Genomic DNA, 72089 nt, shown 5'->3' with positions numbered 1-72089 from the left:
TATTTTGATAGTTTTATGTTATTTTGTTCATATAATTTTCATGCATTTGCATTATAACATAATCCCTTAGATGATTTTTCGATTGACTTGTGATATTGATGTTAGTGTAGTGATGTCGTGTTTAGAGATATTAAGTCGTATTGAGTTGATTTGCATGCTAGAGACACTTGTATTTCACTAAGTCTTATAGGCTGCTAGAGTGCTAGATCTTAGTCATGGTTTGTTGGCTTTTCGAGGTTCAATCACTTGTTTATATTTAGAATTTAGGATATTCTCTTAATAATAAAAGACATGGATATTTAAAAGAATTGGAGAAAATTGGATTTCATTGCTAGTTGTGTGGCAAGGTGTCAAATGACTAGTAGCCGGCTCATATTTATATAAGTAGTCTAGGGTCGAATGAGATGGAGCGAAACGCACTCATTCATAAATTCATTGAAAAAGAAAAAAAAGAGAGAAAATAGAAAAAAAATAAGTGTTATGTATAATTGATCACGAGTGGGCTCTTTAGGACTCGAGTTATTAAGTTCTTAGGGGACTTTGTGCCTAGTGACCTAAGGCTTTTATAGTCTGGGATCTGCTAACCTAACGCTCGCTACATGGGTACTATTGTATAAGTCTTTTATGGACCTCACTCATTGCACGATCAAATAAGCATATGTGTTTGTTTTGTTTTGAATAAAAGCATAAATCCATATAAATCTCCGATATAAAAATTGAAATGTTATAAATTATTTTGAGTCTAACTTTTATTCTGTTTATAAACTTGTGACTGTCTTGATAAGTATTGAGTCATGATTGTTGATCTAGTTGCGATAGTATATCTGTAAGCATCTACACACACACGTCTCTAGTTTGTAAGTTGATTGGATTTAATTGGTCTTTATGCGAGTAGTTGCATTTGCTGAGGTATTGTTTGTCGATTGGTTTAGTTATTCTATTGGGATCGTTCCATTCATATTAGTTGCATTCATGCATTTTTATTTTCTTGTTCTTTAAGTCTATTTATGCTTGAGGACAAACATCGATTCAAGTTTGGGGGTATGTTGAGTGGCATTTATGACACTTTATAATGCTCTAATAAGCTTTGAATTGATGCATTTGTACTCGAGTTATTAAGTGTTTTAATGTGTTTTCTAGTGTTTTTGCATTTCAGGCATTAATCTTTGAATCAGGTGAATTAGCATTGTTTTGGTGCTAATTTGGTGTCAAGGTGGTGTTGGAATAAAAGCTCGTGGAAAGCCGGCTCGAAGCAGTAAGGAAAAAGATGAAATCTGAGTTTTTCCCAGAAGGATGGCGCGCCCATGCTGTGATAGCAGGCGGTCGCGCCAGGATTCCAAAAAGGCAGTGCGCTCGCGCTATAATAGCGCACGGCCGCGCCGGTGTGAAAAATAAGAATGTTTTCATGAGGGAGACGTACCAGAGCGCAAGGAGAGCCGTAAGAAGACCGTTCTTAGCACGATTTAACAAAGACGAAGAAGATCTTGTTTTTACTTGTGAATCTTTGTTTTAAGTTGTATTTGGATGCTAGTTTTCTTACTTGTGAACCTTACTCTTGTTTTGTACTTGGTTTTATTTATTCTTTATAAAGACTATGTTTGTTATATTATGCTTTCATCGGAACCCACGTTGATGATGAGTCCGATTATGGGCTAATCGTTATCATGGGGTTCTAGCGGATTTATTTATGGATTTTTTTAGTTAAATTGTTTCGATGCCTTAGTATATGGTGATTGATTGATATCCTAGTATTGGTTGTACGTATTCGTCTTATGAGCGTCGTGAACTTATAAGATAGCGTGTTAATTTTTAATGAAGCAACAGTGAATTTAAGGATTTAGAACTTGCCATGCTAGCATAGGTTAATGTATTGTTATGCATGATTCGTAGGTAATTTTAACCATCTTACTTGCGCTGTGTAATCAAGATAGATAACTTGTGCTTAAACCGTTATGTTGTCAAATTTTATATACATATAGGGTCTCAATATAATTGGTGTCTATTCAACTTCTATCTCTTTTGTGGATGTCTGGTAGTATGGTACTTGTGCAACGAAAGTTGGCGTTTATCAGTTTCGTGTTATCTGATTAGTGTCATCACCATTGCATGCTAAGGTTGAGAACAATAATGCTATTGAATGAAGTATTTAATGAAGTTAGAATCCAATGTTTGTCATATATATTAATTTAATCAATCTTATTCTCGTAGTTATAATTGTTAGCTTAATTCTTAGTTATAAACAACCTCAATTTGTTATCGTCTTAGCATTGAATAAGAACCATACATTGTTGCTTAAGTGCGTGAATTAATTAGTTAACCAATACAGTCTATGTGGCAACGAATCAGAAAAGATTCTATACTACTTGCGAACGCATATACTTGCGTGTATTATTAGCGCATGTTTAGCGACTAACACCTAATACTGGAAGAGCTAAGCACAAGGCTCACAATGCCTTTGGTAAGTAGGGGTAAGTAAATTTTCTTTCATAGATTTATTATATCAACTTTTAATCATAAAGTAGTTGACATACATTTTCTAGATGGTATAGATAGAAATCAAATAGGCATTGGTAAACAAGTGTCCAAAATTCTATTTGGATCATTTAACAAAAAGAATCAGGTTAAGGTTAGGCTAAGTATCACTGACTTTAAGTTGGAGAAATTTTGAACATATCCTTATCCTATGCCTGACATGAGAAGTGTTGCAATTCCTAGTTCAACTATGGCACCTGGTCCTACAGTAGCACAAATGCAGGAACACCACAGGACCCTACCACAGATGCAACCATTTCTTCACAACCATTAGCTGGTAGTCAACCAACTGATCCATCCTCTTAAAAGGATGGAGTTAGTTAAAAGAAGTGGAAGCAACTAACCCTAGTAGTTGTTAGTGTGAGTGGTGAGGATCAAACATAAACCATGTCACCCTTGGTCAAGAAGTCAAAGAAGCAAAAGAAAACCGAGATGACCACTCAAGTGACCACCCCTGCATCTTCTAAAAAAGATGTAGTTGTAATACAGGGGCCTAAACAGACTCTAGTGGCACCTTCTCAACAAGGTGTCACTATTGAATCAAGCATTCTCCCCAATGCACCATGTCATGAGTCTGCACCCCCTCCTGAGCACTCTCAAGAGAGTGAAAGAAGTCATTTGGCTGGCACACACACATAAAGCACATCTATTTAAACTCCCTAATATATTCAGGGGAGTTTCCAACACTCATGCCTGAGCTCACTAATCTAATTTCTCAAATTTCTTCTAATTTTAATGAAGGACTTGAATCATCTTCTCAAGTCCTGCCAAAATCAAGTGACACAGTTCATGAAACTGTGATACCACTCAGACACAATCTTTTGAAGGGAGAGTTGTGGATAAAAACATAAATTTCCTGAGGGTGGTGCTAGTGACTAGACAAAATGTCAGAGAAAGGAGAGTGATTGTGAATGTCAATAACTCAGGTGTTGACAGGTGTATGTGGATGTCCCTTTCTTTTGTGCAATCAAGGATGGCATCTGAACTAAATATATTCATCAATAAAGTGAGGGTGATTAGTCTAGAGGACACTCTTTTTCTACATGAGCTTAAAAATGATCAAATATGTGTTTTTCCTGAAGCCTATCTACAGCCAAGCAAAGGAGTGGTCTACATCTGCCCAACACTAAAAGATGCAAGCACTTCCAACTGCTTAAACACTGTTATGGGCAACAAAAAGCTGATGATGATTATAGAAACTGAGTTGAAAAGCAAGAAAAATAAATCTAATGAAGATGTGGAGATGATCAAGTTTTTTTCCAATTAATTGAAAAATTGAGACACCATGCTACCAGTGATATGGATAAAAATACGTCCTAAAGACACATTAATATCGCATTAATTACACTTGGGCTTCTTGTCCGAAAAGTCCAATACAGGCCTGTCTGGTCCAAGCTTCGTAGCAGGCCTGTCTGGTTTAAGCTTCGTAACAGGCCTACGACGGCCCAAGCAACCAAGGCCCACCAGCGGAGGTCATCTAAGTCCACGAACACGAGCTGTTCACGGACTAGGCCCAATACGGCTGGAAGAGCAGAGACATGTGTTCTAAATGGATTCAAAGTCCTACATAGAAGGTTCTGAATCCTCTTCCTCAAGAGGACTCCTATTCACCATCTAAGTTGGAGACTTGTCCACCAAGTCTCCCAACAGAAGTCTAACCCTAGACTAACCACTATATAAATAGCTCTACCCCTCAATCTAGAACTACGTTTTTGGCTTGATTCTCTACAACACAGAGATACGTAGGCATCTTGCTAGGACCGATAGTCCCGAATGCAAGAGCAGCCATTAACGCTCGAAGCTCACCAACCCAAGCATTAAATACTAAAGTACTGAGGTTTTTATTCCACAATATTTGGTGCCGTCTGTGGGAAACTTACAACAACCATGGTGAACACACGGAGCAAAAACACTAGTGGGACAGACACTCATGTCCCATCACGAATAATAGCATCAACGGTGGAGGTACCACCACACTCAACTTATGCCTCCCCCAAGGAGGAACCCTGGTAGGGGAAACTGAGGCTCAGCCACAAGGGTCGAATCTCCCGGCTCCTCAAGGGAAGAATGCCCAATTGCAACAGGTGCATGCACCTGTGAGCTCTCGACCCACTGGGTATGAGTACTCAATGGTCGTGACCACTAACCCCCCTTACGGGATGCCTCTATACCCTGAAGTAGGAGGGAGTGAACACTCTGATAGGGGTGAAGCACAAGGGCGGACGCCTCAATACATACGTGGCTTAGCTCCTATTCCGGAGGATCAAGAATTCTCTGGGCCTCATACTGAAAGAGATTCCGAGTCATCGGATGATGATGTTGCTCCAAAAAGAAGGCGTGCTGGCAAGGAGCCGATGGCTGACACTGAACAACGCTCTAGGAGCACTCAAGGGATGAATCCCCAAGATGTTCAAGAAAGTATCAGGGCTCATGAAACAGAGATCCAAAGGCTGAAGCGAGACCTGGAGACACATCTGGCCCCAAGACCCCCACTTGTTCCAAGGCGGAGAAATCCTCCTCCAATCATAGACCTAGATGGTCCAATACCAAGAAGGGCAGCTGCCCCAAGGGCTGATCCAAGTGATCTTATGCCCCTAGGTGATCCTGATGATCCAAACCCACCATTCACTGATGAGATAATGAATGTTCGTATCTCAAGAAAGTTCAAGATGTCCACCATCAAAGCATATGATGGTACTGGCGACCCCGCTAATCATGTTAGGACGTTCTCTAACGCCCTATTATTACAGCCCGTTAATGACGCTATTAAGTGTCGGGCCTTCCCTCAAACCCTATCGGGAATGGCTCAAAGGTGGTACAGTCGTCTTCCCCCAAACTCTATTGGATCTTTTAAGGACTTGAGTCAAGCTTTTATCAAGCAGTTCATAAGTGGCAGAGTGCACGAGAAGAGCTCAACATCTCTCATGGGTATAGTCCAAGGAGCAAAAGAGTCCCTGAGAGAGTATTTGAATCGATTTACGAAGGAGACTTTGAAGGTCCCTGATCTTGATGATAAAGTAGCTATGATAGCCCTACAGCAGGGGACTAGAGATGAGTTCTTTAAGATGTCCTTGGCTAAGCGCCCTCCCGAAAGCATGTTGCAGCTCCAGGATAGAGCTGGGAAATATATTAAGGTGGAGGAAAGTATGAAGAAGATGGCTGTGAGTAACGAACCTACTGGGAACAAGAAGCGGAAGACGGATCAGGAGTATGATGCCAATGACAAGTATCCACAAATTGGCAAAAACTCTGACTCCTCCTCTTCTAAGAAGAATCAGCAACAAACATTCGCTGAATATGCAAGGCTGAATGCTCCAAGGAGCCAAATCCTTATGGAAATTGAGAAGGATAAGAACTTCAAATGGCCGAAGCCACTAAGAGGAGACCCCGAAAAGAGGGACAAGAATAGGTACTGTAGGTATCACAAGGATGTCGGTCATGATACTGACGATTGTAGGCAACTCAAAGATGAGATTAAGTATCTGTTCCGAAGAGGAAAGTTTGGACGTTTCACCAAGGGTGAAGAGGCCGAAGGCCAGAAGAGAGATAATGATCGAAGAGATGATGATCGGAGGGGTAACGACAGAGATCGCAACCCACAGCCTCGAGGGCCGGTAATTAATATGATCTCGGGGGGTCCTACAGTAGCTGGCACAACAGGGAACTCCCGAAAAGCATATACAAGAGAAGTAATGAGCATAGTTGGGGAACCATCTAAGCGTTCCAAGTCTGAGATGACACTTGAATTTGGTGACCCAGACCTTGAAGGTTTGAAATTTCCTCAGGATGATCCTCTGGTTATCACTCCGATAATTGGAAATTGTCCTGTTATGAGGGTCCTAGTGGACAATGGAGCTTCCATGGACATTCTGTTCCATGATACATTCATAAGGATGGGCTATAATGACTCTCAGCTAACTCCATCTGACGCACCCATCTACTGGTTCAACCATGTGGAATGTAAAGTCGAGGGAGCAATACAACTTCTTGTAACTATCGGGGAAGAGCCCAAGGAGGCCACGCAAATGTTAAACTTTCAGGTTGTCAAGGCAGCCTCTACCTACAATGCAATCATGGGTAGGATAGGGATCCACGCTTTTAAGGCTGTGCCCTCCACTTACCATATGGTACTGAAGTTCCCAACTAGGAACGGTGTTGGAGAAGCAAGAGGAGATCAGAAAATGACCCGCAATTGCTATGTTGCAGTACTTAAGCCCGATGGAACTGGGGAAGGTTCTCCCCATAGAAGACATGGATGTCCGAGAAAATGATGAGCTATGAGGAAAGCCAGCGGAGGACTTGATCCCAGTTCCCTTAGATCCCTTAGACCCGGAAAAGGTCACATACATTGGGGCATCTTTGGACAAGCCTTTGAAGGGTCGGATAACAACTTTCCTCCAAGAGAACAGAGATGTATTCGCTTGGACAGAAGCTGATATGCCTGGGATTGACCCTAACCTGATAACTCATAGGTTGAACGTTGATCCAACTCGAAAGGCTGTAAAGCAAAAGAAGAGAATTTATGCCCCTGATAGGCTGGAAGCCATTAAGCAGCAGGTCGAGAAGCTTTTAGAAGCAGGATTTATAGAGGAAGTGCAATTCCATGAATGGTTAGCCAACCCCGTAATGGTTAAGAAGGCCAATGGAAAGTGAAGGATATGCATTGACTTCACTGACTTGAATGATGCTTGTCCCAAAGATTGTTACCCCCTACCAAGGATTGATACCCTGATCGATCCCACTGCTGGACACGAGATGCTAAGCTTCATGGATGGCTTCAGTGGTTACAATCAGATCAGAATGCATAAAGATGACACCCCCAAGGTATCTTTCATAACCGACTTTGGTGTATTCTGTTATCTTGTTATGGCTTTTGGACTTAAGAATGCAGGAGCTACTTACCAAAGACTGGTAAACAAGATATTTGCCCATCTAATTGGGAAGACCATGGAGGTCTATGTCGATGACATGTTAGTCAAAAGCCTAAGCAAGGCCGATCATATTAATCACCTAAGAGAGGCATTTGAAGTGCTGGGGCACCACAAGATGAGTTAAACCCAGCCAAGTGTGCTTTTGGCATTGGATCTGAATTTTTTTTGGGTCACATGGTCTCTAAGAGGGGGATAGAGGCCAATCCCGATAAGATCAAAGCCATCCTAGACATGGAGCCATCATGCTCCATCAAGGACGTTCAGAAGCTTACAGGAAGAATTGCAGCTCTAGGGAGGTTCATCTCCAAGTCTAGAGACAAATGCCTACCCTTTTTCAAAACCCTTTAGAAGGTGAAGGACTTTGAGTGGACCGCTGAGAGCCAAGAGGCCTTCGAACAGCTGAAGAAGTACATGATTGAAGCCCCGTTGTTGGCTAAACCAAGTCCAGAGGACACTCTATATTTGTACTCGCGGTATCTGAGCAAGCCGTGAGTGTGGTTCTCGTGAAGGAAGAGCAGAAGCTCCAAAAGCCTGTATACTATGTAAGCAAGGTGCTCCATAGAGCGGAATTGAATTACTCCACTACGGAGAAGTTCGCACTTGCTCTCATCACAGCCTCGAGGAAGTTGAGACCATACTTCCAGGCTCACAAGATTGAAAACCTGACAGGCCAGCCATTGAGAAACATTCTTCATAGCCCAAAGGCTAGTGGAAGGCTCATCAAGTGGGCAATTGAGTTGGGAGAATTCGATATTAAGTATAAGCCTCGAACGGCCATCAAGGCTCAGGCCTTAGCAGACTTCGTGGTCGAATATACTATTAACGACCAAGAAGTCGGGGGGTAAGATATAGTAAACCGGGAGAAGGGGAGAAGGATGAAGAAGCAACTCTGAAAGAATATTGGGTTCTCCATTTTGACGGAGCGTCCAAAAAAAATCTAGTGGTGCAGGCCTAGTGTTGCAAAGCCCTGAGGGGTTTATGATTGAGTATGCTCTGAAGTTGGATTTTCCGACTACAAACAATGAAGCAGAATATGAAGCATTGACAGCTGGCTTAGGCTTGACTAGAGCCATAAGGGCCAAAAACCTGAAGGTCTGTGGAGACTCGAGACTCGTAGTTGCTCAAGTTAATGGGGAGTTTGAGGCCAAAGATGATACAATGGCCAAGTACCTGAGAGTCGTAAAGGGAATACTGACTCAGTTCGATGAATGGTACACAGATAATGTTCTAAGAGAGGTGAACACTACGGTGGATGCCTTATCTCAGTTCGCCTCATCCGAGATAGAGAATTATCCGAGGAGTATTTACTTCCAGGTCTTGAAGACCACTACTATTCATGTCATAAATCTGATAGCACCGGTCGGTGTGGCTAGTTGTTGGATAGACCCGATCAAAACTCACTTGGAAACTGGGTGGCTCCCCGATGATGCCCAGGAGGCTCGTAAGTTGTCGGTTAGAGCATTGAGATACTCACTGATTGAAGGCCTTCTTTACAAAAGGTCCTTTGTTATTTCATACTTAAAATGCTTAAGACCTCTTGAAGCAAAGAAGGCACTAAAAGAAGCCCATGAAGGGATTTATGGACAACACTTGGAGGGCAGGGCCCTCACTCACAAGATAACTCGGTTGGGGTTCTACTGGCCAACTATGTTAGCCGATACAAAGGCTTATATGAAAAAATGTGACAGATGCGAGAGGCACGCACCAATAGTACGACAGCCCCCAGAGAGGCTTACGTCAATCAGCACACCCATCCCTTTTGAAATATGGGGAATGGACATACTTGGACCATTTCCTGTAGCATCCGGACAGAGGAAGTTCATTTTAGTAGCGATAGACTACTTCACGAAGTGGATTGAAGCTAAGGCACTAGCCAAGATAACCACCAAGCAAATTGCCCAATTCTTCTGGGAGAATGTGATATGTTGATATGGAATCCCCCGCATCCTTGTCACGGATAATGGAAAATAATTTGATAATGCAGAGTTCAAAGAGTACTGTGATGATAATAACATAGAACTTCGCTTCACCTCGGTTGCACACTCTCAGGCAAACGGGCAAGTGGAAGTTGCTAACAGAATCATCCTTGATGAACTCAAGAAGAGGGTGGAATGCTCGAAAAACACTTGGGTGGATGAGTTGCTGCCTATACTTTGGGCATATCGCACCACCTGCAAAGTGACAACTGAGGCAACCCCATTCATGTTGGCTTACAGAGCCGAGGCAGTGGTGCCCCTTAAGATCACTCATGGATCCCCTAGGATCGAAGCTTACGAGCCAGAGACAAACGAAGAAGGCATGAGGCTCGCCCTCGATCTCATTGACAAGGTCAGGGACGAGGCCAACGCCCGCAATGCAGAGCATCAATGAAGAGCCTCCCTCTATTACAATAGATGGGTTAAAGAAAGGTTTTTTCAACAAGGAGATTTGGTTTTGAGGAAGATTGAGGCATCAGGAGTAAGGGAGAGAGGAAAGCTAGCCCCTAACTGGGAAGGACCTTACAAGGTCAGAAAGACATTGGGACGAGGATCCTACAAGTTAGAGACCCTGAATGGTGATGAAGTACCTCGTACTTGGCCTGCTTCGAACCTGAAGGCTTATAATGTTTAGGACGTTCAGTATATGTTCATAGTACTTATAATTAGTTTTATAAATAAGGTCAACAAAACCATCTTATGTAAGGGTTGAACCCATTTCTTAGAGATATTATTTATATATGCAAGTTTATTTCTATTATCTTATCTACCAATTTATTTAAGTACGAGCATCCAAAGAATGCGAGTCCCGAAGGACCAAATACCGAAAATAAAAGACAAGTATGAAACAAAATTAAACATAGTGCATAGATAAAGGATCCTGAAGGATCATAAGTTAGAAGTCCCGAAGGACCAATAAGTTATAAACCAATAAATGTTTAAATAAATAGGTTCTGAAAATAAAAGCCACATACGGAAATCAAGGCCATGCAAGACCATATCATTCACTCGTCAGAAGAATCCTCCCCCTCTCCATTCGACCCTTCCTCAGAAGAAGAACCGCTGCTCGCCGAAATTGGCTCCCTCATCTTCCCTCGAAGGGCTGCCCTGGACTTAGGGTTGCCCGAGGGGGCTTTGCCCTTAGAGCCGGAACCGGAACCCGAGTGGCTGGAGCTTGACTTGGACCTCATACGAGGAGTCGAGGGCACCGATCCGGAAGGGTGCTCAGATAAGTCCATAACAGACATCTTCCAGGGGCAAGATAGAAGGCTTGGATCAACTACATTCGGCCAAACGCCTTGGGCATCTTTCACTCCCCTATTCCAACCTATCGCCATGTTAATGGAGCGCATCTCGTCGTCGTGCTCATCCATCATTGTAGTGAACCTTGTGGATTTATGATAAGCAGCCTTGAGGTCCTTCTATTCCTTCTTCCTCTTCTCTTCCGAGCTAGCATATTTCTTCTCTATGATGGCCAGCTTTCCCTCCGCCTCATGGGCTTTAGACTCCCACTCCCCTGAGGAGATGGTCATCTAGTTCATAGAAACCTGCAAGGCGTTGTAGTCATCCATGATCTTCACAGCTTGAGTAGAGGATGATGCGAAGTAGACGTTGGCCTGAAAAAGAAAACATAAGTTTGAGAATAAAGGGTCGAGCCCCAAGGAGTGATTCCTATAGTATTTTCCAAGTTCTAAGAAAAAGAGAACTTAAGCAAAAATTTGCATAAGTAGAAACATACCTGATAGAGGGCATGAGCCCCCAGCATCTCAGCCTCGAGGAGTTTCTCACCAGAGGAGACGGATAAGAGGTCAGGAGGAGTAATGCAATTTTTAGACCACGCAATAGCAAGTGTCGGGTTTCCGAAAATGGAGTCGTTGGAGGAAATACCCCAACCGGGCTCGAAAGGAGTTCTAGAACTCCCGTCAAAATCCTTGGTCCTCTTAAGGCCAGATCCGGAGGCCTCAAGGAAGGCAGGGACCTTTGGGATATGGTTGGCCTTCTTGATGGTGTCTCTAGCCATCCTTCCCCTAACAGCACCACTCGGCTTAGCTTTGGCGTCGAGAGCCTTAGCAACTAAAATAAAAAGAAAAGAAACAAATGTAAGAATAAACTTGTATAAAGTAAGGGAAAACAAGGATAAATACCCTCATGGAGAGGCAACTAAGGCCAGCCTCGACTAAGCTTGACTTCCGTAACGAACTCCCAATAAGGGGTTCTCCCGTCATTGTCAATAAGAAGATCTCGAGCATGAAGCTCAGCATCAGAAAGGTTGAGAATAAAGTGGGAGCTATCGACTGGGCTGCTAAAATCGCGTCTGAAGTATACACCCCAGTCTCCGTCCTTCCACTCAACAACCACAAACTTCTTGTTCCAGTTATGGTTTGAGTCATTTAGGGAACTGGTGTTCACCATTTGAGGAATGTGAGCTTGGTGTTGAATCACTACCCAGCCAGGCCTAGTCATAGGAGATGCATTCAATATGAAGATGCTACAGAACATTGTTACACTCAAAGGGATGTCTAAGTCATGGCATCGCACTATGAATAGGATAATGAAAGATGACCCGTTAGGGTAGAGCTAACACAGATGGATCTTTAGCTCGGCTAGAAGCCTCAGAATGAAGGGGTGTAGAGGGAACCTTAGCCCGGAGTTAAGGGCCGCCTTGAACACAAACAGCCTCTGGTGGCAAAGATTGCATGTCCTCTCACTTGGCTTGGCTTTACGAACCCTCAAACAGTCGAGCCATGAGTAAGTCGACTTAATCTCCTCAACGTCCTTCTCACGAAGCACACTTCGGTGATTAAATGCATCAAAATGGACGGTACTAGGGTACTCGTCCGCTCTCTCGTCCAACAAACTCTTACAAACTATTCGAGCAACGATTAATTGAGAAGGGGGAGATAAGAGCTATACCTTGGAGTGAGCGTAGAGTAGCCCTCTTATGCATAGCTTCCTTTTCGGAGAAAGAGGACTTGACATGGCCTTGTCCACCTAACATTCTTGGAGAACTTGAAAGGAGTTGAAAGCTTGAGAGAATTTGATAACTTAGGAATTTGAGAAATGAAGGTGTGAATGAAAATGAGCACTTCTCATCTTCTTTTATAGGAAAAAGGTCACCTACTACATCAGGTTGAAAGCCAGCCTGGTTCGCGCTAGCAGGTACCTCGTTAAAAGAACACCGGAAATGGTGAGAAAGATGATCAAAAGGCAATAGAAGACGATATAATAGACGGTAAAAGCCGTGCAGAACACCGCTTTGTATGTCAATCTTCCGAAAAAATCCTGGCTGAAACTAAGTACAAGTCATTAGCCTTAGTTAACGGACTGATTAGGTTAATCACCATGATTAGCCAAACTGGTAAAGATTAGGATCACTCCTAAACATCCATACTAGAGCCTTGACGACCACAACTTATGCGCGGGGAAGCCCCGGCCGACCAGGCAACATTTGGAGGCCTTTTGGCCTACCAGAAGCCTCTGTATCCGAGCCTTGACAGCCACAACTTATGCGCGGGGAATCCCCAGGCCGACCAGGCAACATTTGGAGGCCTTTTGGCTACCAGAAGCCTCTATATCAGAGCCTTGACGGCCAAAACTTGCGCGGGAAAGCCCCGGCCGACCAGGAAACATTTGGAGGCCTTTTGGCCTACCAGAAGCCTCTGTATCAGAGCCTTGACAGCCACAACTTATGGCACGGGGAAGCTTCGGCCGACCAGGAAACATTTGGAGGCCTTTTGGCCTACCAGAAGCCTCTGTATCAGAGCCTTGACGACCACAACTTATGCGCGGGGAAGCCCCGACCGACCAGGCAACATTTGGAGGCCTTTTGGCGCCATAACTTATGCGCGGGGAAACCCCGTCCGACCAGGCAACATTTGAAGGCCTTTTGGCCTACCAGAAGCCTCTATAGGAGAGCCTTGACGGCCACAACTCACCTCCGTAGTGGCCTTGGCCTATCAGCCAACAAATTAAGGTCTTTTTACTCACTAAAGGCTCTTGTGGAAGAGCCTTGAGACCCTCAAAAAACTTCTCTAGAAGCCTCCCTGAGTTGTCCTCTGGAGATGTTTAGAAAAGGATAACTCCCAGTGGAACCAAGTTTCGTAAGGACTAGAACGTCCACGAGAACGAGTTGGTTGGAGTGCATCCTGCAAGATAAGTTTAAGCAAATTTAGTGAAGCACAAGACTTCCTACAAAGGAAAAGTTCAGTAGAACATTGAGAGGTTAGCAAGAACGAGTATAGAACGTCCATCAGGATGAGTACAGAACGTTCGCTGAAACAGCCGTAGCTGAACCCTGAGGAACTCAAAGGCAACTTTGAAATTAATTCCATGGGATATCAAGGACCACAAGAGCATAGCAAGGTTAGTAGAAACCTAGTACTCTTAGTGAGAAGTTAAAAAAAAAGTGGGGGGCAGGAACCCCTGGGCAACCGCCTCCAGGCCAACCAAGAACTGGCCGACCAGGAGGTGGCCAACCAGAACCCTCTACCCCAAAGTGGCCGAGCAGCCCATTTTAGGGGCTTGAGGCCAAGCAGAGCCTTCTGCCCCAAGAGGTTCTGCTCTACCCCGTGCCCCCCTTTCGAAATTTTTGAAAAAATTCGAAAAAAAATAAGAAAAAATCAGAAAAATTTTGAATTTTTTTAAATTTTCAGGATTTTGAGACTAAGCCCAAATTAGAGCCAATTAGTGAAATTAAGCCCCGGTTAGGGTCGATTAGTGTATATTAAGCATAATTACCCCAAGTTAGGGATAATTAGTGATTGGTATGATCGAATTAGCCCCGATAAAGGCCGTTTAACCTATTCACTCTTATAATTAGTGTGAATTAGGGATAATTAGTATCTCATACATACTGATTAGTCTTAATTAGCCCCGATTTGGGCCGATTAGCCTCAATTAAGGCCAATTAGTTCATTATAGCTTAAAATTAGGCTCCTTTGAGCCTAATTAGCAACTTGTACATGGAAATTAACCCCTATTAGGGTCAATTAGCCCCGATTAGGGCTAACTAGCAGCTTTCACCCTATAATTAACCTTGACGAAGGTTAAGGGGTGATAAACGCTAGCTTTATAGTCCCGATTAGGACCGTTTAGTGTTGAACACCATCCAAATACCCCCTACGTGGTCCTTAAGTGTGTATTCACACGCTAATAAGCCGTTGTAAATGTGTAGGTCCCTCCACACTTTACGATAATGTAGAGATACCCATGAAAGGCCGATACCCATGAAGGGCCGATACCCATGAAGGGCCGATACCCGAAAAGGGCCAAAAGTACCCCGAGTCGCGATTAGACCATTATAACTTCCACGAAAACTTGAGCAGTATTCACGAAGTTGGGGAGGAAAATGATATGGATAAAAATACGTCCTAAAGACACATTAATATCACATTAATTGCACTTGGGCTTCTTATCCGAAAAGTCCAACACAGGCCTGTCTGGTCCAAGCTTCGTAGCAGGCCTGTCTGGTTTAAGCTTCGTAACAGGCCTACGACGGCCCAAGCAACCAAGGCCCACCAGCGGAGGTCATCCAAGTCCACAAACACGAGCTGTTCACGGACTAGGCCCAATACGGCTGGAAGAGCAGAGACATATGTTCTAAACGGACTCAAAGTCCTACATATAAGGTTTAGGATCCCCTTCCCCAAGAGGACTCCTATTCACCATCTAAGTTGGAGACTTGTCCACCAAGTCTCCCAACAGAAGTCTAACCCTAGACTCACCACTATATAAAGAGCTCTACCCCTCAATCTAGAACTACTGTTTTTGGCTTGATTCTATACAACACAGAGATACGTAGGCATCTTGCTAGGACCGATAGTCCCGAACGTAAGAGTAGCCATTAAAGCTCGAAGCTCACCAACCCTAGCATTAAATACTGAAGTACTCAGATTTTTATTCCATAATAACCAGGGACACAAATTAATCAGAAAGATGATGACTTAGATGATGATGATCAAAAGAAAATTGAGCATAAATCTTTTGGTTCAAATCCAAGTCAATTAAGCAATGATAGTGGTAGTCATGGGGATGAGAAGAAGAATGCCAAGGATGAGAAGAAGGGTAAAAATTATAAAAAGAAGAAATAAAATGATTGAGGAGATGGAAGAGATACAAGAAACACACCCTTAACCCAAATATCCAAAACTTTTCCAATTCCAACTCAAATACCTAGCCAAACACTATCTCAAAATATCCAAACCTTTAAGCCTAAGTATCTGTATAAACCAACTACAAGTTCTCTATTTAAAATCCCTATCACAATAAACAAAACCTTCCTAAAGAAAATTTTCAAACTACCTTCATTCAAACCTCCAACTAACATTCACTTCAAGTCTGCAGGAAGAAAATAAAAAAACATGACTCAAGTTGAAGCTGGTGCACTTTGGGATTATTTTAATCAGAATGACTTTCTACATATCTTAGAAAACATAATAGATGATGAGTACAATAAAAAGTTAGATGAAGATATAGTCAAAATTTATGGTGTATCTTTGGGAGAAGTCAGATACTACTTCAAGGATGTCACCTTCAACCTGTTGAGCAGGGAAGTTATTGAGAATTACTCTTTTGTAGAACTTAAGAGGGTGATTAGTTTGATGAATGCAAGGGATACTTTTACAAGAATGAGGAAGGCTGAGTTAGCTGAGAGGGTAAGAGAGAGAAATTATAGACATGAAAGAGAAAAAGCTGATAGGGAAGAAAATGAAAGGAAATATGCTCAGGAGATTGAGATTTTTGATAAAAGGTCAAATGAATTAAAGGCTAAGGAATTGAGCGGGGTGTCACCAATAGTGTGTTTCTTAGCATCAAGACTCACAAGTTATCAAGGTACATAATAAATTATCTTGACAGTTACTCCTTAGATGAATGGCTGAAGCTGGTAGAAGCTCTAAGAGGAACATAAATCATTAAAGAACTTGAGTGCCTAGTCAGACTCAAAGATCTAATTAGAGAACAGCCAAGCTATGAGAAATTCAGATAATCATATACTTCAAATCTGTATGTAACTGCGAGAATGTATAAAAGTTATACTTTATAAATTTGTCGGTCTTTTTTTCTTTAATTTTAGCTTGGGGTTAGTCTTGTTATCAGGCACGGATTTGTGACAAATACTCTTCTCACAAATTGGGGGACATTGTTGTGCAAGACATGCATGTACATAACAAAACTAAGTCATCTTAACAATCCTAAGGAGAAGTTGTTTGATAATCTAATTGTATTCTGTAATTGTATTTCTTGAGTCTCTAAAAATGTTAAGTAGATTAGACTGGAGGATTTTTCTGTGGAACAACCATCAAGCTAAGGGATAAATTCTAATAGATGAACTAGACAAAGGAGGGTCACTGACCTAATAGATTCTGCACATATTTGCTAACACTAGAAATGGAAATGTACAAAATAGCTTTAGAAACCGTGTTAGTCCATTTTAGTGCAAGTTTTGTAACCCCGTGCATGTTGATCTATAAAGCATGTCATGGGTGTTGATCTATAAAGCATGTCGTGGGTCCTTTGCTTAGAAGTAAAAAATAGATCTAGGAAAAATCTTGTATTCTCTTAAGAGTAGAAGCTGAATTCTTAATTTTAAGAACACATATTTGTAGCAAGAAAATTTTTGATTCAATAGAAATCAAGTGAGTTTTTGATAATTTACTTGGATTTGCATTTGAGTATTTTATCACCACAAGCTTATACAACTGTTTTGTTCCAAAAAGCCAAAAACCATAACAGATAACTTAAAATCAAGAAAAAACATTAACCCCCCCCCCCCCCCCGTGTTGCATTTCATACCTAACATATGCTTACTGCAAAGGAAAGGCTACAAAATTTGAAACACGGTCCTGGTTCCATGTCTTCTTATAATCAATTACGGGAGCGTGAAAAACTATTGATTCATAAGGAGATCTTGTAGGGAGAGTTTGGAACGCGACAAATTATGTCACAATATGGTAATTTTTATTGACTAATACAGTTAAATCATTTCCATTTAGTTGCATCAGAAATTTTGCTAATTATATCTATTTATTAATTTGAATGATAATAACCTGTTGAAAAACTGACCAAAAAGAAAGAGAGGAAAGACAAAAATGAACCATATTCGCAACAACATAGAGAAAAAAATCATCTCCCTATTGTCAACCTATATCGTGTGGAGGGAAGAAGTCAATTGATGAATTTAATAATTTTTTGGGGACAACTCATAGGCAGTTTATGTCTTTTACTTATGCAAGGTGGCATGAAGTTCCCGAAAAAGAACTCTTGTGGGAGGATGTCAAGGTGAATTATGTTTCAAATCATGCTTAAGTTTAGTACATGTATTCCTATTTTATATGTTCTTCTCTATGCAATTTTTTTTCAAGTTTTTCAAGGATAAGTTCATTATCCCGGAAGATACTAAACGTTGGGTTTTAAAGACCTTGAGTGAGTACTTTAGGAGGAATAAAAGTCGATTTACACGGGGTACTATAACAAATATTCTAGGGATGAGGAGAGGTTGAAGAATAGGTCAAGGGGATTTTCTCTTACAGTCTGGAAGACTCTTTGAAGTATCGGGGTGACGAAAAATTGTTGGTAAACAGTTCAATTTTTTCCTTGTTATGCATTTCAAAGGTGCCCCTTGTCACTATATGCATTAAAATTTCTTGTATTTATTTTCAATAGGAGGAAGCAAAAAGGATCTCTACGAAGCATGAAAGAAAGTAACAGAGCCACATACCACTAGGGCGCAGGACTTTTGCTGAAGTTGCCAATAACCTGGGATAAATATAATCATTCCCTAATTTAATTTTAATCATCCTAAATAGTGCTACACTAAATTTACTTTTAATTGTGGAATTCAGCTACTTGTTAAACTTGAAAAGATGCTCGTCGATATTGATGATGTTGATGCAGAAGAGGTGATACAAATATTTAATGTTGACATATATATGGAGACACGTAAATGAGATGATAAACGTGAGTACAAGATATCACCTGAGATGGATGTAGCGGTTAAAGAAAAAATTATAAGTCCATTTTATTGAATTCAATTTTGGTGTAAATAATGGATCCAAATTTAGTCAGATTTTGGTGTATAATATGATTCTTATATGTTCTTATTATATAAGGTTGTACATATATGTCAAGGGATATGTGCTCTTAATTATCCCCTCTAATGTTCATCGAAACTAGTTTGTGTCAAGAATATCGAATATGTATGTATGAGTTTTCAAGCTGAGTTTTAGCAGATTTTCCTATAAATCGATACTAGTATGTGTTCAAGAGCTTTTTTTATTATAGCTTAAAGACCCATTTATAATGAAGTGGATTATTTTTTCCAAGTAGAATCTATCCAATTTTGTACAATATACAACTGGGGAGCTGCACAAAGATTTGATTAGTTGTACATGTTAATTCTGATAATTACAAATAATGGATACGTGTTTGTTTAATTTTGGCTTATTTATGTTTTGTTTGCGTCTATTTTGTTAGGCCCTTAATCAACTGTAGAGGGGGGTGAATACAGTTAATACAATCAATTTGATAAAGTTTCAACAGTTTTTATATTAACTGATAAAAACTTATTACAATCGTACTCTCTTAAAAGGATGAACAAATATCCTTGAGAGCTGCTAGGTTATGCGAAAGATATAACAATATCACAATGTATATAGCATACACCTAATATGTGCTTTCTATAGAGAACAACTATCAATGTATAAGGAATCATATTCTATTAACAACAAGGAAACCGATACAATAACGTCTGAGATAAAGTCCTTCACCGACTTGAGTTCCTGTTTCCTTTTCCTCCTCAAAGATCAACTGATGTGACAAATACTGATTTTATCGTCCATTGACATCATCATCCGTTGATATCATTATCAGCCGATTATTCAACATCCATCGATGTCATCATCATCCGTCGATGCATTCATCATTCCGTCGATGCTTGTAGTCATCATCTGTCGATGCTTCTAATAATTTCTGTTTGATATCATCAATTACTCCTAACAATCTACCCCAAAATTTTCATTATGGAAATATGGACAAGTTCCAATTGATGATGTCAAAACTATCTAAATACAGGAATCAAATATGCATATTCGATTTTGCTGCAGTGAATATTAGACTTTACTCTTCATCCTGAACTTCTTCTTTAACTTGAGCAATATCAGAGGTTAATTCCACTTCCTCAGCTCAGAACGCTTTAATAATCTTCCTTCTTCTTCTTTTCAACAGCTTTGGCTTTAGACTTTGGAAACTTTGACTTCTCTCCTATCTTCTCTTTTCCTTTAAGCTTTAAGTCAGCAGTTACTGTAACTTGTGATCTGAAATCTTCTGCTTGACTGATTTTACTTATAACTACACATCTGGTTGGTATGTTAGAAGGATCATCTTCATAAAGTACTTGAGAAATAACAACAATGTCAGCTTTTATTGTCTTTATGAAATTCTTGAAGTCTTCCTCCATTTTGCTTAGTTGTTCAAGATCAACTTCAGAATTTTGTTATGCAAATATTATTCTACTCTCCTCAGAGTCAAATAATTAAATCTCTGGATCCTTGTAGAACAGATTTGTCTATCAGAGATTGAAGGAAACTCTTTTTTTTCTTTTTTTTCTCCTTCTGCTATCCTTCTGTCCCCCCTTATTACCTCCATCAGATTTTTCAACATCAGTACTTGTCAATGACAACTATTTGCATTTAGATTTAATAATATTCTCCCCCTTTTTGGCATCATCACCAAGCAGCAGGGAAAGAATCAGCTCCATTGAATTCTGTACTTCTGTAAGTTGAGCAGACATTTGATCTTGTTTAGCTTCCGATCTAGCTTGACTGGCTTCCATTGGAGTTTATCTGGCAACTATTGGTGAAATTTGTTTCTGAATTTCCTGATGAGTAGTCAGCTTTGAAGCAATCAAAGATTCTTTAATATGATTGATTTGAGTAGTAGTTGCTTCATGAGCTATGTGTAAGTTCTGACAACCAAAGTTGATGCTTTCAGATGATTCAGCATATCAGGATTTCTAATCTTATGTTCTGCTATTTCCAGATGTGCAACAGCTTATGTTCTGTAAATAGGATATGTATGATCTTTCCAATGAGCATTCAGAGATTATCAGCATAATCCTTTTCTTTTGTAGCATCTAAATCTTTCATTTTCTGTTATCTCACATGCATAGGAATATCTTCAGGGAAGAATAGATCATCTTTAGGATCTATAATAGCATTAGAAACATTAGGTTCTTCACCATCATTAGATTCTTCAACAACCGAATTTTGCACTAATTGTTGAACTTCATCACCAGCTTCAACATGAAGATTTGAATGAAAAAATGGTGCAATATGTGATCTAGTAGTTTCAGAAGCTTCGATACCTTCATCAGTTAACTCCACATCTTCAAGTATTGTAGATAAATGAATTGGAGCTTCGAGATTAACTTCCAGAACTTCAGTTCCTACAACATGCTATGGTGATTCTGAAATGGATAATACTTTATGAATAGACCGTTGTGCTACTACATCTTCAACAACAACAGGGACCTTCTCAGATGATGATGAAGAAGAATAAATGGACTGTTTTTTAACAAAAATGGGGATTGTACTATATGGTGGAATATAAGAATGCATGGACTGCAACAAAGTATCAGTACTTAGACTTGCAGGGAAATTTATAGCCTTTTGTGTATTAGAGTGTTCTTGATGTTCAACAGAATGTTGTTCAGCATCTGTTTCTTTAGAACTCTGAGCACCTGCAAACATATACAAAATAAAAACTTAATCTCTCTATTCTTTTAAAGTAGTCTCACTACTCCTCACACCACACATCTCATGACTTTTAATAGTCAGAGCTTTCTCACAAGGATTACTAAATCCTATCTCTCAACTACCACTCCTTTTTCCAGGAAGGATCCTCTCTTAAATTCTGTTTTTCTCTCAATCTTTTCACACATCTCACAGAAAAAGGCTCAGAAAGGTTGTCATGCAGAAATAAAAGGTGGCTAAAGAAGGGTGATTTATGGTCATACAATTAGAGGTAGTCCTTAAATAAGGTCTAGTAGTAATCATACCAACCAGGATTTATATCATGAAAAATGTAATAAATGATGAAAGAACTAGATCAATATTTAAAATAAATGCTGATAAAGTAATAACGATATTGATACCTTGTGAATACATAATTTAGCTCACAGTTGATACTGTGGTTATGACGGTTATTGTTCATCAATAATGAGAACCTCCATTTGAATTGGAGAGGATTTGATCAGGTTACTGTCATGTACCATGATCTCAAACCTTTGTTCTTCTTGCAAAGAACTAACACCTGAATGTGTTTATTGAAAGCTATCACAGAGTCTTCAGTAAAAACTGATGAAACCTTTAGTGTCTCTTTTTGTATCATTAAGATCTACCTCAGCAAGTAGTCTCTAACCAACTTAATGTTATTTCTGAGTGGTGAGCATAATTCAAGAATTATGTCACTTGATTTTTGGCAACATTTGAGAAAAGAATTCTAGTGTTTCAGTTGTGAGAAGAAATTTAAGGTTATAAGATATTTAGTGTTTAGATATGAGTGTGAACAACTTTCTTGATGAGAAAAAGAAAGTTTCAAATATTTTGAATAGAAAGTAACACTCAAAGATAATAATCCTTAATGACTAAGAATTAAATCTTCCATAAATTTCTTCTTTATCAATTGTTACCTCCTGCAGTGCGCTCAATCAGTACTAAAGTGATCATATGAACTAAAACATAGATTAGTTTATTCATATGCACTATTATAAACATTCGAAGTTTAGCATGCAGTACTGATTTGGATATATCAATGTAAAAGCATTTAATCACACACAAACAAGAAAGTAAACATGTAAGATAGCAAGGAAACTTAAAGATTTTCATTAAACATGAAAATGATGAATACAAGGCAAAATTGTGACAGCCTCAACCCCGGGGTTAGGAGTTGACGTCATCAACAACAACCACAAGATAAACAATCTGATAGTAAGATATAACTACAACCCCTTTTACCCAGATCTTTGCCAGGTTTAAGTATGATTTAGATTACAACTATTACAATACCAACTTACTACAATTTATCCTGATGCAATTAACCTAATACAGCAACTTAACTAGACCATCTTTGGTCCAACACAACTACCTCAGAGGAGCCTGACACCAAAAGGAACTGGAACTCTCCCCTGACCACCGCGGAAGAATCTCTTAAGCATCTGCAATATATATATAATAAACATTCTGCAAGGATGAGCAACCAATTGCCCAGCAGTACCACTATATGAATAACAAGTAAAACAGTTTATAATAAAGCAGTGATAGGAACAGAATTCATAACTCGTTAGAAAATAAGTAAACGTTCATAACTAGATATATAAAAAAAACTAGCATGCTCCAAGAAGCAACAATATCAGTCGTGTGATGTCCATAAAAACCATAGTTCAATTTTAGAATGTTATTTCCATTTTCAAACCTTCCGTTCCATTACAGGAACCATAAAACCATTTGTCCCGTTACGAGGAACCCAAAATCATTTGTTCCGTTACGGGAACCATAAAACTTGTCCCATCACAGAACCTATAAAACTTGTTCCTCTCCGGGAACCTTAAAATCACTTAGTTCCATTACTGGAACCACAACATCATCTATCTCAAACACATTGATTTGTTAAACAAATTTCAAAAATGAATCAATCAAATCTATTGGACGTTTAACGAGGTGAAGATAGCTGACCAGTCTAACCTCACCGGACAGCGACTAGCGGCCATCCAGAAATAGAATGTGTTTCAGAACTTGGGAAAAGACTAGCTAGGTCTTTCCCCCATGCTGGACTAATCGGTTAAACAGAATGCCAATCCAATTAGCCACTTACGCAACCTCATGCTGGGCCGTTATCGAATAACGGGCCTCTTACGCAACTCCAATAGATCAACTGAATTCCCTTTTTGCCTCTTTCCAAAATTCCACGACATAGCTGGATTAAAACAGTCTCTTTATCCAGTTTCCAAAATCTCTGTCACCTATCTCTTTTTAAAACCATTCTGTTACAGCACACTATTCAAAACTTCTTTTCATTTAAATCACAGTTTAGAGATAAGTGTTTTCAGAAGTTACTTTTCCCCAAAAACATAATTTTTAAACAACATTTTCAAATACAGGGGATACGTAACTTAAAGCATTTCTGTTCCATTACGAGATTAAAACATTAGCTATTCACATATACTGAACCATAAAAGAATGGTCAGGGGTACTTACCTTGCAGAGCTTTACCACTATTACTGATTGACCTTGGACTAACTTGGACACTCGGCTTTATCGCCTTACTATTAGACTATCCTGGATCCGACTTCAACGTTCAGGTCCTTCGCTTAGAACCTCGCTACGCTTGCCGATTGATCACTAGGTTATCTTTAGTTCGACTTCAATTCTTGAGTCCTTCGTCTAGAACCTACAGAGCCGAAATACCTTACGTTAGACGTCTAGGTATGCTTGACATATCCTCGATACCAATTCTACCCAACGATATTCAAACCCGACTCGTAATTATATACATTATTACAATACAATAACACACTCAACAGTCAGGGTTCACGTTCTCGAGAAATCGGTTTGGTGTTCATTTTCAGAAATACGTATACTTGTCATTTTACGAAATTAGGGTTACTGGATTTTGACAAAACATTCACCATAACATACAATCAGGTTTCGCACAAGATATATGTATATACTTATTTATACTTATTCGACGTTACGATAATTACAGGGTATGTTTCGAATTTCCGAATTTAAGTTTCAAAAAATTCGGGCAGCACCTCTTCTGTTTATCGGCCTACCCGTCGAACAACTCGACATCAAATCACAACAAATCCAATCAGTCCAAACCAATCACGCAATCCATATTTAACAATTTCCCAACCACCAATATGAACCAACTAATTATTATTATTTACATCTTATATTTTTATTCATATTTTATTTATTTGTAGGATTCATTGCCGACTGGCGGCAAAATTTATTGGTACCCAGATATTCTTCGGGTTTCCAAATAAACTTCGCCGATTATTAAAAATATTTCTTCCGCACGAATAATTCATATCATTTCACAGATGTTAATCAAATAATTCCCTGCACAGGAAATAAATAAAAATAAAGCTAAATCAGGAATATTGCATCAACAAAAAAAACATACAGAACACACACAGGCGCATGTGCAGCACACACACAGGCCGCCTCTCCGGCGGTAACCGGCGGCAGCCAAAAAATAAAGAAAACGATCGGGAAAAACCGAGGCAAAACAGCACCAACCACACACTCACGCCCACATATGCTTACACATATATATATACACAATTAACAGAACCGAATAACACCCACCAGAATAAACCGAGAGCAAAACGGCTGGAATCAACGGGAAAAAGGGAGAAAAGAAGGAAACGGAGAAGAAAATAGAAAATGACAGAGTAAAGAAGGGGAGAGAGAGAGAGGAGACTGTAGAGAGAGAGAGAGATAGAGAGAGAAGGAGCAAGGGATTGATGCTGCGACCGGAAAGAAAAAGAAGGAATGAAAACTAAAAACAAAAATATATAATTCCGCCACGTATCTGATGCTTAACAAAAACGAGACACGTGTGAGTATAATTGACACATACACCCTCTCACACCATGTTCTACTCCGTTTGGCTCGCTATAATAGTGTAAACCACGAGTAAAAACAAATCGGAATAGCCCCAAAACAATTCTAAAATTTCCCAAATATTCAAAAATTAGTAAACTATACATTTTATAATTCTTTTAAATATTTTTGAAACGCAACTGGTGTCCGCATTTCACAATTAACGAACCGAGCTACACTTAAAACAATCTCAGAAAATCACGAAAATAGTCTTAAAATGTTACAAATATCCCGGTGTTTATAAAAACATGAATTTCGAAATTTTAAAATAATTTCTGAAATGCAATTTATACCCGCTTTTATCAATTAAACGAATCGACACGCGGGTGAAACTAACTCCGAAAATTCGCAAAATAATTTTAAAATTCTCAGAATAATACAAACTTAATAAAATATAAGTTTCATAAGTTTTGAAGATTTCCATAATTAAATATGGATTTTACCATTAAACACACTCAGAAAATCATTTATAAATAAATAATTAATGAAATATTGATTTCTCAATTTTATAAAGTTCTAAAAATAATTATTGAAATTATAAAGTCACAAAATAATTTTAGAGACAATCCACATGTTTACACAAATAAACTTGCATTAAATCCACTTTTAAAAGCGAAAACAATACAGTATACTTAATAATTAATTACACGTACAATCCTGTACACCATGATCACCTACATAGATAAAAATAAAACAACACATAGCTGACAAAAGCTATACACTTATATTATTCATTTAATCATTCCATAATTACGTATTTAAATAATACCAAAAATACACGAGTCGTTATATCCTTCCCCCTTAAAAAGATTCTGTCCTCGGAATCTGATCTAGCTAAATAAACGAGGATATTTGTGCAAGCATATGCAACTCTAACTTTCAGGTAGACTCTTTGACTCAAAAATTTATTTAAAGCATACTTATTAGGGGTATAAACTCCTTTCTAAAGACTCGCTCTTAATGATCGAGGATTTGGTTCAATCATTTCACACAGAATAATTTTGGATAAGAGTCCATTGGCTCTTAATCAATGACTTGGTTCGAATCAGATATATATCACCTTAATATTAATACACGGAACACATTATATACATATACTGCAACTTCAGCGGAAACCTCAACTCATGGGCAACTTTACTTATACCTCTAACGGTTCAATACATTAGGACTCTGCTTGCCCTTTCTATTCAAACTTAACCAATCTCTTCCAAGGTAAAACTTTTGCCTATACCACGATCTTCATTCTATATATTCATAATTCATTTCTTCTCTTCTATTCAAGAGATCGGTCCCTAAATGGACCTTGCTTGGTTGGTAGTTACTCAAACAACCGGGCTTCTGACCAAAATTTCATACTTTTAAGGTTTAATATACAATTGCTACTGTTTAACCCTTCGCGGCATTTCTTTAAGTTTTCAACTTGGCCTTCTTTAGCCCTTAGATGGGCGAGGATGTTATCAATAAATACGACTATACCATGCAAGTACTCCTGATGTACCATATTCCTTAATTCCTTATAGACAACTGATGCACTCGTTATACCGCCTATTATCAACAAAACTTACAGCACTCATAACTCATTCTAATCGCAACCTTTGGTATGTCATCAGGCTTACCTTTAGCTGACAGTAGCCTGATCTTAGGTCTTCCTCCAAGAACCAACACATTCCCTTCACAAATATAATCAATTCTATGCAGGGTTACTTATTCCTATTCATCAACTTTTCCAAATGCTGATAATCATCACGTAACTTCATACATCCATTCTCCTTTCCTATAAATCACATCAGTGCACAACACGGAATGCACCTTGCCTCATTATTCTTTCATCCCACCATCCCGAAGTTTCCTTTACAACTTAATTGATTCCTACTGGGTCTTACGATACGGGCTTTAACACCAATCCGACTATCTTATGCTCCAAGATTATTCTGGTAAGTCATTTGATAACACCTTTGGGACTTCACTTATTATCCGAATTTCTTCCAACTTGGGTGCTTCCTTCTTAATATCCCTTATATGCACTAGTTATGCCTTATCTTCTTGCTTATGTCATTGAATACTTATTCCAATATTAGCTTCCCTAGATAATATTGTTTGCTTCTTCCGATAATCAATTATTTCCCTGGTTCCTTATCAGGGTCCTGAGCAGCTAAACCTTTAATCATATTACAAGTCTTAGCCTTGGCTTGTACTGGACTGTCAAACCTTTTAAGGCACTACCTCCAATGCTATCTCGGGAGGTACTTCTACAATTCTTGGCAACATGCCCTACCTTGCCACAGTTATAACAAACGACTCCTGGATTTTCCACCTTACATTCTGACGCATAATGTCCCTTCTGACTACACCTAAAACATTCAGTATTTGCCTTACACCTTCCATCATGCTTCTTACCGCATTGCTTACACTCCAATATAGGCGACTTAACCGAATTGGCCTGATTAGAGCTGGCTGAGGTGTTACTAATTCTATTTAAAGAGATACTTTTCTCTCTAAATTCTTTATTTTTACTCCTTCCGACCTTTTAATGAGACTTCTGACTGGATCCTTCTTGACCTGATGCTTCTTCCATATCATCAATCTTTCGCTTCTTATCTTCTTTTTCTCTAGCGGCTAACTTTTGATCAAATTCAATTACTAAGGTAGCCTGAACTACAGAAGGATACGTCTTGAGTTGCAATGCCACCACTCCACTATGAATTTCAGGCTTCAATCCTTGTTGAAACCTCCTTGCCTTCTGAGCTTCAAAGCACACATAATCTGGTACAAATCTAGCCAACTCTATGAACTTAGCCTCATACTCAACTACACTTCTATCACCTTGCTTCAATTCTAGAAACTCAATCTCCATTTGATTCCTCACACAGTCAGGAAAATACTTTTCCAAAAATAACTCAGTAAACCTAGCCCATGGAACAGGGCCTTCTCCTTCTAATGCCCTGGTTGCTGCTGCAATAGTAGTTGTTGTTGCTGAACCTGTTGGATTAACTGCAACTGTTGTTGCTGTTGCTGACGCAACAAGTCTAGAATTTCATTTATAGCTGGATCCTCCGTAAAACTACTACTATTTTCTTTAGACTGGGTAGCTTTCTTGGGTGGCATCTTCCTGAAATATATAAATGAGTTTATTCAATAACAAAATATTTGACAAAAGGTATCACCGTGTAAACGGTGCACCTATATCAGGAAAATGCTGCCCAATCACAGTACCCATGTCTTAATATCGAGGTCCATTTACAAAAGAAATTTAGATTAGCAGCATTAGCAACAATAGCAACAATGACAGTGGTAGAATCAACAACAGTACAGAAAGACAGAAATATAAAGAAACTAATCACCGTAGCATGGCTCCTCAATACAATAGCAACTGACTATCTCCCCGTCACTACTCGATTACCACATCCACTTTAATATACTACAATACTTGGCTGGCTATATCAACCACCGATTACATTGAACAAACCCATAGATCAAGTCAATTTAGGAAACACTAGGCTCTTCAAGGCACCAAAGTCCAAATTTCAACCAATCATTCTTCTAATGATAATTTCTTATCATCCACAAGCGATTCATCAATCATTGATTTACTTTTCCCGAAGCTATTACTCCATCATTAGATTCTAAACTCTCGCAGTTACTATTATTCTTAAATGATATCTTGATATAGGACTCTCGTTCTTCTCGATAGCCGCTCTTGCTTGCTTTCAATAACGAGGACCATCTAATCGCAGAAATTCATTACCATAGAAAATCAAATAAAATTTCCAGCTCGAGGGAATCGAATAAGAAGAGATAGTGAGGAAGATGTAGGTATGACTGAGAGCAACCATACAAGTACATAAGATGGCCAGTCTTAGTACCATACGATCACAACACATAACTCGGTGGCGTCCCACCAGACCCTTTTTGCCACACAGAAAAATGGTCAATTCATATGCATTGTTTGCTCCTAATCAACCAGTAAAATTTCCGAGAGAAGAAACAAAATTTGAAAGAAAATTCACAAATAGGAAGGAGGTGAATCTGATTTGTAATGAAATCAACATAACCCTAAGTAGCTTACTTCAGGTTCACAACTTTCTCACAGGAAAATAAGTATCTTAAGAAATAGGAAACAATTACTATGGAAACAAAATAGGTCTCAAGAAAGAAGTATAAGGAATCAAGATATACACCATCGTACTGATCCCCATTCACTTTGAGACTTAACTGTTATAGCAGCCGCTAACGATTGTCATTCCATTCAACTTACTGAGGTCACACAATCGGCCAATAACATTCCTTGACATAGAAAAGGCGATGTTTAGAAATAACGCTGGCGTCTTCTCAACTGATACAACAAGGGCCGCTCAACGCTGAATTCTCGCAATCAGACTCGAATTCTCAAGAGGGAACTAGAAATCTTTATCGAACATTACTAATAATACATATATGAAGGAGACGTACTCTAAACTAGGGCAGTTCCAGTCAATTCTCAACAAATGTCAGGGTTACGCTTCCGAAACCCTTATCTAAACTCATAGACTTGCTCCTCTAGTTGAGTTGTTGACTCACATCTATATATGAACCTTCCTATACTCTTTTGACTCTATTCCTAACCTAAATCAGGGACTCAAACCTGTAGCTCCGATACCAACTGTGACGGTCTCAACCCCGGGGTCAGGAGTTGACGTCATCAACAACAACCACAAGATAAACAATCCAATAGTAAGATATAACTACAACCCCTTTTACCCAGATCTTTTCCAAGTTTAAGTATGATTTAGATTACAACTATTACAATACCAACTTACTACAATTTATCCTGATGTAATTAACCTAATACAGCAACTGAACAGACCATCTTTGGTCCAGCACAACTACCTCAGAGGAGCCTGACACCAAAAGGAACTGGAACTCTGCCCTGACCACCGCGGAAGAATCTCCTAAGCATCTGCAATATATATAATAAACATTCTGCAAAGGTAAGCAACCAATTGCCCAGCAGTACCACTATATGAATAACAAGTAAAACAGTTTATAATAAAGCAGTGATAGGAACACAATTCATAACTCGTTAGAAAACAAGTAAACGTTCATAACTGGATATATAAAAAAAAACTAGCATGCTCCAAGAAGCAACAATATCAGTCGTGTGCTGTGCATAAAAACCATAGTTCAATTTTAGCATGCTATTTCCATTTTTAAACCTTCTGTTCCATTACAGGAACCATAAAACCATTTATCTCGTTACGGGGACCCAAAATTATTTGTTCCGTTAGGGGAACCATAAAACTTGTCCCATCACAAGACCTATGAAACTTGTTCCTCTACGGGAACCTTAAAATCACTTGTTCCATTACTGGAACCACAACATCATCTATCTCAAACACGTTGATTTGTTAAATAAATTTCAAAACTGAATCAATCAAATCTATTGGACGTTTAACGGGTGAAGATAGCTGATCAGTCTACCCTCACCGGAAAGCGACTAGCTGCCATCCAGAAATAGAATGTGTTCCGGAACTTGGGAAAAGACTAGCTAGGTCTTTCCCCCACGCTGGACTAATCGGTTAAACAGAATGCCAATCCAATTAGCCACTTACGCAACCTCATGTTGGGCCGTTACCGAATAACGGGCCTCTTACGCAACTCCAATAGATCAACTGAATTCCCTTTTTGCCTCTTTCCAAAATTCCACGACATAGGTGGATTAAAACAGTCTCTTTATCCAGTTTCCAAAATCACTTGTCACCTATCTCTTTTTAAAACCATTCTGTTATAGCACACTATTCAAAACTCTTTTCATTTAAATCACGTTTAGAGATAGGTGTTTTCAGAAGTTACTTTTCCCCAAAAACATAATTTTTAAACAACATTTTCAAATACAGGGGATTACGTAACTTAAAGCGTTTTTGTTCCATTATGAGATTAAAACATTAGCTATTCACCTATACTGAACCATAAAAGAATAGTCAGGGGTACTTGCCTTGCAGAGCTTTACCACTATTACTGATTGACCTTGGACTTAACTTGGACACTCGGCTTTATCGCCTTACTATTAGACTATCCTGGATCCGACTTCAACGTTCAGGTCATTCGCTTAGAACTTCACTACGCTTGCCGATTGATCACTAGGTTATCTTTAGTTCGACTTCAATTCTTGAGTCCTTCGACTAGAACCTACAGAGCCGAAATACCCTACGTTAGACGTCTAGGTATGCTTGACATATCCTCGATACCAATTCTACCCAACGATATTCAAACCCGACTCGTAATTATATACATTGTTACAATACAATAACACACTCAACAGTCAGGGTTCACGTTCTCGAGAAACCGGCTTGGTGTTCATTTTCAGAAAATACGTATACTTATCATTTTACGAAATTAGGTTTACTGGATTTTGACAAAACATTCACCACAACATACAATCAGGTTTCACACAAGATATATGTATATACTTATTTATACTTGTTCGACTGTTCCGATAATTACAGGGTATGTTCCGAAATTTCCGAATTTAAATTTTAAAAAATTCGGGCAGCACCTCCTCTGTTTATCGGCCTACCCGTCGAACAACTCGACGTCAAATCACAACCAATCCAATCAGTCCAAACCAATCACCCAATCCACATTTAACAATTTCCCAACCACCGAGGCAAAACAGCACCAACCACACACTCACGCCTACATATGCTTACACACATATATATACACAATTAACAGAACCGAATAATACCCACCGGAATAAACCGAGAGCAAAACGGCTAGGAATCAACGGGAAAAAGGGAGAAAAGAAGGAAACGGAGAAGAAAATAGAAGATGACTAGAGTAAAGAAGGGGAGAGAGAGAGGAGACTGTAGAGAGAGAGAGATCGAGATAGAGAGAGAAGGAGCAAGGGATTGATGCTGCGACCGGAAAGAAAAAGAAGGAATGAAAAATAAAAACAAAAATATACAATTCCGCCACGTATCTGATGCTTAACAAAAACGAGACACGTGTGACTATAATTGACACATACACCCTCTCGCACCATGTTTCTACTCCGTTTGGCTCGCTATAATAGTGTAAACCACGAGTAAAAACAAATCGGAATAGCCCCAAAACAATTCTAAAATTTCCTAAATATTCAAAAATTAGTAAATTATACATTTTGTAATTCTTTTAAATATTTTTGAAACACAACTCGTGCCCGCATTTCACTATTAACGAACCAAGCTACTACTTAAAACAATCTCAGAAAATCACGAAAAATAGTCTTAAAATGTTACAAATATCCCGGTGTTTATAAAAACTATGAATTTCGAAATTTTAAAATAATTTCTGAAATGCAATTTATACCCGCTTTTTATCAATTAAACGAATCGACACGTGGGTGAAACTAACTCCGAAAATTCGCAAAATAATTTTAAAATTCTCATAATAATACAAACTTAATAAAATATAAGTTTCATAATTTTTGAATATTTCCATAATTAAATATGGATTTTACCATTAGACACACTCAGAAAATCATTTATAAATAAATAATTAATGAAATATTGATTTCTCAATTTTATAAAGTTCTAAAAATAATTGTTGAAATTATAAAGTCACAAAATAATTTTAGAGACAATCCACATGTTTACACAAATAAACTTGCATTAAATCCACTTTTAAAAGCGAAAACAATACAGTATACTTAATAATTAATTACACGAACAATCCTGTACACCATGATCACCTACATAGATAAAAATAAAACAACACATAGCTGACAAAAGCTATACACATATATTATTCATTTAATCATTCCATAATTACGTATTTAAATAATACCAAAAATACACGAGTCGTTATAAAAATCATAAAACAGTCCTAACAAAAGCTAGAAACTATTCCTCGAAACTATCCCATCTTCAACTTTTTCAGAGCTTCTTGCTTCTTCATGGTTCGGCGATGATAAATTCTACTCATTGTTTCTGCAAGAGAGATGATATTCTCTTACAATTCAAGAGCTTCAAGTCTCTGCTGCTCAGCCTCTTCTGCTAAGTGTTCATCCTCAAAAGTCATTTCTAACTGAAACAACTGGAGATCCAATTGTTGATCACTTAACAACTCCTCAAAGACTGATGATGGAACATCATGAGGGCTAATGATTTGATCGTTAATCTTAATTCTCTGTTCCCATGGGTCATAATAGACACGACCCTCTTCAAACTTGAAAGCTGGATAATAAATTCCATTAATATTGCGAGTACTGAACAAACATTGAGCCATGAACATTTGAGAAGTTGAGGACTTGTGTTCAAGAAGACTTGAAAAATGAGTGTTTGAAATGAAAGGTCAGTGAGAAGTTTTGAGAGTGGAGGGTTGTATTTATACCATAAAGGTTTAGAAACTGAAGAGACTCTTTGATTACCAAGTAATAATTAACCATAACGCAAATACACTATTACACATATTTAGGTAAGTAAAAAGTAATCTCTCTCTTCAAATTCTTATTCTCAATGTAAATTCTCAAGTATTGTAGGATACTTGCATCAGTAACTAACCCATTTAAGCAACTAAAAGATATTCCACTATCTCACTGTATAATTAAAAATATTGTTTAACAATTTATTTCGATCAAGTTTAAAATAATCAATAAAGTATAACAATCAATCAAGTATTGATCATTATCAGCATTTTAATTATAAATATCAGGACTTATCAGTCAAAATTGGGTTGACCGATATCAGTAATTATCAAATACTGACATAAACTTTTAGTCCAAGCAAGTTTAACTAATAACAGAATGTATAAGCATAATCAGTAGTTCAACATGCAATTTTCACATAAAATCATTTAGCACAATTTTCGTGTTATCATGGCATCAACATTTAGTATAAGAATCAGTATCTAACAAGTACTGACAAATAATAAGATACCATGCTTCAAATAATATCAGCAGCCTTAATTATCAGAGTTTGAGAATTAGTCCTGAAATCATTCCCAATTCATTCACCAATCTTGTGAATGTAGCTTCACAGAGAGGCTTGGTGAATATATTTTCTACTTGCTGATCTGTTGGAACAAAGACCAATTCTATTGTACCAGCTTCCACATGTTCCCTTATGAAATGGTAACTGGTACTGATGTGCTTAGTCATTGAATGTTGCACTGGATTTCTTGTCATTGCAATAGTACTTTGATTATCACAATATATAGGAATAGAAGAATAGTCTAACCATAATACAGTAGTTAATTCTTCATCCATAGATTTTGAGCACAACAGCTTCCTCCAACAATGTATTCTGCTTCTGCAGTTGATGTGGAAATTGACTTTTGTTTCTTGCTGGACCAAGAAACCAATCTACCACCAAGGAATTGGCAGCTTCCAAAAGTGCTTTTCCTGTCTATTTTTCATCCTCTGTAGTTAGTTATATATACTGAAGAACCAGTATTTAAATCTAACTTGGTTGTAGTGACCATAGGAGTTGATGCATTTGAGCAATCTTGCATTCCAAATCTTTTGAGTAGATTCCTGGTATATTTGGATTGATTTATGAAGATTCCTTCACCAGTCTGTTTAACTTGTAACCCCAGAAAATAACTCAATTCTCTCATCATACTCATTTGATACATGGACTGCATTAGCTTTGTAAATCATGGTATTTATAAAAGAGATTTTTATCAATTGTACCTCTTGTGAAACCACTCTCTAGCATAAATCGAGCAAGTGTTTCATACCACTCCCTTGGAGCTTGCTTCAGTCCATAGAGTGCTTTATCTAGTAAGTAGACATGATCTAGATACCTTGGATCAATGAAATCTGGAGGCTGTTCAACATAAACTTCCTGTTCAAGTTCTCCATTAAAGAATGCACTCTTCACATCCATTTGGAACACCTTAAACTTCTTGTGAGCAGCATAGGCAAGAAAGATTCTTATTGCCCTCTAACCTTGCAACTGGAGAATGTTTGATCATAATCAATGCCTTCTTGTTCAGAGTAACCCTTTGTGTTGTGGATATGTTGTGAACTTGATGATTTCATTAACAAAACACCTTAGTAGATTTTACTTAGTTAAAATTGTAGCACTCGACGGATAAGGAATATAGTCCCAACAGATGACTCAATATAGTCCCGACGGATGATGATTAATTATCCATCGAGTGAGTAGCTTGTGTAATAATGAGTTTGTAGCACATTTCTGCATACACATTGTTTAGATTATGTAGTAGCACTCAAGTCATGTTGACTTTAATTAGATATGCAGAATAGGTTAATTAATTGTACATAGATGACGTCTTGTAATTCTGCAAAAATGAAATGAAGTCAAGTGCCAGATAACTACCCGACGGATAAATAACAATGCCACTTGACAGATGATCAACAAGGCAACCCGACGGATGATCATGTACCCGACGGATAATCAATTCAAACATATATTGAAAGTGACAACACATTCACATGCGTCGAGTGTATGTAAAAGGAATGTGGAAGCCTATTCAACTGGGTTTTAGATAATAAAGAAGCATTGCCATTTCCATGCTATTATGAAGATATTCAAAGATGCTGGAATAGAGTAATGAAGTAGCATAGTATTAGACTTGATAGGTTTTATTTTATTATCTTGTCTTATTACTTTGTAATCTTGGTGATATATAAACCAATAAGTAACAAATTGAACAACAACAAGACGAAGAACATTATCTCAAAGAAACAATTGTAACCTGCATCCTTAGCATTTTTCTGTAAACTTAGTTGTTCATATTTGTAAGCAGCTGTGAGCTAATCTTGCTACACAGAGTTCTCTTGATATAATATATCTCTGGTGGATACATTCATATCCACCAAAAAGTTTGTAAAGACTTGTGTTTTTAATTACTTGTGTTTTGATTTTACTAACTTCTTATTCCGCACTTTACAAATCAAACACTTATATATTATTAAGATAGAACATTTGTTCTTAAACCAAGAAAAAGGTTCAAGAATTCCATTCAACCCCCCTTCTATAATTCTTGTTGCATTGTTAGGGACTAACAATTGGTATCAGAGCAAGCTCTTGAAGAACAAAGAGTTTAAAGATCACAACAAACAACAAGATGAACAAGAAGGATGTAGGAGTCAAGATTCCATTTCTGGACAAAGATAATTACCATCACTGGAAGGTAAAAATGCATCTTCACTTACTTTCTCAAGATGCGGCTTATGTAGATTGCATAGAGAGAGGCCCTCATGTACCAATGAGAGCTGCAACTGGAAATGAGCCATCAGTTCCCAAGCCAAGGCATGAATGGTCAGATCCTGATATTGAACAAGTCAGGAAGGATAAGAAGGCCATGAATATTCTGTTCAATGGAGTTGATGGTAACATGTTTGACAACATCATCAATTGCAAAACTACCAAGGAAGTTTGGGATACAATATAAATTATCTGTGATGGCACTGAACAAGTCAGGGAAAATAAGATGCAGCTGCTAATTCAGCAATATGAGCACTTTTATAGTGAAGTTAGTGAGTCTCTCACTGACATTTTTAGTAGATTTCAAAAACTACTAAATGCTCTGAAGTTGCATGGAAGGGTCTATCAGACAAAAAATACCAATCTTAAGTTTCTTAGATCTCTTCCAAAGGAATGGAAACCTATGACAGTCTCATTGAGAAACTCTCAAGATTATAAGGAGTTTACTTTGGAGAGACTATATGGCATCCTGAAAACTTATGAGCTTGAAATAGAGCAAGATGAGAGGATGGAGAGAGGAAAGAAGAAAGGAGGATCCATTGCACTAGTTGTTGAGTAAGAGAAAGAGAAGGAGATGAAGATGGAAGCTGTTGAATCAACTTCAAAGGTCTTTGAAAACAAGGGCAAGGGGCTGGTAGCAGAAAATGAAGATTCTTTGAGCCAAGATGACATGGAAGATATTGATGAACATCTAGCATTTCTTTCCAGAAGATTTGCCAAGCTCAAGTTCAAGAAGAACTTTGGAGCAACTAAGCCAAATAGAAACATGGTGGATAAATCAAAATTCAAATGTTTCAAATGTGGCCTTGCAGGGCACTTTGCCAGTGAGTGTCGAAAGTCAGATTCCAGCAAGAAAAAGTTTGAGCCTGTGGATTATAAATAGAAATATTTTGAGTTGCTCAAACAAAAGGAAAGGGCTTTCATTACACAAGAAAATGACTGGGAAGTAGATGGTCTGGATGATGATGAGGATGTCAGCTATGTCGATCTAGCCCTAATGGCCAAGTCTGATGAAACAGAGACAAGTTCTTTAAGTAATCATGTAATCACCACTAACTTTGTACATTTATCTAAAGCTGAGTGTAATGATGCAATAAATGACATGTCTACAGAATTATATCATTTGCGTGTTACACTTAAGTCTCTTACTAAGGAAAATGCTAAAATCAAAGAAAACAATTTGTTTTTAAGTGAGAGGAATAATGTGCTAGAGTCTCAGTTCATTGAATTTGAAAAATTGAGAATTGAGTGTAAAATTGCTAAGGATGAATTAACTAAGTCCTTGAAGAAAGAAGATATCTTGAAGAAGCAGCTTGAATGAGAACAGGAGGTGATTAAGACATGGAAAACATCTAGAGATGTTCATGCTCAAATCACCAAATTTCAAGGTATTGAGTCCTTTTGTGATGCAGCCTGGAAGAAGAATAAGGAGAAGCTGGAATCCAATTTGGTTAAAGGATTGCTAACAGATGTAGACTCGACGGATGATGAGGGTCATCCGTCGAATAACAAAAAGGGTTATCAGTCGAGTGATATAAATCCTCATTCGTCGACTGTGAGCAAACCTGTGAGTAAAGCCAAACTTGCCAAGTTAAATGAGAAATTTGGATCAGTTTCCAAGAATTTTGTTCCAGGAGAATCCAGTCAAGTGAAGAAGGAGAAAAAGGCTAATGTTGGTCATATGACTGTCAAGCAATTGAGTCACAGACAGGAAAAGATTGAGGTTAAAACAGAGGCTAAAAAAAAAAATAATAGAAATGGTAAAGTAGATATTAACAAGCATAACAACTACACACCTGATAAATATGCTCCTAGAAAAATCTGTGTCAAGTGTGGTAGTGTAAATCATTTATCTGTTAATTGCAAAACTGCCATGCCTACTTCTATATCCGTGCCACCTCATTTTCCCAACATAAATGCCATGCCTTCTATGCCTATAAATGCTATGTCTACACAGAATATGAATGCACAGTTTGCTAACATGCCATTTGCACCTAATCCTTATTATGTTGCATTTAGTATGCCACAAATGCCATTTAGCATGCCTTACTGGAATAACATGTTTACTAGTAGCATGCCATTTTCTGTTAATCAAAATATGCATGATAATTCTGCTGTAATGAATGGTTTCAAAGGTCCAACTCAAATGACTAAGGATGAATCTGATATCCCCAAGTCAAATGAGATCAAACCTAAGAAATATAAAAAGAAAGCTAACAAGGCAGGACCCAAGGAAAATTGGGTACCAAAATCAACTTGATTTGATTTTGATGTGTGCAGGGAAATAGAAAGAATCTATGGTACTTGGATGGTGGTTGTTCAAGACACATGACTGGTGATTCTACCCTGCTCACAGAGTTCAAGGAGAGAGCTGGCCCAAGTATTACTTTTGGAGATGACAGCAAGGGTTATACTGTGGGATATGGCTTGATTTCAAAAGACAATGTCATCATTGAGGTGGTTGCCTTAGTGGATGGTCTCAAGCACAATTTGTTGAGTATCAGCCAGCTATGTGATAAAGGCAATTCAGTAAACTTCAACTCTGAAGCCTGTGATGTGACAAACAAAAAGAGCAACAAAGTGGTTCTCACTGGAGTGAGAAAAGGAAATGTGTACCTAGCTGACTTCAACTCATCAAATACATAATATGTTACTTGTCTTCTCAGCAAAGCAAGTCAGGATGAAAGTTGGTTATGGCACAAGAAGCTATCCCATTTAAACTTCAAGACCATGAATGAACTTGTAAAAAAAGAACTGGTTAGAGGTATTCCTCAAGTGGAGTTTTCTAAGGATGGATTGTGTGATGCCTGCCAAAAAGGAAAGCAGATCAAAGCATCATTCAGAAAGAAGCTTGATTCAACAATTGAAGAACCTTTGCAACTCCAACACATGGATTTGTTTGGACCAGTCAATGTGTTGTCCATCTCAAGGAAAAGATATAGCCTAGTAATTGTGGATGATTTCTCAAAGTTCTCTTCGATATATTTCCTAAAGTCTAAAGATGAGGCTAGTGAAATCATCATCAATCACATAAGGCAAGTCAATAATCATCCTGATTTCAAAGTTAGAAAAATCAGGAGTGACAATAGAACTGAGTTCAAGAATTCTGTCATGAGAGAATTTTGTGAAGAAAATGGGCAAGAACTCCACAACAAAATGGAGTAGTAGAAAGGAAAAATAGATCACTTATTGAAGCTGCAAGGACAATGCTTGAAGAGTCTAAGTTACCAACATAATTCTGGGCTGAAGTTGTAAATGCTACATGCTACACTCAGAATATTTCTCTTGTTAATCAAGAAAAATGCATGACTCCCTATCAATTTTTCAAGAATAAGAAGCCAACTCTAAATTTTCTTCATGTCTTTGGCTGCAAATGTTATATCTTGAGAAATCAAACTGATCAGAATGGGAAGTTTGATGCTAAAGCAGATGAAGGAATTTTTGTTGGATATGCTGTTGGTAAAGCATATAGAGTCTACAATCTAAAAACCAACATTGTTGTGGAATCAATACATGTTGTGTTTGATGATAAAAAGATTGAAGGACTACAAGATGGAGATTACCATGAGAGCCTCAAATTTGACAATGTGGAGATGGTTAGTGATGACAGTGATGATGAAAGTGATCAAGAAACAGTATCAAAGGATAATGCAGAAAAATCCACTAACAATGAAGCATAAAATTCAACATCTGTCAAGTTGCATAATGCTTCATCCGTCGGGAGACAATCTACTTTATCCGTCGGGAGACAACCAGCTTCATCCGTCGGTACTCAAAATTCACCATCCGTCGGGTCATCAAAAGAAGCTGGAGGTCAGAATAGATCACTTACAGAAAGTTCCCCTTTCTCAAATTAAAGATCCATTAACTCTGGGGGAGTTTCTAATAATTTAAACTCAATCACACATCAAGACAACAATGAGGCCTCTTCATCTAGAGCTAATCTACCTCAATAAAGGAAATGGACAAAGGATCATCCCTTCTAGAGTTCAAACAAGGAGAGCAACTCAAGAAGAATGTCTATACAACAGCTTTCTTTCTAAGGAAGAACCAAAGAAGGTAGAAGAAGCTTCGTTGAACCTGATTGACTTTTAGCTATGCAGGATGAGCTAAACCAATTTGAGAGGAATAAGGTATGGAAGCTGGTGCCCAAGCCTAAAGGAAAGAATCCAATAGACACCAAATGGGTATTCAGAAACAAGATGGATGAGAATGGCATAGTAATCAGGAACAAAGCTAGATTGGTTGCTAAAGGCTATTATCAACAAGAAGGAATAGATTTTGATGAAACATTTGCTTCTGTTACAAGACTTGAAGCCATCAGAATCTTCTTAGCCTATGCAGCCCATGCCAATTTCGAAGTCTATCAAATGGATGTCAAAAGTGCCTTTCTGAATGGAGATTTGGAGGAGGAAGTCTATGTCAGTCAGCCTCCTGGTTTTGAAGATCAAATTTTTCCATAATATGTTTACTATCTTTTGAAAGCACTTTATGGACTGAAGCAAGCACCTAGAGCCTGGTATGACACTTTGTCAAAGTTTCTTTTAGAGAATCACTTCACTAGAGGTACTGTAGACAAAACTCTTTTCTTTAGAAATGTTAATGGCTCTAGTATACTTGTTCAAATTTATGTAGATGACATTATTTTTGGCTCTACAGATGAAAAACTTTGCAAAAAGTTTGCCAAATTGATGCAAAGTAAGTATGAAATGAGTATGATGGGAGAACTAACTTACTTTCTTGGTTTGCAAGTTAAGCAAGTTAGTGATGGAATATTCATTAGTCAAACTAAATACATTTATGATCTTTTAAAGAAGTTTGATCTAATGGATTGAACATCTGCAAAAACTCCCATGGCCACTGCAACTAAGCTTGAATTAAACACTACTAAAAAGTCTGTGGATATTTCAAGTTATAGGGGCATGGTTGGCTCACTTCTATATTTAACAGCTAGTAGGCCAAATATAATGTTTGCTACATATTTGTGTGCTAGATTTCAGGCTGATCCTAGAGAATCTCACTTAGTAGCTATTAAGAGAATTTTCAGATATCTCAAGGGAACACCAAAACTTGGCATTTGGTACCCTAGAGATTCTGGTTTTGATCTAACTGGTTATTGAGATGCAGATTATGCAGGTTGTAGAATTGATAGAAAAAGTACAATAGGAACCTGTCAATTTTTAGGAAACAAGCTTGTGTCCTGGTTCAGTAAAAAGCAAAATTTAGTTTCTACTTCTACAGTTGAAGCTGAATATATTGCTGCTGGCAGTTGCTGTGCACAGATTTTGTGGATGAAAAACCAATTGCTAGAATATGGTTTGCAAGTTGAAAGGATTCCCATTTTCTGTGATAACACAAGTGCAATTGCCATCACTGAAAATCCAGTACAACATTCAAGGACAAAACACATAGACATCAAGTACCACTTCATAAGGGAACATGTAATGAATGGTACTGTGGAACTACATTTTGTTCCAAGTGAAAAGCAGCTTGCAGATATATTTACTAAGCCACCGGATGAATCCACCTTTTCAAGGTTCGTAAGTGAGTTAGGTATGCTAAATTACTCTTGAATCTTTATAGATCGTTTGCAAGTTGTAATGCAGCCAGAAATTTAATTGGTTTTTCAGTCTTTGATGAAATTTTGGCTAAGCCAAAATTTACATCTCGACGGATGATCATTATCCATCGAGTTTGTTCATCCGTCGGTATACATTTTGTTAATAAAATCAATTACTTTTCAGGAATAAGGTCTATTCTGGTAAAATTAGTAATTTTGATTCTGTCAATATCTCTATGCTTAACATGCTTTACATGCTTGTAACTGATAAGTTCTTTAACTTTAGTGATCTTGTTTTGTTTGAGTTGGGGTTTAAGTTAAGGTAGTTAAATAAAAGGGGTAAAAATGTTTATTATGCTAGATTTTTAATGATGATTGCTAACCACCTCTCTGAGGATATTGTGCTTGAGAACCCATACAACAAATTAGATTGTTGGGTTCAACAAAGAAGAATTATTGCAAATTTGCACAGGGCAAACCATCACAAAGAGGTGCCTCTCTTCTATTTCCCTGTAATGGAAGCACCTAAGGTAAGTGAGGTAACTTCATCTGTCTCTACTCTTCCAACCTAAAAAATATCTTTACATTCTAGTGTAGCTATGGCAACTGTGTCAATGACCCAACAGTTTCCTACCCAAGCTACCAAACCATCAAATTTTTTTAAATCCAAGTCAAAGAAAGCCCCCTCTAGCATCTCTCAAAAGATGCCAGTTGCAAAATCCACCAAATCTAAAGAGGCGAGTGTGAAGGTGGGTAAGGTAGGTGAGGGACAGGGTGAACATAAAAGAAACCCTAAGGATAAGGTTGGAGTGGTGAGTGTTTCCCAGCCTATCCACACTGCAGTTTCCCAACAGACTGCAGTGCTTAATAAGGATATTAACTCATTACTGGTGTCATCCTCCCAAAAGGATGTTACCATTGAAAAAGGCTCTCAGCCAAGAGCACGGGCCAAAAGGGTAAGGGACACAAGCGCACGCCAAACCTATACTAGAAAGAAGAAACCAAAAACCCTTGGGGATGCACAGGGTTCACACACTGTGCAAACTGGTGCTAAAGACCCAGTCACCGCACCTTCTCAAAGTCAGGTTGATGTGGCTCCAATAAATGTGGAGTCATAGCCAAAATCTTTAGTTATAGAAGCACCTCAAACACCAAATTCTTCCACAAACTCTCTGGATATGGATATGATCAACACATCAATTCCTGATTCCCCTTCTTTAACTCTGTTGGGGAAGCCAAAATCTAGTGCAAGTGAGCATCATCTTTTGGATGATTTGTTGGCTCACTTGCCAATTCTTTCAGGAACTGTTGAGACATATGTGCCAAAATTTTCATCAATATGCACAGAGTCCACAATAGTCTCCACTCCAAACTTATTTATTCCTACTCTCTCGATGGATATTGTTCATCCATCGAGTAGTGATTGTATCCCGATGGATAAGCCTAACAGCAGTTATCCGTCGGATAGTCAAACTACTAAGTCGACGGATATTCCTCATCCGTCGAGTGTCTCTGCACAACCTCAAATTTCATAAATTATCTCAAGTGCAGAAGACTTAGTGGTAGTACCATCACTCCTAGGATTGAGGGAAGGGAGTAAAATGAGTGAGAGTCTGGGTAGCTCCCAGGAAAAAGGAGAGGAAAAGAGTGAAACTATGCAGTCCATTTCTTCAAGACTGGCAAAAGAGAGTGTGAGGAGTCCCACCTTAGATGGTGAAGGTGAGGGTGTGAGGGTGGGGAGCCAAAATGAGACCTTGATGCAACAAAAGAGAGATAATGAGAGAAATACATGTACAGGAGATATAAGGGTGGATGTCATTGCAATTGAGTTAATGAATGTCCAGGATGCAGACAGGGAGGGACTATCTCAGCATCCTCAAGTTGTTATAGATTCTACCTCCCTTGATGCTGAGACATTTACTCACCCCGTTCCAGCATATCAACTTCTAGCTGAACAGGGCAATGACAATGCAGAAAAGATGCTCAACTTGGTGCACACCACACAGTCAATGCTAAGAGCTAAGGATGCCATCACAGCTTTGCCCTCTACAGTTGGTGATGTTGATTGTGAGACTAGTGGTTCAGAAGATTTCTTTGAAGGTGAGGATGCAGAAAGTGGAGAAGAGCTTTTGAACTTAGGGGGAGAAGCTGGCCCTAGTTCAAGGTCAAGCATGCCATCATGGGCCTTCTCCAAGAAATGTGATGAACATCACTTCAAATCTACTCTCATCCAGCTAATCAGTCAAACACAGTCTGCACTTCAATCATCCACAAATGTTATCACCAAGAAGCTTCTGCAAGCACATCTTGCTTCTCTCCAACTACATCAAATTCAAGGTTGTCAACAAACTCTCAATGTCTCCACTCTCAAACAGGAAATTGGTGAACTCAAGAAAGACTTTTCTGAGAGATTGGAAGCTAGACTTCCAGGGACAACACTTACAGACATCAAAAGACAGCTCAAGAAAATCTCAGATCTTGCCAACAAAGTTGATGCCTTGGATAAAAGAATGTTTGCTATGGAAAAATCTCTTACAGCAATTCATCTACACCAAGCTCAACAAACAGACTTGCTTCAGAAACTGGTGGCTGTACAAACCTCCTCCTCTACTCAGCTTGATGATAATAAAAAGGGGAAGAAAGAGAGTTCTAGGAGTGAGGGGGAGCAAAAAGTGCTCAACATTCAAGTTAGCAAAGTAATTGTTCCTACAATTACTATATCAAAGCGACCAGCTAAGGACAATATTGATCTGATAAATAGAGCAGCAGCCAATATAAGAGCAGCTGAAAAGGAGCAGTTGAATCCAATCAACTGGGAGAAAATTGATGAGGATATTCAAAAGAAGTTTGGGCTAGCAAAGAATCCAGAAAAGTCAGCCATTCATCACTCTCAAGTCAGGCAAATCTCTGTGAATAAAATGAGCATGAACTATCTGGAAAGAGGACAACCATCCTGCATCAAATCTCCAAAGGTTGAAGTACTTTTGAAGCCAAGGGTGAACTATCCAAAATCATCACTAAAGAACCCTTTGGATACAGTGTATGAGACACCAAAGCCTGATGAGAAGAAACTATTGTCAAGATCCATTGCCTTCTACAAGGATCCAGCTGATTCAGCTTTGAAAAGGAGAATTTCTAAAGTTTTCAGGAATGGTAAAGAAATTTGTGTGGTGGCTGGACATCCTCAATTTGCTGAAGCAAAGAGAGAAGAAAAGGCTAGATTAAAGCAAGAAAAGAAGCAAGCTGCTCTAGATGCTAAAAATGTTAAACAAAAGAAAGAGCAAGCTGCTATCTTGGCCAAGCTACAAGCTATGAAACCAACACAACAAATTCCTGCTCAGCCATCTGAAATCACTGAATCTCAAGATCCAAAGAAGCAAGTTGAACCACAACAGAAGAAATCTCACAGATACAAGGAATTGGCCCAAATAACCAAAAGGAAATTGAACTTTGTTGGTAAGGAATTGGAGGATCAGTTTCCCAAGGAATCCATTCCAACTACAACTCAAGCATCAAAACCCTTAGTGGTATTTGAAGACATTAAGGTGGTGGATCCTTACAGGAACATTCATGGTGAACCTATTGTTCCCAAGGATGAACCAATAGACCCGGAAAGTCTACCAATTCCTGACTTCAATTTGCCAATCCTTAACAAGCCAAAGAGAACAAAGTCAAGAGCAGTCAAGAAAGTGAAGCTGTCACCTCTCAATTCCAAATCTCTAACCAAAGCTCAATCCAAAGTCAACAAGGGAGATTATATGTACTTATGTGACATCAAGGAATTCTCTGATCTAAACCTCTATCTAGATGAACTGGAAGAAGTTAGAGGGATTGATGCCTACAGGAATCTACCTGAAAGGTTAGTTTTTAAGTACAAGGGAGGAAAGGAGATTCAATGGCCACTTCACAGGATCCTCCAAGAAAGCCAATCTGTGCTGATAAAGGTTTATTCATCATTCAAGAAGAACTTTGGATTTAATGTAACTGCAAGAAGACTTGTTCTAAAGAAGATTGAAGAACTGGGGAGTATTAAAGCTAAAGATGCACTCCCAAAGACTCTAACTATTCCTTACACAGGGAGTAGAGTGCATCTAAGGCCCTACTGGCTGATGGAATTCATGGATGACAATGGAGTTAGAAGATTTTTCAGATTAGAAGACCAATTGAGCATCTCTAGCAATGAGACTCTTTTGTAAATACAAGAAAAGCTAAATCTCTCAGAATCTGATGAACTGGAATTCCACAGACAGCTCCAAAATCAGATAGAAAAAAATAACAGAAAGCTTGGAAAGAGATCCAGATCTTCGTCGATTGTCAACATCCGTCGATGTCATCATCATTCGTCGATGCATTCATCATCCGTCAATGCTTGTAGTCATCATCCATCGATACTTCTGATACTTTCTGTTTGATATCATCAATTGCTCCTAACATGTTCTTCTTACATGCCAAGATTCAGAATGCTCTAGAAACCGAAGGTATCGAGGCTACTAATAAATTGGTTCGTGATGGAAAGGAACATAACCCATCTTACCTGATTGGAAGGCTTGTCCGCAAATATTAACCAAAGCCAAAATCTTCAACAACATCTCGCACATTATCGATTCCTGATGACTATATGTCCAACATAACTACTAAAATATGAGCTCAACTTCAACAAGAGATGGATTAGAATTTTGATGAAAAAAGTTTGAGATACGATGAAAAATTTGGCAGACAAAAATCCAGACTTGAACATAAGTCTCGACGAGTCAGCTAAATCGCCAGATCTGCCTGATGAGTCTTAGACTCTTATCAGTACTTGTCGCATTGTGTTTTATGCTTTATTAGTTAAATTGCCTTTCGGACTATATCTACATTAGCTACTTAGTTAATGTATTAGACAGTTCTGAGTTATTTTGTGGTTGTGAATGTTTGTGGTTGGGGCGGATTGAACACTTTTTATTTTTGATGGTTTTATGTTATTTTATCTGCTAATGCTGGGCAGGCTAGACTTTGTATGGGAAGTGGTACATTTAAATGGCATGTATTGGTGTTTTTTCATAAAGTGTTAACAAAAGTTCCTGTAAAGTGTAATCATTGTTGCAAAAGTAAAAAGTGTTTTTCAAACAGTTGTTACCATAGTTAAAAGAGTATTACCAATGAAAGAAATTATTTCAAAATATAGTGTTACAATAACTGTAATTTGTGTTACCATAGGAATTATTGTAACAACTATTTTAATGTTACCAAGAAGATAAATATATTACCATTTGCTAACACTGTACACTATGTTACCAAAAGGCCAATGATGTTATCATACGTCTATGCTAGTTCACAATATGTTACCAATGACAAAAAAAGTGTTAGCATAGACTGCTATGGTTACACTTGTACCCTTTGTTACCAAAAACTAGAAAAGTGTTACCAAATACCCCTAAGCTAGTGCCGAAATAAGTAACACCATCATTCTTGGTCAAAGTGTTACCAGAGCCCTTTCAGTAACACTGTTTCATATTTACCAACACTTTTTTGGTTGTTACTAAAGGCCATATATAATATAGTGAAGTACAAATATAATATAAAATATTACATAACCTATTATTCTGTGAATCATGCTCTTTAAATATTATTATTTTATTTAAAATCTTAAATATTATATATGTACTGCATGTAGAATATTATAAAATATCTAATTCTAATAAACATGTTTAGTTTGCTTAACATTTGTTTAGTTCACAGAACATACAAATTTGAATTATTATACTTGAATGATCTTCAAAAATTTTAATGAATTAGTGATATTTCTAAAACATACTTCACAAAATAATATATGTTATAGTGTTCTGATTGCAAAACATACGTGATATCCGAGGTCTCCCATGAAATATCTGTCTACACAGAACTTTCCTTATATTTTGTTATATAAATTTAATTTAATTGAATTTCTTTAACATTGTTTGTGAAAATGAATTGAAAGATATATAAGTCAATAACGAAATAATAATGAAATTGTGGTTTAGTATGATACTTAAAGGGAAAAATGCCCCTAAGTACGTACTTAGGGGGCTTACCTGAGTTTATAGTGTATTTTTAAAGGCACTGTTGTAAATTATTAAATAAATTATGTATTCACAACAATAACCTCATGCATTCACATCAAAAAACTCTTTGTACTGACATAAACTAGGTGAGTACGTACTTAATACTTAGGATTATCAAACCTATGATGAAGCTAGGTGAGTACGTACTTAGTACTTAGGAGTATCAAACCTACGATGAAAATGTGATTGAAGGGAAATTACCAAAAATACCTATGTTTTTTTAACTTATTTTCAAAATTACTATCATCTTCAAAGTTATTTTTAAAAGTACAATTTTTTAAATTTCATTTTCAAATATGATTTGTAGCATCAAAAACTTGTTATGCAACTTCATCACTTGTATCAAAAATACGGTTTGCAACCTCGACAACCTATTATGCAACTTAATTTCAAATTTTGAAAAATTTAATTTTAAGGTTACAATAGTTGTGTTTCAAGTTTTCAATCCAATCTACCTTAAAAGTAACTTTGAAAAAAACAAGGGTTGGCTCAGCTGATTAAAGAGGGGATAACTATCCTCTTGGTCACATGTGCGAATCTCACAGGAGGAGAATTTATGACTATGCCTCTTGAGCCAGAGCCTGTCGCTTAAATGCGGTTTACCTTGGTTCACGTGGTTTGCAAGCTATTGCGTGAGTCCGTAGGGTTTACCCAGTGCGCACCCGAAGGGTAGTGGCTGCGGGTTACCTACGAAAAAAAATAAAATAAAAATTACATAACATTTTGTAGCTGCTGCAAATCGTAATTTTAAAAATGAAACTTTAAAAATTGTATTTTTGAAAATAAGTTTAAAAATGACAGTATTTTTTTAAACAGTGTATTTTCTAAATCGACTATTGACCACTATGTCAGCAATTAACCTAACCTTCTTGCCTCCCATTCAGATATACACGTTAAAAAAAATAGCCCATTTCTCAACTTTTTGGTCGACAGATTCTTGACTTGTAAATGTTATCCTATATCTGAACACTTCTATATAAATTTCTTCTCTACTCCGACGAACTTAGAAAATTTATTGTAAAAATTTCATTTTCTTTGACAAATGATTGCAAAATATATAAATTAATCTATATTATAATATAATAATCAGAATGGGTATAGTTTCGTTCAACGGATAAAAATAAATATGTTGTATATATGTTAAACTACTAAATTACTCGATATAGTCTCCTTATTACACTAAACTACGACCAAAACTTATCATACTAAATTACGACCAAGGCTCTTTCCTAATTCTTTTATTATTTAATGTATAAATCTATAATTACTATATATTTATATACATATTAAAGGAACCCGTACGTCGCAAATGATTTAAGCGAGTAACAAAGTAATAATGAAAATGTGGTTTAATACAATAATGAAAATGTGTTATACAATTTCTGTTACGGAAAGAAAGTTGGAACATGTAAATAACTAAAAGTAATTTTTTTATAATAATTAAGTAAATTATAAAAAGTCATTCACAAAATTATTAATCATTTTTTTAATTTCATTAACCGTGCAACTGCACGGTAATAATCTAGTTTATACAATCAAACTATTTAAACACCTCCAAACCCAACCACTACAAGAAATCAGGCCATTTACGACGGTTTTTTGAACTGAAATCGTCGTAATTGAGGCATTTACGACAGAATGGTTTCGTCGTTTTTGCTCGAGTAATAAGTTCATAATTGCATCGCAAGTTAAAATTGCGTCGGAAGTTAAAATTGCGTCGCAAGTTAAAATTGCGTCGCAAGTTAAAATTCCGTCACAAGTTAGCAAGTATGGGCCCATATTTTTAATAAAATAATAAATCAATTTACGACGGAAAAAGCATAGGATTAACAAAAATTAGAATTTAAAAAAAAATCGTCGGAATCTGGAAAATACAGATTCCTCTGAGCTTCCTATAGGCAACAACTTCCTGGCAGCACTAAACTCAACAAAAACATCATTTTTAGTACAATTATGAAGCATAAACGAGTTTAAGGATTCAAAGAGTTCACGCCATAAAATCTAAACTTCCGACCAACAAAGCACGGTTAATCATTACACTAAATGTCCAGGATACACACAAATTACTAGATTTAAGCGTCAGGACTGTAATAATCTTCTGTAGACTCTAAACGGAATACAGAGATGACGACCGTGAATTTGTACTAGTACCCAGAATACAATATAGTTGAAACACAGATGACGACGGTGGGTAGTACATCCCAGTTATGGCGTCTTCTACGTTTCATTTCAATCTATCATCTTCTAATCGTTCAGATGATATTCCTAATTTCAACAACCCTGTGTCAGACTCGAACTAGGCCACTTGGTTGGTGATCTTGAGCCTTTGAATCCTCAGCCTCTTCATCAATGGCCCGTCATTCAAAATATTTCCGGTGAATCATCAGAATGAAGATCGTGATAGGATGTTCTTGTTCTTGTTCTTTTATTCAGAGTGTTGCTTCTGCTTCTGGTAAGAACAAGTAATAACCACAAACAAATTAATTGAGAGTGTGAACAAGGCAAACACCTTAGCCCCGTCCATCCATTACTTTCCCTCGAAGCCCTCCAATTTCAACACAAGAAAACCTAAAAACAGAATCTTGAAAACCCTATTACAGAAAAAATAAAACCCAACCCACCTTCAATCAATCAAATTAAAATTCAATCTTTAACTAAAATCAAGAATCAACACAGACCCGTATACCAATTTCAATCATAAATCCAACATAACTAATCAAAACACAAAAAATAACTCAAAAACCCAATCTCAATTCACTTCAATTTTCAGCTAAACTCAAACCCCAAAAAAGAGAATTTTGAACACCCTGTAACAAAAAACGAATCAAACCCAACTGAGCTTCAATTCTTAACTACATCAATCAAATAAAAATACAATATGTGAGTCCATCGGAGTTTGACATGGTAAGTTAGTTTTAGGGAGAGAAAGTAGGGGTTTTTTAGATAAAGAGGTGGGACAAAAATGAGAGAGAGAGGGGGGGAGAGGGAGAGATGACGTAATGATTAAGGTGGGAGAAAAATGAGAGAAAAATGAGTTCATTTGACACCTTACATCCGTTTAGATAGCTCCACACTCTGGTAATCAAGGGTTGGAGATTGATTATACAAAATAGCAATCCAAGTGATATGCTGTTGTCAAATGAAATATTGTCATGTGTCCAACACACAAACCTCAACATTTGTTCATAGTAGTATTAATTACTCCCTCTTTTTTTTAATATATAACGTTTAACTTTCTTGTACACATGTTTAGGAGGTTTGACCGTATAGTTAAAATATTTTTTTTCAAATTTTTTTTGTAAATAAAAGTTTTGATCTCATATTTTTATTAAAAAAATAATTTCTTAAAAATGATAATTCTAAACATATGGTCAACACTCCTAAATTTGTATGCCAAAAAGTCAAACGTCATATATTAAAAAATAGAGGGAGTACAGTACCACTACATTGAACTAAAGTATTTTGGGTGTCAATTTCAAAATTCAACCAACTCATACTTACTATTTATTCTATTAAAATATAAACTTCCTTATTTTCTTTAAAAAACTAATTTATAATTTTTAGGACCGAAAATTATGATTAGTTAATCATTTTCTTACAAAATATTAAAAATGTTATAACTGATTTAATAACTCGTTATTTTATTTAGAAAATGGAATTGTCATTTTTGTTGACTTTATCATAAATACCACTAATAAAAGTGTGTGGTGAAAATATGAATTAAGTTTAGTCATATCTTCTTTGTTAAAATGATAGATCCAATCGTATGAATGTCAATATACATATACACACATATATATTAGTATTATAATCAAAATTTCATATTCAAATAATTTTATTTGATTTGTCATTTTAACAGTCAAATATCAGTTTGACTAGTACGACTAACTAGTGTTTAAACCTGAATTGGTGTTTCGATTATTTTAAAAATATTTTTCAATGATCCAACCATATAGATGTCAATGGATATATATATTAGTAATATAACCAAAATTTCATATCAAAATAATTTTATTTGGTTTGCCATTTTAACAGTCAAGCATTAGTTTGACTAGTACAGCTAAGTAGTGTTTAATCCTGAATTGATGTTTCAATTATTTTAAAAATATTTTTCAACGAACCAACTATATGGATATCAATAGATATATATATTAGTGATATAACCAAAATTTCATATCAAAATAATTTTATTTGGTTAATCATTTTAACAGTCAAGCATGAGTTTGACTAGTACAACTAACTAGTGTTTACTTTTGAATTTGTGTTTCGATTATTTTAAAAATATTATTCAATGATACAACCGTATAGATGTTAATAGATATATATTAGTGATATAACCAAAATTTTATATCAAAAATAATTTTATTTGGTTTGACATTTTAACAGTCAAGCAACAGTTTGACTAGTATAGCTAACTAGTGTTGAATCTTGAATTAATGTTTCTATTATTTTAAAAATATTTTCCAACAATTCAACCGTATGGATGTCAATAGATATATATTAGTGATATAACAAAAATTTCATGTCAAAATAATTTTAGTTGGTTTGACTTTTTACGGTCAAACAACAGTTTGACTAGTCCAGCTAACTAGTGTTGAATCCTGAATTGGTGTTTCAATTATTTTAAAATTATTTTTCAACGATCTAACCGTATGGATGTCAATATAGATATATATTAGTGATATTACCAAAATTTCATATCAAAATAATTTTATTTGGTTTGACATTTTAACAGTCAAACATCAGTTTGACTAGTATAGCTTACTGGTGTTGAATGTTGAATTAGTTTTTCGATTATTTTAAAAATATTTTTCAACGATCCAACCGTATGTATGTCAATATATATATATTAGTGATATAACCAAAATTTCATATCAAAATTATTTTATTTGGTTTGACATTTTTACCGTCAAACATTAGTTTGACTAGTATATCTAACTAATGTTGAATCCTAAATTGGTGTTTCAATTTTTTTAAAAATATTTTTTCAACTATCCAACCGTATGGATGTCAATGGATATATATATTAGTGATATAACCAAAATTTCATATCAAAATAAATTTATTTGGTTTGTCATTTAACAGTCAAGCATCACTTAGACTAGTACAACTAACTAGTGTTTAATTCTGAATTTGTGTTTCGATTATTTTAAAAATATTTTTCATCGATGCAATCATATGGATGACAATATATATATATGTATTAGTGATATAATCAATTTTCATATTAAATTATTTTATCAAAATATTTAATTTTTTTCTTAAATTCTTGAAATGTCACCCAAACAAATAAATGCTGATATTAATATAGTTGGATCATGAAATAATATTTTTTAAAATTGAAATTATCAAAATTCATGTGCTAATTTACGACGGAATTCGTCATAAATAATATCTGCAAAATTTGAGAAAAGTCAAATTACCGCCCAAATTTTGAGGAAAAAGTTAAATTTCCCTCTTTGATAACTTACGACGAATTTTAATTTCCGTCGTAAATTGGATGTTCCAATATTTTCCGTCACAAATATTTCGTCGTAAATTTAGATGAAATATTTTTTTCATTTAATTTCAAGTTAAAATTTTAATAAAAATATTTAACTTACGACGAAATGTTCACGTCGTCGCAATTTCAAATGATTTTTATTTTCCCGCCAACTTTTTTGGGAAAAATTTAAATTTCCTCTTTGATAATTTACGACGAATTTTAATTTCCGTCGTAAATTTGACGATCTGATTTTTTCCGTCGCAAATATTTTGTTGTAAATTTAGATAAAAAAAATTTTATTCAATTTCAATTTAAAATTTTAATAAAAATAATTAACTTACAACAAAATGTTTAAATCGTCGCAACTTCAAATTATTTTCATTTTTGTTTAATCGTGTCGTGCATAATTTTATTAATAAAATACTAAACTTACAACAGTTTTTGAGTTTTGCCGTACATTTTACTTTTTTTCGTCATAAATTGGCCGCTCATTTTTTTCCGTGTTAATTTGCCCATTTTGTTGTAGCGAAGAAAGAAAAGAAAAGAAAGAATGAAGAAGACGATTAGAACAATTAGGGTTCGACGATGAAAACGAATCGCAATTACAATCCAGCAGATGACATCTCTCGCAAGAAGAAGAAATTAAAGAACGCAGAATCTGTAAATAAAGAAGAAGCATCCAGAAAAGATCTGGCTCGTTACTCTGACGATGTTAAGAAAAGTGAAGTATGTCAATGTCTCAATTTTTATCTGTACGTGTTTGTGTGTTTTGTATAAGTATATATTTATTTTTAATCATTTACATGTAATTTCAGTGTTTTGAGGTTGGATACTATCCAAATCTCGATCCTGTTTATAGCTATACTCTGATGGTACGCAAAATTTACGATTCATCCGACACAGATGAAAACAACCTTGAAGATGACTTCTTACTTTATCTTTCCAAGTTGGCTATTTGCTTTTTTAACATTAGGGAGGTTTGTCCTCTTAATTGACATTATTATCGTCCGTTCTATTTACATGCATGATGGTACTCTCCTTTTACGAATTTACACTATACTTGCGTACATACAGGGTACTTATTTTGGCAATGTCAAAGTCGTCATGGCAACGAATTCTGGTGTTAAGAATGAGAATCACTATATCACTTTCCAAGCCTTTCTTTCTACGAGGACAAGGAGAAGGATTGCTGTTACCTTTCAAACACATATAATTGCACACTTTGTTAGTAGTCACCCTATTCCAGGGTTTGAGATTATGTTTGTTAGGATCAAACCCTCTGATGCTCATCAAAACAATTCTAATAACTCTCAACAAGGTCAGCACTGTGAAACTGTTCAGCAGCGCCTCTCTCAGGTCATCGAAACATACACCATTGTATGTTTACTCTATTTCTCTTAGCCAGCGCTTCTTTATTGTACGCGCGTGTGTGTATATATGATTTATTTATATATATATAGTTAATGTCTGATCATTGTAGGATTCTGAATTCGAATCTCAATACAGTTTAGCTCTTTACCTCTCCCAGTATGCTCTTCACGACTATAACCTCAGCAAGGTCTGTCTCTAATTCTTCATTTTTTTTTTGCTATGCCTAATTCTTCATTTAAATTATTCACTTTGTAGTTATGCTCCCCCACCCCAAAAAAAAAAAAAAAACCAACCCATCAATTATTATTATCTGACAATCATTTTAAACTACACACACAGTTGTCATTACCTGTTGCAAAGCATGACATTGACTCACTCAAAGTTGTTGAGCTAATGAAACCTGTTGCCGAGGTTCCAACTTACCATATCACTTTTCAAGCCCCCTTGCGTGCTAAGACTAAGATGAGGAATGTTGAAACTTTCATGGCTGAAATATGCCTGCCTTCCCTCTTCCCAACTACAATTATAAAGTTTATAAAGTTTAAAAAGTTTCAGAAGCGGAGGTGATAACAGGTAATTCCATCCCGCAATCCATCTCTAATTTTTCAATTTATGACAGTTTTCTTTTAGTTCATGTTATTTGTAACTTGAGTTTTCTATAGACTTGGAGATTTTACATCTGTATATGTTAAATACATCTCATTTATTTTTCTGTCGATGAATAAATTAGAATATGTTATTGATCAAGGATCTGGGGGTCCATGTGAGATCTAAATATTTGTTGGTTTCGGTTAACCTTTGGTTAAAAAAAATGTCTTGCTGCCCCACCCTTTTATACATAACAATGTTATTGTTTTTGTGGCTAACTTAAGGATGAGTATTTCCTTTTGTTTTAGTTATAATTTTAAAGTTAGGAACCATGGAAAAACAATTGAAAGATAGAAAAATGTGGATTAGTCTAAAGTTGATTCGTGACCACTCTTATTAATACTCGGTACAAGTAAAAAGTTTGTTATGATGAAGAGAACAATAGTCAAATTTTACAGAATCAATCAAAGTTTTTCTACTAATAATAAAAATGTTACCTCCTCGCAGACTGGGCACCTATGAGAATTTTAAAAGAGGTCCTTATATTGCCTTATCACGATAGTATAAGATATTGATAAAAATTATTTATTTATAACAACTATACATTTTATTGACTTTCTGTTAGAATTTTACTATATCCAAGTTTCTCACACTTATAAAGGGTTAAAAGAAAGTTTCATCACTCAATTTAGTAAAATGAATCTGGTCATTGAACTAAAAAACCTTGGGAGATCAAATCAAAGGCTTATATATCTTTTATATGTAAAACATACACCCTTATATGAAATTTTATATGTTTTATTGATCGTAATTGATTCTGGGATATGATTCATTGTAGCAGTATGTTGTTAATATGTCAATGTAATATTGCAGATTGCAAGGCTGAATGCTACAATTTTTTTGGTTGTAACAGTTTTTCGTGATAGTTTACTTTGATTTTATTATAATATTTACAATTTTATTATTCTTAAATATTGTGGTATACTCCCGCGCCCATAATCTCTGTACTATGATCCCACACCTGTATCCTTGCTTTCCTAGGTTGTAAAGATATTCAAAGTTTGGAGTGTCATTGAGTTATTTGATAGAGGTTAAATGATTTGATTTACAGGGAAATGAGTATCTAATAATATTGAAGTGGCACATATTAATGTAAATTGCATACTTGACTCGCAGGAGTCCAAGTCCTTGGGTAGATTTGCATTCTTACTAGTTATCTGCTCAACTGGAAAGTCAAAATAGACCTTGATTGTTAAACTATTTGAATTCTTTGTGTACAAATAAATACATTTCTGGCACCAAGTTCAGTAATTTGATGTCATAGAATTAGAGGCTCGCCCGTTTGTCCTTTTTGCTCATCCATGCATAGTACTAGACGATAAAAAAATCTGGATACTCGATCATTCCCTCTAGCTATATTAACAAGTAACACACACTTCAGTTGACTCACATAGCAATTAATTTATTTTATAAAATTTAATTAAACATAATAATCCTTTTTTGTGCTAGTCAGACTATAAAAAAAATCTGGATACTTTATCATTCCCAAGTAACACACACTTCTGTTGACTCACATAGCTATTATATTATTTTATATAATTTAATTAAACATAATAATCCTTTTTTTTGTGCTACTTAAACACACTCATACCCTGCCCCTTGTATTTGACAAGGCTCGAATCCTTGACATGTCGTAAATGTAGGGAGGGAGATACCACTAATTTAAGAGGTGTTGCGTAAACCTAATAATCTTCTAGATAATGCAATTCATATATTTATGTAATTTGTGAGCTAATGAAACCTGTTGTGGAGGTTCCAACTTACCGTATCACTTTTGAAGCCCCATTGCGGGATAAGACTAAGATGAAGAATGTTGAAACCTTCAATATAGAAATTTGCCTGCCTTCCCTCTTCCCAACTTTAATAATAGAGTTCAATAAGTTTCAGAAGCGGAGGCGATAACAGGTAATTCCATCCCGCACAATTTATCTTTAGATTTCAATTCCGGGGTACTTGGGTGTTAGGGACTTTAGGTGCATGCATTTCTTCTTTTCCGCCTGTACCAAAACCTCACCCCCTGCTACGTTAAACACATTCATATTCACTTTTTTAATGCAAATTAGGCTTTGATCACATGTTGATATATATATATACACACACATGCTTATTATCAGAGTAAAATTATGTGTTGGCTTAAGTTGCCAATTTCAGTTGTGCTCAGTTCAATCAGAGATCAGCTGCTCCTTCTTGGAAAGTATTGTTCTTCCGAATTAACATCATGTGTCTGTGTGTGCAAGGGGAATCTGTGGGCCAATAAACACGATCAGTTTGAAAATTTATTACTTTATCCAGTAGAGGGGAAAAAATCCATGGCATTGTATTATAGTCGATACCCCACGCATCCAGAAGAGATAAAAGTAATCCGCTTGCCGGTGACATTGTATCATAGTTGATACCCGTCACATCAGTACGAACGTGCATATTTATTATTTTTTTTTGCCACTGGCTATTTTAAAATTAACGAGGGGTAAAAAAGTTATTGGTGCAATACAACTTTTCCGATGAACTTTTAGTTCTAGTATTGTGCACAGGTGTGCATTAACAGCAACTACATTAAGTAATGACAATGCTGTATACACACCGGACTGCCTGAAAAATGATTGTTAGAGGGATTTGATCACTAAATATTAATTGTAAAAATTAACAGTGGTGTTACTTTCATCCATTAAGATTTTGTTTCTTTAATAGAATCATATATGCTGAAACAAATTTTGTAGTCAAATTACATAAATATGGGGATTTGTGGATGATAGATCATAAAATGCAGAAAGTGAAAGTATAAATAGGGTGCTTGTGCATCAACAGGATGTAACCTTTTACCAGCTTCAAGAACTTTAAAGTTTGTTATGTAGTTCATGTACCACTCTTACATACCTACCGACTCTTTTCAATAATGAACAAGGTGTTGTGCCTTGATTCAATTAATGATTGAACCAGCTTCGACCTAAACTACCATACAACAGTATCATGGTTTTAGTTAATACTTTGCATTAACTAGAGCATTTTTTTTTATTGTTTGTAAATAGTTGAAGCCAGACTCATACTTCACTTACCTTGCAGCTGCTGCCGCTCAACTTTAGCTTGGAAACTATTGACTTTGGAAACTTTGTTGATACCAGGCTGCTACGAGGGGCACAACTCTGAATTGAGAGGAAATGCCAGGGCTTGCAAAAGTAGAAAACATTATGCTTTGGATAATGAAAGTGTGTTGCTGAACCGCAAAAGTTACATTGGCAAACCAGTACATTTCTTAAAGTATTTCTTAAAGATATAGTGCAAACCAGTGCATTTCTCTTATATATTTAATAGAAATAATTGCAAAATAGTTATAATAATATCAGTGCCCTTTTGCTAACAATTCAAATATTTAACATTTTGAATTTCAAATTATATTAGTGCGTATTTGTTATTTCAAATCTCTCAAGAATAAGATTACTTCACTACAAGAAAAAAGAGTAAAAGCGGCCAAATAAAAATTACCAACTATAAATTTCACGAAAATGGTGGCTTTAAAGGTGAACCTTACATGCCTTTGAACCATGATTAAAAGCGACCGCAGTTCGGTGGAATTTATAAATTGTGACTTTTACCCGGTGGAATTTACGAAGAAAAGCAACTACCAATTTTTGGCGGTCGATTTTATGTTTTGTTCTGATTTTATATTTTGAAGAACAGGCGGGAAAATTCTCGCCGAAACAAAGTCTAAAAGTGGAAAATAAAAGTGATCGATTGGTCGCTTTTAAATTATTTACGAATTTTTTTTAAATATGGTGACAACGGTCATTTTAAAAAAAACGGGAAGTTCTAATTTTCAACAAAATGTTAAAGTGAAACTTTGACTTGAATTAAAAGTAATCGCCAGTGCGATCGTTTTTATATAAATTTCACTGTGAAAAACAATTTCGACCAGTTTAAAAGCCACCGACAGAGGGCAGTCGATTATGTACTAAAATTCACCGATTTCAGTCGTTTATGGCTAAAAGCAACTGATTTTAAACTGATGACTTAGCCTTTTTTTTCTTGTACTACTTTTTATATATTTGACATTTTGAATTTAGTCAAATAACATGTTTGAATATATAAAAGAATTTAAATTTGAATTTTATTTAAAATTTAAGACATTCAAATTTTAGTACAAATATGGGGAGGGAATTTCCGGTGGAGCGACCGGTCAGTTAACAACCGACGATTAATTCTTAACAAATTAGTATCTGTAATTCGTGAAGATCCTTTCGAATTACTAGTTGTAGAATATTATTCGCGGCAGACCAAATATGAGCTCAGATCATGTAATTTAGAATTTATAATTTGAATGAAATGCACGGGACTGGACATAATTCATGTATCCACGTTTTTTTGGGTATATTCAAATTACTTCTCGCTCATTAGAAAATAAAGTATCTCGATATATTTTCCAAACACCAAAAACAAGATTAGAAATGTTTCAAATAATCAATTGTATCATTCTTGTCAAAAAATGGATGCATTTTCCATATGACTCCCACCGTCCCTAAAACCATTTCTTATTTTTTTTTTTTATTTTTTTTATCGTAGGTAACCCGCCGCTACCCTTCGGGTGCGCATTGGGTAAACCCTACGGGTTCACGTAATAGCCTGGTAAACCACGTGAACCAAGATAAATCGCATTTAAGCGGCAGGCTCTGGCTCAGGAGGCATAATCATAAATTCTCCTCTCGTGGGATTCGAACCTGTGACCAAGTGGTTAGTTTTCCTCTCTTTAACCAACTGAATCAACCCTTGCGGGCGCATTTCTTATTTATGTTGGACACGTTTGACAATGCATACTTTTGATTGTTAATATCTTTAATTTCGTAATAGTATTAAATATAAAAATTTAATTATATTAAAATACTTATAAAAACGAATCCAACGAAATCACTCATGACTATATTTGATCTTATAAATTAGACGTAAATTAATCGTCAATTACTGAGCATGAATAGTATCCGAAATCAATATAGAAATTGTATATGGGGACGGAGGGAGTATATTTTAATTACATCATTTTTTGTGGAGGCTCTTGAAAATTTCCAGTTCTTCTTAGACATGACTCCTCCATATGGGAAGAAAGAGAAGGAGAAGGTCCTTTCAGGCTATGCTTTTAACGACGATGGGCTATGGCCTATGGATTACCCCGTGGGCCATGTCACAAAGCCTGCAAACAGTTGCAGCCTACAAAAGCCAATGTTAGTTAGAGAAATGTACAGCTACAAATGTTTATATAAATTCTAAATTTATGATTGACATGATACAGTACATTGACATAGAAAATTCCAAATACAAATACGTAATAAAGGGAATTGATTAAAATTGATGAATCTAATGGGGAAAAGAATTATTAATTATAGATGAGTGAAAAATTAGAAATTATGAGATGTAGAACACTTATTAAATTTGTAATAATTTTTTTAAAAATTTACCAATATTTGGATAGAACATATCTTTTAGATCATAAATTAATAAAAAAAATAAGTGATAATCAGATTTTGATATTTTATTCCTTCATTTCACTAGGAAGGAGTTTCAAAGAGTATAAACATGATATAAGAAAATGAAAACCGAATACAATCTATAGTAAAAATTATATACTATAATTTGATAGAAACAAAAAGTAAACAAGTTATGGATGAAACGAATTTTGAATTGTGATACATGACCTATGGGTGAACATGGATTTTCACCTATAAAACACTCAATTTGAAAGGATTTTTCCTACAAGTATGGCATGAATATAAAATTTTAACAAATTTTCTTTTTTATAAATTGCATACCTAGAAGTTAAGTTTATGTTTTTGTGGAGCATCTTTTTCAATGTTTATACAAGAAAACTGCATATATGAAATAAAATAAGAAAATTATACTAGCAACTTTTAAAATAATCATCAATTTATAAATGATGTTAAATGAGATAAGAAAAATATTAAATACGTACATCTTGGATTTAAATATGGGGCAAAAGTGTTAACTAATTTCTAGATCTTAGTGTGTTCAATTCACAAATTTAGAAAAATTAAATAGCATAAATATAAATTATTTTAAATTTGATGTTTGGTTTTGGTTCAATACACTCCGACCGTCAAGAATGTAACCATTGTGTGCATAAATGCAAATATCAATTTTCTAAAAATTGGACTAGTTATAATTGTGAACATTTTACGGGGATCATAATGAATATGCAAATATTTTATATGAGATAGCATAGACAAAGTAACTACTCGCAAACCGGGCTATTATCGAAATATCATGCCAAATATAAATACTTTGAAAAATGAGCGAATACAGAAGATGAATACAGAAGATGTAACGACTGAGAATTTTTCGACGTAATTAAGTCAATAAAGTATGTTTTATGTGATGTGATTATAATTATGTGATTAAGTGTTGATTAATTGTGTTTGCTATATATTAGAATATAGGACTGTAAGTAAAAACGTTCCAATTTAAAGAGTCAGCTTAGGAGTTAAGCTGTGGTGTCGGGCCGTCAGGTAGAACGGAACCCGTCCTAATAAGGATATAAAGAATATAAAATGGGAATTGTGTGTGATTGAGTGAAATGAATGTTTAAATAAAGTATATCGTCCTAAGTGACGTGTCGGTCGATAGTGATAATGAGAAGCGTAATCGAAATGCTGAGCGTCGGGCCGTCAGGCTGAACGTGACCCAACACGCGTAAAAAGGGATAAAGAATTAAAGAAGGATAAATTCTATGATCAGACCTGAGTCGTTATGTGATCGTATATGTGTGATTGTTTGTATGTGTGCATGACTATGTGCTCTGTGACATTTTTATGAATTTAAAAGGAATTATTTGATTTAGATAAATGTTTATTTAACCTTCGCGCATTTTTATAAAATTATCTGAGTAAGATAAAAACATGAGATTTGTTTTGTTATCTTCATAATAGTCCTAGGGACTTTCTAAAAATAATGAATGGATTTATTTGGTAGACATTGCATTTTAAATTGATTTTTATGTGGAAAAATGTTATTATTAGCACGAACTTGCGAAAATCATATAAAATCAACCGTTCACTCAAAAATCTATTATGAGTAATGGTTGAAAAGCTAATTTCGAGATCTACATATTAAAATTGTCAATTGCAATAATTTTCGACATTCTGAGAAAAATATATTTTATATTTGATTTTTATCTTAATTAAGTAAAAAGAAAAGGGTTAATCAAACAAAGGAGGGAATTAGTTAATTACTAAAATGCCCCTACCCTCTAAGCTTATATAAACTCCTTTCCTCCTCCTTCCTCTCTTTTCCACCCGGCCACACTCTCATTCTCTCTTTTTCTCTCATCTCTCTCACTCTCGAAGCTCTCTCTTCTCTCTCTCTCTACTCCCACTACGCCATAGATTGGATTCCGCAACCCCAAGAAACCGTAACTAAAGGCCAAAAAAGTGTTGTTAAAGGCCAAAAAAAGGCTATGGCAACTCTTTTTCGGGGTTGCAATTTTAGGCGTTGTCATAGAGTTTTTTGCGACCCCGGTGACACCCTATTGCAACCCTTGTTTATCCGTTACAAAAATGTGCTATTGCAACACCAATGGGGTTGCAATAGGTCTTGAAAAGTGTTACAGTAGGGTTTGGGCTATCAGTACAATATTTGTGGGCCCCACAATGGGGCCCACATGTGGGGTATTGATGCAACCTTTTTTCAACGCTTTTTAGTATTTTTTGCAACGCTTTTTAGTATTTTTTGCAACGTTTTTAGTGTTTTTTGCGACATTTTACACTGATTATTAGCAACACTATAAAGACATATTGCAACGCTTTTACAAAAAAAAATGCTAGAAACTGTTTGTAAATTAGCATGCCCATAAATAAGACATTGTCTTAAAACCAACACAATCCAGAAATCATAACATCAATCCACCAACCATAACATCAGTTACCCCATAATACCACTACCTTCACCATCACCATACTACCATCCTTATATAAATAAACTTGAACCAATAAGACTATATTTTGCCTTTTGATAGGATTATTATAATGTTATATGAATATTCTCATGCAGCTGTTTACTAATGCTATGAAATTATATGGTGTTTGTTGGCCGTTATTTGACAATGATTCTTCTTCCGTGTGCTTGTTTCTCTCCATGGTGAGCCACATTAACATTTGCTTGAATTCCAGTATAATATTTTCTGTCATACAAAAAGTTAATATCAAACCAGAATCCACAAGTAAAGAAAGACACGTACAAGACTAGTAATCTACTACATTAAAAAGAATTAACAAGTTCTAAATAAACGGAAGAAAATAAGTATATGATAATTTTAATCTTTAAACATATCCTATAATATTTTGCAGTAAAATACGGAGATGGTAAGAGACAATAGGTTAAGTAAGCCATGTGGATCCAGAACCCAACTAGGGGATGCACAGATAGCTCCATAAGGTTGATTCAGTTCCTTATGCTTCTTTAGTAATCCGATGAGAGTTTCTTTATGTAATATTCCCCTGAACTGGAACACTTGATCCATAAGATTGTAATTCTTTTCCTCAATTAATCCAGGTGAAAATAATAGAGATAAAAGACATGTATAAATATACAAAGAAAAACCAGAGGTAGAAGTTATAATTAAAGGCTATGAGCTTACAAAATTATCAGCAGTACGCCTCTAGTAAAGAGTGACATACCGTGCAGCTCCTAAAAATCCAAGGCATATCATAAATTCCCATCCATTAATGTTGAGGCTGCAAAACTATGACAATTAGCAGCAGATTCTTTGGTGTAGAAAACATAAAGAGATTGAAAACTTGAAGAGAACTCTCACCAGATGGAGAATGCAAATATAGCAACCTCTACATTATCCATATACCCTGCAGTCAAGACTAGAACAACATTGTACCATAACTCTAAACTATATAGATAAAAAGAAAGAATATATGATAGTATAATAGTCGAGAGTGTGGTGTATGTGGACTTTGCGATACATATTATTTACACAAGTAAAACCATGGGTTGAGAAGGTTGGAACTTATGTAGCTGCTCTACAGCGTAAGGACTTTTTAAACAATATTTTATACAGATCGTCATTTATCTACTTGTACTAATGGTCTTTGCCCAGGGGCTGAGGTTCCCACATAGGTAGGATCCGGGGAAGTTGCTGATTTATTTACTTGTACTAATTTAGTTAAATATTACAATATGTTTGATAAATCATGCATGGTGTATTTTGTTCAGGACTCGGTTATTATGTTCAAGGAATAATAATGAAAGAGAGAGGACCTGTTTTTGTGACAGCGTTCAGTCCACTAAACATGATCATTGTCGCTGTCCTCGGATCCTTCTTCTTAGCGGAACAAATATTCCTAGGAGGGTAAGTACTAGACAAACATACAAACAATATATAGTCACAAATTTGAATAAAAGTATAACAGCCTAACTAATACGTATACCTTTGTTTACAGGGTCGTCGGAGCCTTTGTGATATCTGCAGGACTTTACCTTGTTGTTTGGGGTAAGAGCAAAGATCACAAGCCCCAGGAACTGTCAATAGACAACGAAAAAGAAGTAAAATCTGAAAATATGATAAAAGCAAGCAGAATCAGTGATGAGAAAAATCACAAGGTTCTTTCAATAGATACCGAAAAAGAAGTAAAGTCTGAACAGTTGATAGAAGGAAGCAGGATCAATGATGAGGAAAATTACAAGGTTCTTTCCATAACTGAATCTAAGGAAGAATAAAAGGAAACAGACAAGACTCTAGTTCAATAAAGCTTTTAGGTTTTATTGCATTGCTTTGCATTCCTAAATAATCGTTCAAGACAGTCATGTAGTCAAGAAACTGCTTCACAAATAATATTCTTGTGCAATCAGAAAAATGAAAGAGGCAGGCTGACCAGTGAACCCTTCTTTACTGTATGGACATCTAAGCTATTGAGACCTTAAATTGTTCTTGAAACGTGAATCTGTCACATGACTTAAATTTATATCTCATTTCAGATTAACCTATCTTATAAGAAGTGAATTATGACCTGATTTAACCAATAATGTGGCTAAAAAGTTGTCATTTTATCAAATCTAAGTATGAGCCTAGAGATATCGTACATTTCATGGGAGTAATCGAAGATAATGAACCCTAAACCAGGAACACTGAGATATGCAATGACCAACATCGGGGGCAAGAAATGGGTTACCTTTGAGAGAGACGTGAAAATTAAATTACAGAGGCTGTTTCTTGTCAGCAGCTTTACACAGTGTGCAGTCTTAAGATCGGATTAGAATATTCCGCTGTAATAAAAGAAACAAGATAAAAGCATTTGGTAACAATGAAAATCATACATGAATAAACAAAACAGCACGGAAGACCTTACTCATTGGGATATACACCAATAAACAAAATAATACGAAAACCTCATATCTGCTCATCCCTTATTTTATAGAAAAAAATACAATAAAAAACTACATGCTTACCATTACATCATATGATATTGAAATATACAGATTGGGATAGATAGTTGTGTTGAAACAAGGTGAAACCATTTCTTACCCAAGTGGTATGTCTTTGTTGCAGGCAAGATAGAAGATGCATGTTCTGCAAGAGCAAGACCAGCTCTTAAGATGGGAACCATCTACAAAACGAAATTAATTGATAAAACTATAAACCAGTCACACTATCAATAAGCAGCATAAACAAGTATAACGTTCAAATCAAACTATATAAGCTAATTACAGTTAAGCTAATAAAGAGAAACCTAAAAACTTTAACAATCACATTTTTTACGGACTAATTAACAAAATGTGTGAATATAAAATAACGACTACAAACTAGTTACATTATCGAGAACTTTGCTACTCTTATTTATTTACAGATTAATTAATAAAATGTGCTAAGATAACGCAACGACTTACAAACTAATTACAATATCGAGAACTATCCAAAAATACATAAAATCGAGTAATCATTACCTTTTATCTGCACAAATTGGACATATAGATTACACCAATTGAGACTATATTATGTCCTAGAAAATTTAATTAACAGACCGAAGCATAAACGAGAGTACTGTTCATCTGTGGTAACATTGTCAGCAATTATCTGTTGTAAAACGCGGATAACCTTCCACAGTAGTTCCAGTTGAGTGCCCAACAAATTGAATTAGGTATTCTTCATCTAACTTATGATAGTGCCCTGCATTCCAATTACATTATCTTAAATCCAAGTAAATAATCAATCACTACAATACAAACTTAACTCACCTCAATCGAAAATCGCAAACAAACAGTTAATCTTCAAACAATTACTCAACTAATTAAAAAATTAGGGTTTCAAATTAAAACCCTAAATTCTAAAATAAGGTTTTAAAGCTTACCCAATTTAAGATTTGACCTCCGACTTGGCTTTAAACTCAAACTTGAGCTTTAAACGCCGACTTGAGGTTCAAAATCCGACTTGAACAACCTCCGACAAATTTTTCAAACTTTAACGAGAGAGAGGGGGAGAGAGAGGAAGAGAGAGAGAGAGAGAGAGAGAGAGAGAGAGAGAGAGAGATGCGTGAGGTGAGAGAGAGAGAGATGAGAGCAGTTCTTCGGTCGAGTATAGAGAGAGAGAGAGATGAGTTTTTGTTTTTTTTTTGTTTTATGTTATATGTTAGATGAGTTTAATTTTGAATGTTAATTTAATTTTGATTTTATTTTTGAAGAGGGGGAAATCAGGACTTGAAATTTTGCTAAGGAAAAAAATGAGGGGGAACTTTTAAGAGGGGGTGCAATATTTGGCTAGGGGAAATAGAGGAGGCGCGCTAGATCAATTTTTTAAAACAGACATACAACATCGGTTGGGATAAAAAATTGATGTTTATCTTATACAAAGACATCTGTTTATTAAAACTGATGTAAAAAATATTTTTTACATCGGTGCCCAGAGCAACCCATGTGTAAGAGGTGATGTCTATTCTACTTTTTCTAGTAGTGCTTATTTTTTTATCTGAAATTTTCACTTCCCGCTTGCTGAAAAACTTAACGGGTCAAAGTTTAATGGCCCAACCCAACTATTTCAGCAGCCTGGTCATTGCCAATTTATTTATATATTTATTTTATAAATTTTATTAAATTAAACACATCATATTCATTAAAATTAATTGATTACTTTAATTTATTTATAAAGTTTTAAAACTATTACAAGATGTTATGTTCTATACTCAGTTCATTTAGTGATTTTAATTAAAAATAATTCATATACTAATATTATTAACTTTTAAAAATAAATAAAATATATATTTCAATTACTATTTCATTTATATTTAAAAAATTACTAATTAGTTAAATTCAGAAAAATCATCTTTAATTATATATGTCATTTTGGTAACACATTTTGACTCTACCGCAACATCAAAAAAGAGGGGTTGCGGTAGACATTGGTTTTGAAGGCTATTATTACACTTTTCTTTGCAACCCCACTGTGAAGGGTTGCGGAATCCAATCTATGGCGTAGTGTCCACTCGGTATATCACATTTCTACACTTGATTTTTATGGAATCTTCCATGTAAATTCATTCTTGTTCCATATATGAGCTTTAATCCTATTGCATGCATAGTTTGATACTTGCATGTGGGTTGTGTGTGTGTGTAGGTTCGGCTATGCCGAATTGTTGCTTTATAAGATCAAGATGAAGTGAACTTGTGGTGATCATGTCTTGTATGTGTTTTTTTTTGTAATTTTAGAAATAATTGGAGGTTTTATGGTAGGATACCCTCGAATGAGGGCACCACCATGAGGCCACCGCCACCGGTGATGAACTCCGGTGAACCGGTGGTGAGTAATGATGTAACCACTGAACTCTACTACATCAAACTTGTTCTTTTGATTATTGCATGTGTTGATTTTGAAAACCCGAATGGTCTTGGTTTTTAGAAGTTGTTGATTTGATTTTGATTATGGGTTGATAATTAGGATGATTTGTGATTTAAGGACTAAGAAAATCATTTGCATGTGTTGTTTTTTTTTTAAAAACCCGAATGGAATCTTGGTTTTTAGAAGATCAAAAATGATTTTTAGTAATGATCATGACTTGTTGATGTTCATCCTTGGAAATTAGTGATTAATTAGAAAGGTTGGATGATAAAATTACTTAATGTTTGCATGCATGTACCAAAAAGGGTTATGTTCTTTTGTGATTTAAGTATGTTAATTAATAACAATGATTCTATGATAATTGGACTTGTAGATTTGATTGGATGCAAAATTTGGGAATGCATGGTGAAGGTTTTGGTTCGACCTTGTGCTAATAAAAAGGAGAATTGATTTTGTGACTTGATTTTGGTATAATTAAGGTTTAACTAGAAAGTAATGAGATTGCATATTGATTTAAAAGAGGAATTGTTAATGCATGTTTTGGTTTGATTGTGATTGTGCTTAAGGCCGAATGATCTATAGTACTTAAAAGGGGTCAATTCTAATTTAGATGCTTGTTATGATCATAGAGATTAATTAAGGACTGTATGTGAGATTTTTTCTTAATTGGCTATATTTGGTTCGAATTAAAGTATAAAGAAATGAGAAGATTTATTTGTATTATCTATGGTTTTCGTGTCGGTTTAAAGATGACTTTAGGATCGATACTGCAAGTTTTGCCGTTTGTTTATTCGTATAAGAATTTCTAGTAAAAAGAGCTATGTGTACTAATATAAAGTATGATTTGACTTCGAATGAGATAAGGATGTTTATAAGACGGTGATCGAGTCTTTCAAGGTGTAAAAGGTTAAGAGTAAAGTTATATGTCGTGTGATGTGCTATGTGCTTATGTGTATAAGCCATATTTGTATACTCGGGTCAAGAATATAATCGAGTTATCGTATTGAGTGATCGTTCCGGGAACGAGAGTTGAGAACTGATTAAGGTTTTGGTTTTTAATGTAGATTCGGAGCGTGAGGGCATTCAGGCTAGGAAAGGAAAGAGTATACTAGATGGCAGTAGTTCAACCTTCAGGAAAGGAAATTCAGGCAAGTAACTCTCATTACTTGTGAAAATGGTTATAGAGAGGTTATTGTTCATACCATGTAGAGTATGGAATTGTTACTTAATGAACCCTGTTAATGACTTGAGATACCCTGTGTTCGAACTTGATAAACTGTTATTGATAAGCTTACTGATTCAACCCTTTGGTAGCCTGTCCTTTCTGTTCAAGTTATTTATTAAGCCATGGATTGTATTGAACCCTATAATTATCCTTGCGAACCCTATTTAATGATACCTTATCTCCTGATCACCCTATTGATCCCTAAACTTAAGTACCTTGTTATCCTTGTTACAGAATCCTTAAGAATTGTTCCTTGCTTATCTTTGAATCACTCCCTGAACTCCGTTTTCTTAAAATTGGACTTAAGAATGAGTTTTGACTCGAAAAAGTCTGAATGATTTCATATTCTTGGTAATGATAAAATTGATTTTAGAAAACCTATTTGTTATTTTTTCCAACTCAAGGTTTTCCAAACGAATTCCTGATGGATTGGATTGGGACGTAAGAGGCTAGTGGAACTAGTCCAGTCATGGTAGGAGGCTAGCGGGGCTAGTCCAACTTAAGGCTGAAATTATGCTGATTGGTACCTTAAAGACCGGATGGAGGTCGGTACGGGCTGATCACCCGTATTATAATGAAATGGAAAGATAAAAGTGATCCAATCAAGGGTTCTAATTGATTATTTAAAAGGGAACTGAAACTTTTTGTTCAGTAAATTGATTCTGAAAATGAAAATGGTTTATATTGTTTTGAAAAAGAGTTGATTGCGTTTATGTGAAGCTTAAAGCTCGAGAACCCTGATTTTAATCTGTTGATCATAAAATTTGATTCCATATAAGTGAAATACTGTTGCTTTCCTCTTTCTGAAAGATCTATTCTGATCCTTTAATAATTTGTGATGAATGTCGGCTTTCGTTCTGCATTGAGCCTTTTTCCTTGAAAGCCCTACATTATCCTTCATAACCTTTCCTTGACCCTAAAGCTGGAAATCTGCCACCTAGAACAAATAAAGTAGAATACCCTGAGTTTGGTAAAGTATATTGTGAATTTGATATCGTAGAACTGCTTTATAGTTACTTGCTGAGTTTTATACTTATATGTTTTGTTTTAATCTAACCATGGCAGTTAAGCAAGAAGATGGCCAGGCTTAGGCGCACTGCTCGTAAGAGCGTACCTGGTGGTCCCTATCGTGTTGAGGGCTTCCGGTTGCCAGAGCAGGTAGTGGTATTTTTGAGTGAGCACGTGCCTAGAAGGAAATCTGTAAAGATATAATGGGTTATCTGTCGGTTCCCAACCGGAATCGATATTGTCTATTTAATAATAGTTTTGGGGTTGTAAGTTATATTTTATGATTGGTAGTTGTAATCTTGTCTCATACTTTATCCTGTTTGATCCTGTTAGTATTTAATCGGGGTTTATACATATTTAATTACTAGAATTAAGGTGTGTGGGTCCTCATTTCCTAACCCCGAGAATGAGGGCGTCACAAGTTGGTATCAGAGCTACAGGATCTAGTCCCTGAGACAAGTTAGGAATAATAAAAAGGGGGTATTTTGGGTATATGTATATCGTGAGAGAGTTCGACTCATATAGAGTTGAGTTAGACTATTAGGTATAGCCTAAGGAAAGTGCTTATTAGTGCAGTGGAAACTAGAGTTAGGGCGTGAGTTAGCTGGAAGCTTTATTTAACCCTAACATTGTTTCTTGGTTGCTGTTTTGTGTTTTCTCTCAGGATCCTAGTAGTGATAGTGACTCAGACTCAGAGATTAGTTTGACCGGTACCCAGTGGACCCCATTCCACCCTCTCCAGAGGAGCCTGTGTATGTTAGTTCAGACCCAGAGGAGGACCCTTCTGAGAGTAGTGAGATCCCTATGCAGATTTCACCCTTGAGGCCAGATTCAGAGACCCCTGCCCCTGAATCAGAGTTTGAGATGTCTAAGACTGTACTTGTCAGTGTTGGTGGCAAGTTAGCCCAGGATTGAGACTTTGTTTACTCCCGCATTCCTGAGTTGGGAGCTTTGGTGGATAGGCTAGCCCGTGAGTCTAGGCAGAGTGCTTCAGTTATGGATGATGAGTGGCGAGTTCGGGTGAAGATGGTGGAGCATGTTGCCAGGAGGAGATTGGATGAGGGACCATCCACTAGTGATGCTGATGCTGAGGCTCGGAGACTACATAAGATCATTCGCTGGATGTTGGTTATGTTGAGAGAGATTCTGGATGATTAGACGGGATGAGTGGTTGAGCCCGTAGATTGTTGTTTTTCAGCGCCATTAGGCTTTGGGATACTTGGTCAGATGCCGGGATCCCTTTTTCATTTATCTTGTTGTATTTCAAAACTATGTTGTAGCAGTAGCTGTTAGAAGTTAGGGGTAGATAAGGGGAAATTTTCCAATTTTTCCTCTGTTTAACCCTACTATATTATTGTACCTTATTTTAGAACTTGTGATAGCCAGACTTATCTTTATGTACCCTTGTTTAAATAAATCCATTGTCTTGATTTCCATTGTGCACCCGAAATATCTCATAAACAGTTCTAAATATCATGCTTCTATATAACCATGTTTTCGTATAACCATATTTAAAGATCGTAAAACCCTATTTTGTGCCATGATAAAACAACACTAATATGAGAATTATGTAGTAATAGG

The 72089-nt window shown here is 36.3% G+C and overlaps 2 protein-coding genes and 1 long non-coding RNA gene across 13 annotated transcripts; 2 read left to right on the top strand and 1 right to left on the bottom strand.

Annotated features, from left to right (window-relative positions):
* The first annotated feature begins 4691 nt into the window (after positions 1–4691).
* On the top strand, positions 4692–9833 carry LOC141660923 (uncharacterized). The gene is made up of 7 exons (XM_074467902.1): positions 4692–5027; positions 5388–6765; positions 6860–7142; positions 7251–7443; positions 7907–8304; positions 8405–9380; positions 9513–9833. Exons 1-7 carry the CDS (start codon positions 4692–4694, stop codon positions 9831–9833), a joined length of 3885 nt encoding a protein of 1294 aa, XP_074324003.1.
* Positions 9834–53945: 44112 nt separating this feature from the next.
* Positions 53946–58806, top strand: LOC141661723 (uncharacterized). 2 transcript variants are annotated; one of them, XM_074468723.1, is made up of 6 exons: positions 53946–54150; positions 54240–54401; positions 54499–54801; positions 54905–54982; positions 55135–55368; positions 58563–58806. In XM_074468723.1, exons 1-5 carry the CDS (start codon positions 54010–54012, stop codon positions 55360–55362), a joined length of 912 nt encoding a protein of 303 aa, XP_074324824.1. In that variant the 5' UTR covers positions 53946–54009; the 3' UTR covers positions 55363–55368; positions 58563–58806. The 2 variants fall into 2 exon arrangements, with proteins under 2 accessions (XP_074324824.1, XP_074324823.1); XM_074468722.1 differs by having other exon boundaries at positions 58504–58805.
* Positions 58807–63269: 4463 nt separating this feature from the next.
* LOC141725140 (uncharacterized) lies at positions 63270–67063 on the bottom strand. 10 transcript variants are annotated; one of them, XR_012577033.1, is made up of 7 exons: positions 66795–67063; positions 66542–66613; positions 65972–66053; positions 65619–65712; positions 64708–64968; positions 63810–64172; positions 63270–63619 (listed from the first exon to the last, which is right to left on the bottom strand). It is a non-coding gene; the product is annotated as an uncharacterized LOC141725140 (long non-coding RNA). The 10 variants fall into 10 exon arrangements; XR_012577034.1 differs by having other exon boundaries at positions 63847–64172; XR_012577035.1 differs by having other exon boundaries at positions 64076–64172.
* Between the last annotated feature and the right edge of the window lie 5026 nt (positions 67064–72089).

This window comes from Apium graveolens, chromosome 5, assembly GCF_009905375.1.
Source record: "Apium graveolens cultivar Ventura chromosome 5, ASM990537v1, whole genome shotgun sequence".
In the NCBI taxonomy this organism is placed as follows: domain Eukaryota; kingdom Viridiplantae; phylum Streptophyta; class Magnoliopsida; order Apiales; family Apiaceae; genus Apium; species Apium graveolens.
This window is presented reverse-complemented; position numbering and strand designations above follow the sequence as displayed.

What these genes read in the sequence shown, in the direction of transcription:
- LOC141660923 (XM_074467902.1), top strand. Translation starts at nt 4,692, where the DNA reads ATGCCTCTATACCCTGAAGTAGGAGGGAGTGAACACTCTGATAGGGGT. An exon ending in TGGCCCCAAGACCCCCACTT is followed by an intron (nt 5,028 to 5,387) that starts GTTCCAAGGCGG and finishes GGATCTTTTAAG; the next exon opens with GACTTGAGTCAAGCTTTTAT. An exon ending in CCCAATTCTTCTGGGAGAAT is followed by an intron (nt 9,381 to 9,512) that starts GTGATATGTTGA and finishes GCACACTCTCAG; the next exon opens with GCAAACGGGCAAGTGGAAGT.
- LOC141661723 (XM_074468723.1), top strand. Translation starts at nt 54,010, where the DNA reads ATGAAAACGAATCGCAATTACAATCCAGCAGATGACATCTCTCGCAAG. An exon ending in ACGATGTTAAGAAAAGTGAA is followed by an intron (nt 54,151 to 54,239) that starts GTATGTCAATGT and finishes ATGTAATTTCAG; the next exon opens with TGTTTTGAGGTTGGATACTA. An exon ending in GCTTTTTTAACATTAGGGAG is followed by an intron (nt 54,402 to 54,498) that starts GTTTGTCCTCTT and finishes GCGTACATACAG; the next exon opens with GGTACTTATTTTGGCAATGT.